At 40.6% G+C, this 72089-nt stretch overlaps 1 protein-coding gene across 1 annotated transcript; it reads left to right on the forward strand.

The window, feature by feature from the left end:
• The first annotated feature begins 36804 nt into the window (after nucleotides 1-36804).
• Nucleotides 36805-56912, forward strand: LOC100458364 (sulfotransferase 1C1). The gene is made up of 7 exons (XM_054547775.1): nucleotides 36805-36976; nucleotides 39379-39507; nucleotides 49996-50093; nucleotides 53879-54005; nucleotides 54955-55049; nucleotides 56217-56397; nucleotides 56631-56912. Exons 1-7 carry the CDS (start codon nucleotides 36805-36807, stop codon nucleotides 56741-56743), a joined length of 915 nt encoding a protein of 304 aa, XP_054403750.1. The 3' UTR covers nucleotides 56744-56912.
• The last annotated feature ends 15177 nt before the right edge of the window (nucleotides 56913-72089 follow it).

Below are 72089 nucleotides of genomic sequence, written 5' to 3' on the forward strand. Positions count from 1 at the left end.
GGCCAGGCCATCCTGAGTGAGGAGGTCCTATCTTGGGGACTGGGAACAAGGAAACCAAGTAGAAGAGATTATTTTCCAAAATTGGATACAAATGTAAACTGAAGTCACATGGGGCCATAAGTGTAGGGAGAAGGTAAAAAGCCCCAAATCCTTGACTTGAGTTCCAAACAATCAACTTCAAAATAAGAAGAGGAGGCATTTCCCATGGAAAGACATGGCAGTGGGAAGGCATGAGATGATATCCTGCTGGCTTGTTCTGACAGTGTTATTGGACTACTGAGCTGTCATGTGCAGTCACAAATGTCATACATTACACAGCCATAGAGAGTTCCTTTCCCATAGGTCATAGTGCACAATCTTAAACGTATTCACCTGCGGTGACTTCAAATTAGAATTAGCAGACATGACCCTTCATCTACTTACTAACAAGATTACACCTTCCAGAACACCGGAGAAACAGTTAGAACCACACCTTTCAAAAAAGCAAGTGGCTGGAATTGACCAGGTGTGAAATCAGACTGGCAAAGACCTGGCAAAAAGCCCTTCAAAGAAGAATATCTCATGGAAACAGCAATCTTTACACAGAGGAAGAGACTAGAGGATTACAGAAGATGATTTTGGATGTGAGAATAATTTTCACATATCTGTACAAATTTAGTGTAGAAACATGATTATAGATCTTCATTGTCACTGCAGTGAGCAAAACGCAGACAAATGGATGAAAATTACATGTTGTCTGCTCAATTTAATGCATACCTCTCAAATAATTAGACCTTCCATAAGTGAAATGGCTGTGTTATGATGCTGGGAGCTCCTAGTCCTTGGGCAATCCAACTGTCCCTGAGCAAGTGTCTGTCAGGAAACCAAGCAAAAGGGCTTCTTCCCAGCAGGAATTGGGATCTGATGATACCTAACAGCTCTGCCTAGTTCAAGAGTAAGCAGAGAGGGCAGATACAAAATAAATCATTGCCAAAAAGTCAGTATAACAGTATTTCAGAGCCCCTACTGACAATCCTTTTATTTGATTAAATTCTAAATCAAAAAGTAGTTTGCATTGCCCCCATGAACTCATTATAACCAGTCCTGACTACAGCATTTATAGCCTTTTCAAAAAAAAAAAAGGAAAAAAATAAAATGACTTCCTCATGACAACTTGGTTAAAAACAAATATCTGTATAAAGATAACCCTGGAATAATACCGGTCAACAAACCTGAAAAGAAGACAGAGTCGGAAAAGGCGTACTTGGAGACCTTACCATTGAGACTGAAGACTAGTCATCATGAACCCGCACTCAGAGTGCACTTAGCCAAGGAACAAAGAAGGCCACATTGGGTGCCAGACATTGCGGGATCTGGCCAGCAGCCCACAATGCAATGGGGCTCTTTCTTTGTTCACAGGTGGATCAGCAGATCGAGAAATAATAGACACATGCAAGATAGTGAAAGCTGGGTCTGGGGGGTCACCGCCTTCTGGTCCTGCAATGCTGCCAATGCACTGGATATACCAGCATTATTATTAAGTTTGCTGAGGGTGGAGGTAGGTTAGTAAGGGATTTAGGGTCATTTGATTATGAGGTGAGATGGTCACATGGGGATGAAGTAATTCTTTAACATAACATCTGTATGCAGAAGTACAGTATGCAGAGATAAGAATTTACAATATAGTCTGTGGATCAGTAATTTCTAATAGAGCCTTAAAACAGAAACATAGTCTTTCCATAACCTATGATTAGCAAGATATTAATCAGCAGTAACAGTTGCAGCAAAAGCTGGTTACAGACCATCCATAGAAACAGGACGTGAAGCTAAACAACTGGTTAGACCAGAAATTCTCAGAAGGGAGTATGTCTCCACCCTAAAGAGGCCCAGAAGAGCCATGGCAAGATGGGGGCGTTTATAGCCCTATCTTATCCATATGAAGAGGTGCCCCTCATGCATCCGTTTATAGGCTCTCCACAAGGGTCACATTCCATTCCCGGAGCCATGAACACCTGCTTTTCTGGGATAGGAATCTTGGTGATGTGAAACCTCCCTGACTGCATGTCCATTCATAGGCTCTCTGCAAGGGGAAGGACATCATGTGCTGTTGGCTCATTCTGGCAGCCCAACCTGGCATTGTCTTTACACAATCCTGCCTGCAATTTTGTATTTACAATAATCAGGACCATTTCATCTTTTATTCTGTAGCAATAGTTTCAGGGAGTCTCCCTACATCAGAGTTTTTATAAGCATAGTATTGGGGCATGGTAGTCCAGGATGGTCTTGGAAAATGCAACATTTGAGCAGGAAATGCCTATCCTCACCTAGGTCTGTGGGGTGGAGCTGCAGCCAGAGAACAGGCGCTCCTCTACCCAGCACTTCCTTCCCCCTTTGCATAGCATTTAAAGGAACCACACTCTTTTCTACCCAGCACTAATATATCATTATTAGAAGAGATGGTTCTGAGAGGCCTTAGTGAGTGGCTGAATGACAACAGGACAGATGACCTCAGAGAGGACAGCAAGGAACATGTCAGGAAAGGGATGAATTTGGAGAGGTTTAAACTCAGAGATAAAATTAGAGAAATCTAAAAAGACATTTCAATTAGCATCTTGAAAGGGAATCAGGAATATACATAGCTCCCAATGCACAGAACAAAGTAACCTCCCTGTGGTTGTGATCATTATCTCTACCTTATTTTAGTAAAAAAAAAAAAAAAAAAACAGTGCTATTGTTACCCCAGGCAAAGGGGAAATAGCATCCTACCCTCTAGCCACCTGGAAGGAAGACAAACTCAATGGTAAAGAATAGATGATGAGATCTTAAGAAAAGAGACCAGCTAGTCCCTAGGGCCTGCTATAAGGTAGAAGAGAGAATGAGGATGGGGAGTCTAAACCAGCCCAGAGAGGACCCTGGGTGAAGTTTCCCCATCAACCATCACCCCTCTGACTCCATCTGGCCAGATAACTCAACCAACTGAAATACAACCTTCATGTCTAGTTGGTGATCCAGAGAGATTTCCTCTAGTACTCCTTAAAGGCATAGCAAGAAAAAGATTCATTGATCACCCCTGCCTTGTCAATGCACTCAAAGACTGGTTCACAGGGCTAGTATACTTTGCAATTGGAGAAGTGAGAAGCCATAATGAGTAGAGGGCTCTGGTTCCCATGTAATGTCAGAGTCAAAAGTAGATCTCAGAAGAGGAAAAGGGAGACAAAAGGAAAAGTGAACCTCATTTGCCTACTCAGAAATGATTCTCTAAGCAACTGAATGCTGTCAATAAAAACATTTCCTGTACCACAATTTGGACTCTCAGTGTTCATGACCAACTATACAAAGGTTGTTTCTTTCATGAAATGGGTGATAACTGCCTGGAGCAAAGCTGCTGTGCGTTTCTATTAGGTTGGTGCAAAAGTAATTGGGGTTTTCAAAAACCCCAATTTCTTTTGCACCAACCTAATACATGGAGGATTTGAGCTATTCTTCATCCTCCCGAGCCATGACTTGGCTACAAGCTGTTGAGAATCAGACCGTTCACAGATATAGAGTGCCCCACGGCCCCCCATAGAGCTTTACCCAGTGTGGCCTCCAACAAGAATGCCAGTTTTCTCACACCTTTCCCAGCAACGGATATTATCATTGCTGTTTAATTTTTGCTAATTGGAGAACCAAAAGGTTTTTCTCATTTTTATTTTGTGTGTTTTGTTTAGTTAAGTTTCTGCTATTGTACCTTATTCCTGCTTTGGAGATTCTGTGTGTGGGGCAGAGGAGTATGTGTCTGACTGTCTTGCCTGTTCATAGTCATTGGCTCTGCTCTTTTGAGGTGTTTATCATGCTCATCAGTTTTATAAAGCATGGATATGTTTATGTATTACATATAATTGCGTGTAGATATTTAATTTCCCCAATAGTCTTTGTTTATATTTTACCTTTATGCTATATTTCATAATGTAGATAATTTTGTCTTTTCTAAAATTTTATAGGATTTGTAAACAGATCCTAAAATTATTTTCTTTTGTGTCTTTTGATATTTATTTCAAGACTAAGGAGGTATTCCTTCATCTATTAAGATATTTGTGCATTAAATCTTCAATCCATTCATAGTCATATATAGTATCACACAGAGATCCAACTAAATTTTTTCTAATATTCCCAAAAACATTTATCAAATAACATCTTACTTCCCACCAATTTGGGGTCCTACTTTCATTCTTTCTAAAGTTATGAATATATATATGTTTTATCTTACACTAAGCTACTTATCTGTGACAATGCCAACCTTCAAATAAAGTAAGATCGCTTTTTCCCTTATTTTTCTTTTTCAAGTTGATTTCTATTTAGTTAAAAGAATTACTCTGTCATGTGAATTTTAGAAGATATGCGCAGATTTAAAAAGAAATCACAGGCTGGGCGCGGTGGCTCACGCCTTTAATCCCAGCACTTTGGGAGGCCGAGGTAGGCAGACCACAAGATCAGGAGATCGAGACCATCGTGGCTAACATGGTGAAATTCTGTCTCTACTAAAAATACAAAAAATTAGCCAGGCGAGGTGGAGGGTGCCTGTAGTCCCAGCTACTCCGGAGACTGAGGCAGAAGAATGGCATGAACCTCGGAGGTGGAGCTTGCAGTGAGCCGAGATCGCACCACTGCACTCCAGCCTGGGTGACAGAGTGAGACTCCATCTCAAAAAAAAAAAAGAAAGAAAGAAATTACAATTGGGTTGAAATCATATTTCATTTCCAAATTATGAAATATTTTATATTATTGATATATTTATAACAAATCTTCACTTACAATAATGGAATATTCTTGTATATGTTTATATTTTGTAAAAAATTTTCTCTATCTTTTTATATTGACATAAACATATTTTGATAAATTTTCTATTTTTAATTATTGTTGCAATCATAAAAGGAATCTTCCTTCCTACTTCACATTTTCCAAGTCTTTTATTTAGCACCAGCTCAAGGAAAGTAATTTGATTATGTGTGCAATTTTGCATGTGTATATATTTTATATATATATTTTATATACACACACACATTTGTGTATGTATACTGACCACATTACCAATAGTTAATTCGTTCCAATAGCTTTCAGTTACTCTTCTTACATTTTCTTTGGACATATGTGTCTTCATTTGGGCCCCCCCAGAACCTAGAATCAGTCACTAGGACAGGAATTTGTGTGTGAGTGATTTATCCAAATCTGTTCTGCAGATCTCCAGCAGAGCAGTGGGTACCTGATTTAGGACAGAAAGGGGAGAGAGTAAAACTCAATCAGCTCCACAGAAGTTGACTAAATGTGAGTCCCACAGAGACACCCTGGGGAACCATGTAAAGCACAAGCTTTGGGATTTTCACACTGGAGCATTGATAGAGGCAGGACAGTTATACTCCTGTCGTCATTGCTTGAGGGTTACCCTTCCACTCACAGGCAGAGCAGGCTTCCAGAAGAAACCCCTAGACACAAAGAAAAAGATACTGGCATTTATAAGATGTCAGTGGAACACAGAGGAGCTGAGCACTTGCCAGTGTCTGCTACAGCCCCCTTTGCACCAGGGATCTGCTTGCCCTTCAGGTAACATTAGCAGCCTGCCTTTCACTTTTTCAAGATCAGCAGCAATTTCTAAAACAAAAACAAATCTTACAACAGGAGTGTTAATGGAACAAGCTACAGCCCCAACTGCTGCAATTCATACTGAGACTATAATATATACTCATCCTCTGCCTCCTCTTTTGCTCTGCTGATGCCCCCTAACTACAGCCAGTACTTGTGCTGGGAAACAGGGCCTGCACAGCAGGATAACACAACTTGAATCCCTGAAGAGTCTGAGCTCCCTGGTTACCTTGCCTTTGTCAGGCTGTGGTTGTTGCAATACACTACTTATGGTTAGTACTGGAAATGAAGGCACTAAGAGGAATCTCCAGGTGAATCTCCCATATCCAGACATATTCCTCACTGCCCCCATTATGTGGCACCAACTCCATTCCCTCATGGAAATCAGGGCCAGTTTCTGCCAACATAGAAACTCCTGCTTGCCTTTGCCTGCAGTTCTATAGGCAGGAGGAAGCAAAATTGACCCACAATAACCACACTTTTACGTTTAGTTGGGCCCCTATTGAGTCCCTTGGTAGAAAAGTTCCTCCCCTGGGCACCAGGACACCTGCTCCAGCAAAGCCTAAAGATTATAATCACAAATCCCTCAGAAACATCACAAAGGAACTGATGACTGGGCCTGCACCTACCTGCCACTTCCCCTGGCCTCCTGTAATCTACCTGTCATGGATATAGTACCATATAATGGCAATTCATTTAAAGAATGCACTGTAACTTGAAGGAAAGCCCCTGAAACTTGTAAAGTGTTATCTCTAAGTTGGCACCACCTTAGTTAAAACTTCAAGAGTTCATTCCATGTTCCTTAAAATGATCTGCTTCTGGATCAAGTGTTCTGGGATAAGACAAAGAGGTCCTGCGTCTTAAGCACATTTTCCCACCTTCTTTGCGGTCAAGTGTCCGATTGGTGGAAGGGGATGACAATTCCATGGGATCTCAGAGAGTAGTGCTGGCCAACACACTTCAGAGAGGAAAGGTAATCATTATTTCTTCAAAATGGAGAGTGATGCAATCAACCAGTCACTGTATGTACAGTTGGTTTCTTCAAGAAATAGGACCATGATCAAAAGGCTCATCATCATTCCCTGCTGCTGCAAGATCAGATATTCACAACTCGATAGGCCTCTGTGAGAGACAGCCCATGCCATTGGGCTCATGTAAACATGATGATGGCTTAAGAGAGAGGCTAGCTTTGCTTAACCAAAGAGTCATTTCAGGCTGAGCATGATGGCTTACACCTGTAATCTCAGCACTTTGAGAGGCTGAGGAAGGAGGATAGCTTGAGTCTAGAAGTTCAAAACCAACCTGGGCAACATAGTAAGACCCTGTCTCTTAAAAAACAAAACAACAAAATGAAAGATTCTCTTCTTCTGTCTGGTTGTTCAGTGCTTCCTGTTGTAGATCCTCTTTGTTGGAATTTGCTGTGAGACACAAAAATCAACAGGATTCATTCCCACCCTTATGTGGCCAAGCACATAGCTCTGCCACTGATCTCTGTGTCTCCAGTTCATTAATCTTGCCCTTCCAGGATATCAGTCAACCAACTGGCCCTTTATCCTGCCCAGGAGTTCATGTGTATCCTCAACTCAGGCCACTTGTTCCTCCACACAGAGAGAATGACCAGACATACTGCACATAGCTCTACTCACTCAGAGGACCTACCCTTTCCACTATCCTCCTCACCACCCCACCCACTAATATGGAAACAGTCTATTGTTGGATCTTACTGACACAAGGAACACATAGGCAGCAAATCCATCCTGATATTTTCTCCACTGTCAGATGGTCATAGGGAACTCCCCACAGGCTCCAAAGGAGGGATGTTGGTGCGATAGAGGAAAGTGTGGGTAGTGAGGAATGTGGAGTATCTCATTAACGAGCTTATGTCTTCCAGATCTGCTCAGACCTGATCCCAAATGTCCATTAGTATCATAAAATGAATCGTTGTTTATGCAACCTTATGATTTGGTCTAACAATTCCCATCTATGGTGAGAGGCACTAGCTGCAGAGTCAATTGGTGTCTCATATTCCAGTGCTTAATCCCTACTATGACTGAGCACTCTGCCAGGGGCTTGTTTTCAAATGGTCAGCAGTTCTCTTTAACAAACAACATGGCTTTGCTTGATCCAGAAGCTTAGGAGTGCACACTGTGAATCTCCTATTAGGACATGCCAGAAGCTCCACACAGCATCTTCCTCTTACATGGTTAGAAAGAGCATCTTTCTTTTCCTCTAGAGCAGCAGTCCTCAATTGGGAGTGACTTTGTCCCCATGCTCTGGAGACATTTTTTATTGTCACCACTGGGGAGATGCTATTGGCATTGGATGAAGTAGAGACCAGGAATGTTGCTAAACACCCTACAATGCAAAGTACAGACTCCCACCCCCGATGAAGAATTATTGAACTCCAATGATCAATAGTGAAAATGTTGAGAAACTCTGCTGTGGGCCCACTCCTTCTGACACAGGGATGCTTCTTACCAAGTTGAGTCAAGAGGAGGCCAATTTTGCAGCCCCAAACTTGCTGAGGAATCAAGGGTCTCAAGGTTGTTAGGATGCCCCAGGTTTCGGATTCCCAGTCTTTCCCTATCTGGCTCTGACTTTAGCAAAGTAGAGTCATCAGAGCTGCGCATTCCAACTCCTTTGCAGTTCTGCCACTCAATAAAATCCCAGGCTTGCTTTCCTCCAGTGTTCCCTCTAGCAGAGGGAGGTGAGAGTCTCTTAATTAAATGCTGCTGAGGAGGGCTTCTACTCCACATTTTTCTGGAATTACCAGGTGAAAATCTTTGGCATTTAACAACAATCAATAACCCAAAAGTCCTTATAATTAGCACTGCTATTTGTAGTTGAAGATTGCCTCTATAGAGAAAAGCTACTGATATTTTGTATTTATCTTAGATACCATCATTAACTAGAAATGAATATAAAAAATATCCCATTCACAATGGCCACAATCAAAAATTGAAAAGCAGTAGATATTGGAAGGGATGTGATGAAAAGGGAGCACTTTTACACTGCTGTTGGGAATGTAAACTAGTACAACCACTATGGAAAACATTATGGAACCACTATGGAAAACACTAGGGAGATTCCATAAGGAACTAAAAGTAGAAATACCATTTGATCCAGCAATCCCACTACTGGGTAACTGTTGCAGGAAGTCAGGGACCCCAAATGGAGGGACCCACTGAAGCCATGGCAGAAGAATGTGGATTGTGAAGATTTCATGGACATTTATTAGTTCCCCAAATTAATACTCTTGTAATTTCTTATGCCTGTCTTTACTGCAGTCTCTAAACATAAATTGTAAAGATTTCATGGACACTTATCACTTCCCCAATCAATACCCTTGTGATTTCCTATGCCTGTCTCTACTTTAATCTCTTAATCCTGTCAGCTGAGGAGGATGTATATCGCCTCAGGACCATGTGATAATTGTGTTAACTACATAAATTGTACAGCATGTGTGTTTGAGCAATATGAAATGTGGGCACCTTGAAAAAAGAACAGGATAACAGCAACTGTTCAGGGAATAAGAGAGATAACCTTAAACTCTGACTGCTGGTGAGCTGGGCAGAACACAGCCATATTTCTCTTCTTTCAAAAGCAAATGGGAGAAATATCGCTGAATTCTTTTTCTCAGCATGGAACATCCCTGAGAAAAAGAATACGTGCCTGGAGGTATAGGTTTATAAACAGCCCCCCCAGGTGCACCTGTCTCTTATGGTTGAGGCTGCAGAGATGAAATAGACTCCAGTCTCCCATAGTGCTCCCAGGCTTATTAGGAAGAGGAAATTCCCACCTAATAAATTTTGAGCAGACTGGTTGATCTCAAAACCCTGTCTCCTGATAAGACGTTATCAATGACAATGGTGCCCGAAACTTCATTAGCAATTTTAATTTCACCTCAGTCCTGTGGTTCTGTGATCTCGCCCTGCCTCCACTTGCCTTGTGATAGTCTATTACCTTGTAAAGTACTTGATGTCTGTGACCCACACCTATTCGCACACTCCCTCCCCTTTTGAAACTCCCTAATAAAAACTTGCTGGTTTTTGCAGCTTGTGGGGCATCACGGAACCTACCGACATGTGATGTCTCCCCCGGACACCCCAGCTTTAAAATTTCTCTCTTTTTTACTCTGTCCCTTTATTTCTCAAGCTGGCCGATGCTTAGGAAAAATAGAAAAGAACCTACATGAATATCGGGGCAGGTTCCCCGATAGGTAACTACCCAGAGGAAAAGAAGCCATTATACAAAAAAGATACTTGCACACACATACTTATAGCAGCACAATTAGCAATTGCCAAAATATGGAACCAGTCCAAATGCCCATCAATGAACAAGTGGATAAAGAAATTGTGATATATATATATATACATACACACACCATGGAATACTACTCAGCCATAAAAATGAATGAAATAATGGTATTTGCAGTGACTGGATGGAATTAGAGATTAGTATTCTAAGTGAAGTAACTCAGGAATGGAAAAATGAACATTGTATGTTGTCACTCCTAAGTGGGAGCTAAGCTATGAAGATGCAAAGGCATAAGAATGATACAATGAACATTGGAGACTCTGGAGAATGGGTGGGGAATGAGGGCTAAAAGACTACAAATTGGGTACAATGTATACTGCTCAGGTGATGAGTGCACCAAAATCTCAGAAATCACCATTAAAGAACCACCTGTTCCCCAAAACCCTATGGAAATTTTACATATATATGGGATATATATACATACCCCATTCACAATAGTAACAAAAAAAGTAATACTTAGGAATGAATATAACAAAGAGATAGAGAACCTACATTATTAATAAAATGTATCAAAAGATGTGAAACATGATAAGAAATATCATATTCTTAAAAGAGAAAACTTAATATAAAAATGTTAACTCTTCCAAAATTTACATATGTTTAATGTAAAGCCAAATTTACAACCAAATTATATTAAAATTACATTAAATTATTTTAAATTTTATATAGAAGTCTAAATGACTGATAATACCCAAGAAAACTTTTAAAGGGAATCTGGTGAACAGTCATTATCTTTCTAGACATTGAAACAAACTGTAAACCAGAGTAATTATGGTGTTGGCACAGGAATATATAAGTAGATAAACAGGAAAAGTTTTCAAAGTATAGGTATGTTTAGTAAATTTTTAAACAGCACTAAATTTAAGTATTGAAAAATAAATTATTTAACCAATTGTGTTAGCAAAATTGACCCACCAGCTGAAAGAAATTTAAATGGGAATGTCATCTCATATCACATGCAAAAATAAATTCCAGCTGGATTAAAGACTTAATTGTATGAATATTAAGCAATAGAAAAATTAGTAGAAAAAACAAGACACTATATGTACAAGGTAGGTTCTGGGAGAAAATTGTATTACCAAAGTAGGAAAGAAAAAGTAATAAAGGGAAAATAAAAGTAATAAAGGGAAAAGACATGTTTAAATATATTTTCAAAATTTTTTAAGATTTTTTTGTCAAAAGCTGACATAAAAATCAATAAACATCTTTTCAGAAGTGTCTGTTCATATCCTTTGCCCATTTTTTGATGGGGTTGTTGGTTTTTTTCTTGTAAATTTCTTTAAGTTCCTTGTAGATTCTGGATATTAGACCTTTATCAGATGGGTAGACTGCAAAAATTTTCTCCCATTCTGTAGGTTGCCTGTTCACTCTGATGTTACTTTCTTTTGCTGTGCAGAAGCTCTTTAGCTTAATTAGATCCCATTTGTCTATTTAGGCTTTTGTTGTCATTGCTTTTGGTGTTTTAGTAATGAAGTCTTTGCCCATGCCTATGTCCTCAATGGTATTGCCGAGGTTTTCTTACAGGGTTTTTATAGTTTTACATTTAAGTCTTTAATCCATCTTGAGCTAATTGTAGAAAGCATAAGGAAGGGGTCCAGTTTCAGTTATGTGGCCAAAAAACATTTGAAAAAAAGCTCATCACCACTGATCAGTAGAGAAATGCAAATCAAAACCACAATGAGATACCATCTCACACCAGTCAGAATGGTGACTATTTAAAAAGTCAAGAGACAATAGACGCTGGTGAGGCTGTGAAGAAATAGGAATGCTTTTACATTGTTGGTGGGAGTATAAATTAGTTCAACCATTGTGGAAGACAGTGTGGTGATTCCTCAAGGATCTAGAACCTCAAGGATCTAGAACTAGAAATACCATTTGACCCAGCAATCCCATTACTGGGTATATACCCAAAGGATAATAAATCATTCTACTATAAAGACACATGCACATGTATGTTTATTGCAGCACTATTTACAATAGCAAAGACATGGAACCAACCCAATGCCAATCAATGATAGACTGGATAAAGAAAATGTGGCTCATATACACCATGGGATACTATGCAGCCATGAAAAAGAATGAGATCATGTTCTTTGCAGGGACATGGAGGAAACTGGAAGCCATCATTCTCAGCAAACTAACACAGGAACAGAAAACCAAACACCGTGTGTTCTCACTCATAAGTGGGAATTGAACAATTAGAACACATGCGCACAAGGAGGGAAACAACACACACTGGGGCCTGTTGGGGGTTGGGGGGAAAGGGGAGGGAGCATTAAGACAAATACCTAATGCATGTGCAGCTTAAAACCTAGATAATGGGTTGATAGGTGCAGTAAAACACCATCGCACATTTACACCTATGTAACAAACCTGCACATTCTGCACATATATCCCAGTACTTAAAGTAAAATAAAAGTTTAAAAAGAAAAAAAAATCAATAAACGATAATTAGGGAACAATATTTGCAGCTAGATAAGTTGTTATCTGTATACGAACAACTGTTATAAACAAACAAGAAAAAGGTAAACATCCTAATAGAAAAATGAGCAAAAATATGAATAGGCAATACACACACACACACACACATACACACCACAAGGCCAAACACAAAAACCTTATGAAGATTCTCAATCTCATCCCCAGTTATCAGAGAACTGCAAATCAAGGTAGAAATGAACAGAAATTTCTCACCAATAAAAGTAGCAAACATTTTGAAAATGCAGAGAGTGACAACACACATTGTTGGCTAGGATTGGATAAAGTTGGGGAGAAGTATATTGTTCTGTATTCCCAGAGAAATCTAATTTCTTTTTTTAGCGCAGAGATCACATTATTTTATTATTTTACATTGTTTTTTTTTTCTCTTCTGATCATTTATATTTATCTTTTTAAATCTCATTTTAGATTCAGGAGTACACATGCAGTTTTGTTATATAGCAAGAAAAATCATGTCACAGAGGTTTGTTGTCCAGATTATTTCTCACCCAAATACTTAAGCCTAGTACTCAAGAGTTCTTTTTTCTGATCCTCTCCCTCCTCCCACCCTCTACACTCAGGTAGGCCCCAGTGTCTGTTGTTCCCCTCTTTGTGTCCATGAGTTCTCATCATTTAGCTCCCACTTATAAGTAATAGCATGCAGTATTTGGTTTTCTGTTCCTGCACTTGTTTTCTAAGAATAATGGCCTCCATCTCCATCCACATTCCTGCAAAAGACACAATCTTCTTCTTTTCTATGGCTGCATAGTATTCCACCGTGTATATGTACCATATTTTCTTAATTCAGTCTGTCATTGATGGGCATTTAGGTTGATTCCATGTCTTTGCTATTGTGAACAGTGCTGCAATGAACATATATGTGCATGTATCTTTGAAATAGAATGATTTATAGTCCTTTGGGTATATACCCAGTAATGGGATTACTGGGTCAAATGGCATTTCTGTTTTTAGCTCTTTGAGGAACTGCTGCACTGCTTTCCACAATGATTGAACTAATTTACCCTCCCACCAAGAATATATTAAGTGTTCCCCTTTCTCCACAACCTCACTAGCATCTATTATTGTTTGATTCTTTAAAAATGGTCATTCTGACTGGTGTGACATGGTATATCATTGTGGTTTTGATTTGCATTTCTTTAATGATCAGTGATATTTTTTCATATGCTTGTTGGCTACATGTATGTCTTCCTTTGAAAAGTGTCAGGTTCATGTCTTTAGCCCACTTTTTAATGGGGTTGTTTGTTTTTATCTTGTTAATTTGTTTAAGTTCCTTATAGATGCTATATATTAGACCTTTGTCACACGCATAGTTTGCAAATACTTTCTCCCATTCTGTAGGTTGTCTTTTTATTCTGTTGATAGTTTCTTTTGCATGTAGACGCTCTTAAGTTTAATTGGACCTCATTTGTTAATTTTTGCTTTTCTTGTGATTGCTTTTGGCACCTTCATCATTAAATCTTTGCCCATTCCTGTGTCCAAAATGGTATTGCCTAGGTTATCTTCCAGGGTTTTTATAGTTTGAGATTTAAAATTTAAGTCTTCAATCCATCTTGAGTTAATCTTTGTATATGGTGTAAGGAAGGGGTCCCATTTCAATCTTCTGCATACAGCTAGCCAGTTATTCCAGAACCATTTATTGAATATGGATTCTTTTCCCCATTGCTCTTTTTTGTCATATTGGTCAAAGATCAGATGGTCATAGATGTGTGGCCTTATTTCTGGGCTCTCTATTCTGTTCCATTGGTCTATGTGTCTGTTTTTGTACCACTACCATGCTGATTTGATTACTGTAGCACTGTAGTATAGTTTGAAGTTGGGTAACCTGATGCCTCCAGCTTTGTTCTTTGTCTTGGCTATCCGGGCTCTTTTTTGGTTCCATATAAATTTTAAAATAGTGTTGAATCTGTAAATTGCTTCAGACAGTATAGCCGTCTGAATGATATTGATTCTTCCTATTCATGAGCATGGAATGTTTTTCCATTTGTTTCTGTCATCTCTGATTTTTTTTGAGCACTGGTTTGTAATTCTCATTCTAGAGATCTTTTATCTGCCTTGTCAGCTGTATTCCTAGGTATTGTATTCTTTTTTTGGCAACTGTGAATGGGATTGCATTCCCAATTTGGCTCTTGGCTTAGCTGTTTTTGGTGTATAGGAACGTTAGTGATTTCTGTCATTGATTTTGTATCTTGAAACTTTGCTGAAGTTGTTTGTTAGCTGAAGGAGCTTTGTACCCAAGCCTATGGGATTTTCTGCACGTAGAATCCTGTCATCTGCAAACAGGGATACTTTGACCTCCTCCTCGTCTCTTCCTATCTGAAAGACCTTTATTTCTTTCTGTTGCCAGATTTCTCTGGCCAGGACTTCCAATACTATGTTGAATAAACGTGGTGAGAGAGGCCATCCTTGTCTTGTGATGGTTTTCAATGCTTTGATCAAAATGCTTCCAGTTTTTGGCCATTCACTATGATGTTGGCTGTGGGTTTGTCATAGATAGCTCTTATTATTTTGAAGTATGTTCCTTCAATACCTAGTTTATTGAGAGTTTTTATCATGAAGAAATGTTGAATTTTATTGAATGCCTTTTCTACATCTATTCAGATAATCATGTGGTTTTTGTCTTAGTTCTGTTTATATGATGAATCACATTTATTGATATTCATATGTTGAACCAACTTTACATTCTGGAGATGAAGGCTACTTAATCGTGGTGGATTCACTTTTTGATGCACTGCTGTATTTGGTTTGCAAGTATTTTGTGAAGGATTTTTGCATCAGTGTTCATCTACGATAGTGGCCTGAAGTTTTATTTTGTATGTGTGTGTCTCTGCCAGGTTTTGGTATCAGGGTGATGCTCACCTTACAGAATGAATTAGGGAGGAGCCCATTCTCCTCAATTTTTGGGGATAGTTTCAATAGGAATGGTAATAAGTTTTCTTTGTACATCTGGTAGAATTCAGCTGTGAATCCTTTTTTTTCTGGGCTTTTTTTGGTTGGTAGTCTATTTATTACTGATTCCATTTTGGAGCTCATTATTGGTCTGTTCAGGCACTTAGTTTCTTTCTTGTTCAGTCTTGGGAGGGTGTATATGTCCAGAAATTTATCCATCTCTTCTAAGTTTTCTAGTTTGTGTGCATAGAAGTGTTCATATTGTATTTCTGTGGGATCAGTGGTACCATCCTCTTTGTCATTTATAATTCTGTTTATTTGGATCCTCTCTCTTTTCTTCTTTATTAGTCTAGCAGAATATTTATCTTATTAATTTTTTTCAAAAAACCAACTCCTGGGTTTGCTGATCTTTTGAATGGTTTTTCATGTTTTGAGACAAATCTAATTTCTTATGAACCTTTTGGAAAATTGTATCTATTAAAAATAAAACATAATCAATTTGAACCATAAACCCTCCTACTACTATTGGAACTTTTCCAGGAAAAACACAGTATATACAGATATACATATAGGATGTGTGTTGCAATATGGTTTGTAGCATAGTGGCTATAATCTGTAAACTATGCGAGTGCCTATGAAAAAGGAAAGAGGTAATAAATTGTCGGACATCCTGTTTGGTTTTTCATATTTGTCTTCATTGCTCATGAGAGGTATTCCAGATAAGGAATGGATTTCTTATTAATTAACGTACTACCATATATGAATGTCATCCTCCTTCAAACCCCCTAATTTCTAACACCCAAGCTCAGACCTATACCTGCACTGACACTATGAAAGTCAGATGGAAAACCTGTCTACACAGCAGACAGATATCCCATAGACCAAATCCCATGAGGGAACAAATGCCCTCGTTATAAATGGGAAAGAGGCACCTGTCTCCCTCTTCTCCTGAAAGGGTCTCCTCCTTAATCCAACCCTTTTCTATGTAAATAAAATCTCTCTAGGAGCAGAGAGCACCTCTGACCTAGAGATGTCACCAAGGTCTGGGGCTCATTCCTCTTTGAAATGCAAACACCTAGGAAGATAGCTACTTTAGACTCCCAGGCATCCTGGGGCTTAACCTAGGGACCTGTTGTAGACCATACATTTTGGCCCTCTAGGAAGAGCTAAGGAGAAGTTTTATTATCTTTTTTAAACAGAGCAATGAACTAAACAAATGGCTGCAGATCCAATCTCATTAATGCAGACAGTCTCTGGAGGCTGGAGTTTCTTACGCAAGCACTGATCTATCTGGGGAAGTTTTATTTCCCCATCTGTTCACCTTATAGAATATTATTCAGCCAATAGAATATTATAGAATAGAATATTATTCAACCAACAAAATATTATTCCAACAGAATATTATTCAGCCAATGCAAACCTAGCCAATGAGTTGGAAGGGTTACGGTTAGGGTGAGGATTTTAAAAAATGAATGAGTATGAACTATTTATCAGCTAGCTTAGCAGAATTTACACATGGATGAAATGCAGAGTAGTGTATAAAATGTGATCTTCTTTTTGCAAAGTAAACCATAAACATGTACATATACACATGACTCACATGTCAATCACCTTTGGAAATACCATCACAGAAGCCCCCAGAAACAATGCTTCACCAGCCATCTAGGCATCCCTCAATCCAGCCAGATTGACACCTAAAGCTAACCATCACAATATGTAAATATAAATATTCGTAGATATATTCATAAGGATAGATGTAAAATATTTATATTTGATTATATGTATGGATGTGGAGATGTACAAATGAGGGCCACCAATATATTATTGGTGGTTTTCTCTGCACGGTGAGATTTCAAGTGATTACCACTTCTGCCTTTATATCTTGATATATTCCTAATTTTTAAGACAAAATATAGTAATTATACTATTTATACTAGTGAAAATCTAGTATTTGCACTGTTCATAGTGTTTACTTTTATCTTTGAAAATTCCTTTACTTTGACTGCCTTGAGGTCGTGTACAGTCTGTGCAGTTCACCACAGGTCCTAACATAACTATCCCCTCCTACAATAATTTTACCAGTTTGTGCTTAAAATATTTTAGTTTATTCCCTGCTGTACACGCTTGTTTATTTTTAACTATGTGATTTCCCAAATTCAGAGAAATATGTAATAAATTCTACCATGAAACAGATTTGTTAAACAATCAATTTTACTTTGTATGATTTAATGCAATGCACTTTACTATGTAAATATTCATGTTTGTTACATCTCTTGTATTAAAAACTCCAGACATGAAAAAAGATTTAAATATTTTTTAATAATATCATGGTTTGGGGTAGAAAAGACTTAATATTGAAATTTGTCATTCAATTCTTAACCGAAAGTATAATGTTGTCTCAATTTCACAATTCAAATATTACTATGATTTCTTTTTTGTTGTTAATTTTTCTTTTCTGTTCTTTTTTCTGGGGAGGATTCCTTTTCTTATTTTTTTAAAATATGACAAAGCAATACTTTATTAATAAACATCCAAGAATACATAGGGAAAAAAGAAGAGTCCCACCAACTCTTCCTCACACGCTGCCTAGGACTGCCTTTTCAAACAACAGACAATGGGGACAAACAACAGACACCAGGGACATGCAGATAAGCCTTGCCCCAGACCTCAGGAACCTCCGTCTTTACAAAAGAGTCTATTTAGGAAATCAATGGTGGGACAGCAATTTCCTGGGGGTGGGACTCCATCTCTCAGGAAACTGTACTTTTCTCACCTGGGTTGTTATTTTTAAATTTTTTTGTTGTTTATTTGCTTTTTTCCAAATACAGATTTACCTAAAATTATAGCCCTGTCACTTTCTGAGAAGTGAATTTTACTCCATGGCGTTTTTCCTCTTCACTCTGCGAGGAAGGAGGAAATCAGTGGGAGGCCCCGCAAAACCCACCGCCCACAGCCCACACATCTGTTCACAGGCACCAAACGTGCTCTACCTCCTCAGGAGAAGGTAAACAATTCTTTAATCCCTTTGTAGTCACACACAATCGAGCTTATTTCCACCAATAATGAAATCCTGTAAGCCCTCCAGGTAACTAAGCGCCATGAGTCTGGCTTCCCTTGAAAACACTTCTATTACGGAGAGTGATCAATGATCCCTGCAGTTGTCCAAGTAGTAAGTCAATACACTACAGCAGGTGTTCCGTCTGTAATTGGGCCAGCAGGTAAGGGAGCTGGGACCCTTAACTAGTTCTTTCTCTGTGGACAACTTGGGTCTGTAATATTAACCAGAGCACATGTTCCCATCACCACTATCAAAACATTTAATCCATAACATGTCCAAGGCTGAATAAATGCCAGTGAGCAATTATTTGTCTGCAGACAAGTCTCTAAACTGGTCTCATCATTGGAATTCTTGTCCTCTACAGACGATTCTCCAACAGCAACCAGTGTGTGCTCTGTGCAGTGGAAATCAGAGTCTTGATTTTAAGAAAGAGATCTAAACCTTTCAAAGGACCCCCCTTGAGTTAGAATAAAAACCAAACTCTCTCGCAGTCCCAAAGCCTCCTTGATCTCTACCTACCTTTCTGATCTCACTTGAACCACTCACCCCTGATGACCACATGGGCTCAAGTCTCCTGTTGCCTCCAGGAGCAGGTCAAGCCCCAGGTCTTAGAACTGGGACTCCCTCTGCCTGGCATTCCCTTTCCAAGGGTCTTCTCTAGCCTGACTCCTTCAGGTCTAAATTCACCTACCTCAGAGAGCATGTTCACAACTTCTTGGCCACCACCCCATTTCTTTTCATAACGAACTATCACTTTTGTCATAGCACAGCGTCTGCTGCAATCTCGTTTATTATTTTATTATGTGTCTCCTCACACATGACTGGAAACAACCACTCCCAACAGTTAAACAGTGTCTAGCATGTAGAAAGTGTCCAGTAACTATTTGTTGAGTGGATGGATGGATGGATGGATGGATGGATGGATGGATGGATGGATGGGAAGCTGGACAGACAAATGAGAACCACCTACTTACCTATAGAGTTTAGACCAAAGAAAGAAACTCCATAGTTATCTTGTTTGGAATTATCCAAGTAAGTTCCTATAGTCTGTATTTCATTCCAGAGTAACCGTAGACTCACTTATGATTTTCAGATGTTTTTGTGGTTTTCTAATTACCAAAGGACACAGATTGCCATTCACATCCTTTAGTCATTTCCCCTTTAGGATTCCATCCCTACCACTGGCTGGGTCCAGTTACGGGTACCAAGGCATTTGTACATGGACAGCAAAATGAATACAATTTTTTGAAGTTTTATTGCTGATTCACAATTAAAGACACATCTTTTAGATAACCATCACTGAAATTCTGAATGTGGGCCTCAAAAGTCGATGAATATTCATAGTGTCACTGAAAGTCTGGAATATAAAATTTCTAGAAACCACCAAAAAAAGAAAATGTACTATTTCTCCCACTTCACCCTTTTCTCATAGAACAAATAGAAACATGGAGCAAATTGACATCAAATGCATAGTATTTAAAAATTTAAAGTTTTATAGCTTAGAGTAAGCATCTTTAGGAGATACTCGATTTAACAACATTTTTAAATGTGTTAATATACATATATATGACTTGGTGAGCTTCTAAGATTATACATTAACAGATAAAATTTTGAAGTTCAGTTTATTTTGATAATTATATATTTGCTAATTTAACTTCTTTCAAAGTCATTGCTTCAAAATCTGGAGAGTCCAGTAGACCAAATATTCTATATATTTAAAATGAACCTCCTAGCATTGAACCACATTAACTTCCTTTACCTTAAGATCTCTCCACCATAGGAAGAATCATGTTGACCTCAACTGCCTGGGTTCCCAAATTAGCTGTGTAACTCTGGGTGGATTATTGAAGCTCTCTAGGCCTTACACTTCTCACCTGTAAAATGGGGGCAAAAAATGATATATCTATTTGGCAGAACTGTAGTAAGGATTTTTATATCACAAAAGACAAGTAAAGCACTTAGAAATTGGGCTCAATATGTATTAGCCTTTAATGATGGTTTGCTATTTATTGTTTGGTTTATTTCATTTGGAGGTCCACAGGTTCTTTGCATGGTAACTACCATAAGTGAATAAAAATTAACAATTATTATCATTAATTAATGTTAAGCCATTAATTAATATTCTGAGGCCTCATATTAAGCCTCATTGATATAATAAAATATATTTAAATCCCATTTAAAATGCAAGTAGAACAAAAACATGCAAAATAACATTAGGATAAAAGTAGCTATAACTTTATGAAATAAATAAAAACAGATAGTGATTTTAGCAAATGTGCAAGATAACCATGCAGTGTGTCCACAAGGACATTTTATAAGAGAACTGTTTGAAGTATCAGGGTAACTAAACAGAACAAGTAAAACCAAATAAAAACGGTTAGCTTGCAATTATCAATAAATGAAAAAATGGAATACAAAACAACAACAAAAAAAGACTTCCGTGGCATTTTAAACCTTTGATTTTAATTCCACCAGAACATTGGGTACACTATAAACCAGGGATAACTAACAGGTCTCATCTTTTGCCAATTCTTCTCAATTGAAAGTGACTCCCTGGAAAACTATGTTAAGGAGAATTCTGAGGACACATATGGTTTCATTGGGAAACAGTTCCCTGTTCATTTACTGCTGTAAACTACAGGTACAAGAGGGAATGTGATGCTGCATATGACTCCTAATGCTGGCCCTTGTAATTCCAAACTTGTAATTTCAAAGTGGTTTCCCACTGCCAAGTAATAAGTGGTCATGGGACAAAACAGTTTGGAAGCAAGTGTCAGGCTGTACTGCTAGGCTGATTGGCTGGAGTTCATCACCAGGGCTTTCATTAGTTACTACCTTGATCTCCTTCGGTTGTTAAGCACTTAGATGCAACCGAATCCCTAACTTGCCTTAAGCAGGTCCTATATCAAGGGAAGAAAGGGAAAGGATTAATGCAAGAACCTCTCCACAGGCCCTCCTCTGTATGTCAGGGCTTCAGAACGCATGAACATGGATGAAATTGGAAATCATCATTCTCAGTAAACTATCACAAGAACAAAAAACCAAACACCACATGTTCTCACTCATAGCTGGGAATTGAACATGAGAACACATGGACACAGGAAGGGGAACATCACACTTCCGGGACTGTTGTGGGGTGGGGGGAGGGGGAAGGGATAGCATTGGGAGATATACCTAATGCTAGATGACGAGTTAGTGGGTGCAGCGCACCAGCATGGCACATGTATACATATGTAACTTACCTGCACATTGTGCACATGTACCATAAAACCTAAAGTATAATAATAATAATAATAAAAATCAATTTACAAACAATAAAAAAAAAAAAAAAAGAACTCATGAACAACCCCGGAGGCAGAGACTAAAGGAAGCAAAGTCATCAAGAGTCCACAAACAGAAAACAAAGATCAAGATCTTGAAAACTACTTTCTCTTGGAATCTTGTGAGTACTGGCTAAAAATCCTCCCACTGAATTCCCAGGGTAGATTCTTTCAAGATGAACAGATAGCAAGGTTAGGGAAGAAAGGGAAAGAGTCACTTTCTCCAGCACAGAAGAGAAAAAAAAATTTTTTTTCAAAGATATGAAGGAGGAAAAAAAATGTATTTCCGGCCCTTAGTCCCAAATTTCCCAAGGCCTCTGTCTATGGTGGCCTTATTAGACTAAAGGGAAACTCTCTCCTAAAGAATTAACTTAAATTCACTCTGAGCAAGTTACTACCAGGTCCTTCCCCTCCCTGCAGGTGGGAGACATCTTGACCCACCTCCAAGGCATATGCTCCCAATTTCAATTTGTCTGTACTAAAACAGGGCCAGGATCTTCTCAATAGCACCCACACAGACCAAGGACATGCCCAGTCCTGGGTTCTGTGGCCAAGGGTGTTAACTACAGAGCCACCTTTCACTGTCTGTTCACAGGAAATTGTTTTGAAAAGAACAGAGGAGCAAACTGGCAGCAGGTTCAGGGGTCCTGGCAAGCAGGCTACAGCTCCAGGGCAGGGGTGGGGAGCAAGGCCTGAGCAGAGGCTTCCATGCCTTTCCTTTGGCTGCACAAAGGATTTTCTCCTCTTAACTTACCATCCTCACAAAGGGCTCAGGCTACACAACTACAGACACTCAGATCTCACACTCTGTATTCACAGACAGGCCTCAAAAAGCCTGTCTCAAAAGGCGACAGGAGGGCAATGCACAAGAGGTGAGTTCCAGGCACCCTGGAGCTGCAGCCCAGATAGTCATGACATTCCAAGGACATAGGAGAGGAAAAAGGGGGATCTTCTGCAAGTACCTGGACCTCAGATTAACCAGACCCAGAGGTTTCACGAAAGCTTTGCCCTTCACCCCGGTAACAGGTGGATGTTTTACTGAAGGCTCCCCATGTGCTAGAGGCCCTGAGGCATGAACTTGAGCAGTGGAGACAGCACCTGTGTGCCTGGCACCAGCCAGGTAGTGGACTCTACTCTGACCTCTTATCTGACCCCTCAGCACCATCGAGGCTCCTCCTGAATAAGAACCTCAGAGCTTAGCCCCCTTCTCAGGTGGACACTGGTAATGAGCATGGAGGGGCCAGGCCCCCAGTGATCTCCTTGAGACCACTCTACAAGGGCCTCTGCAGCAGTATTGGCTTCTGGGCCCTTCACCTTGTTTTGGAGCCCAGCAAAAGTGCATGAGGACACAGAAAATGTGTAGCTTGGGATAGAAGATACATCCCTAGCCTGACAGGGCATAATCCCATCCACCAGGGCAGGTGACTGGACTCGGCATCTGCAGGGAACACTCACATGCTAGTTTTCTGGTCAAGTCCTGTCTCACACTTCCCCCACAGGCTTGGCTGCGGTAGAGGTTGGGTGCAGAGGGCCTGGATCTCCCTTGGGAACCCAACATGAAACCCTCTCCTTCCCCAAGCGTGGGGGAGGCTGGCCATGAGCCAATTCATTTTGCACAGACTGGGGCTGAGTCTGCAAGTAACAGTAATGACTGTGTGCCATTGGTTAGCGCTAGGAAGGAAGCAAGCTCTAACTCAAGAAGAAAAGTATGTCTTCCTATCTCACAGGTGGATAAGCAAGTTCAAAGTCACTCAACAACAACAGAAATACAGCACCCACTCTGTGTTGCTTATCACCAGGCATGGAGGCATCAAGGTGACTAGATGTGGTTCCTGCAATCAGAAAGCTGAAACTCATTTATTAATAGATTTCTAGAGCAAAGCCTGCTTAAGTGTCACTGTTTTCCTATGTCATTGAAATTGTTTTTACTAAACTTAATCTGTTTAACTTAGCTTTTTAATGAAGAAAATATTTGCTTTTTAGGTAAATGTTTTTATTTCCAGTCTAGGTGTAAGAACTTTAAAAAGTTTAAAACATGTATCCAGGGAGATTCTTTCTGCCAATTTACAAAATAAGTACCTTTTTTACTTAAGCCAAAAATAATAGATTAAAAAACTTCCAGTTCTGGTAACGAAACAGATCAGTTTTCTTGAAAACCCTCCCAATATAAACACAAGGATTTCTAGATAAATACAACCTCTCCTTTTCTTTTTAAATGTGGAGCTGAGCATGGAGGGAGGAAAGGACATTCCACGGTGCCCTGAAAGAAGGGACTACAGCCCAAGGCCCAGCATTGTAACCACCCAGTGGGTTCACCTTGCCCGCTGCCTAGACAGAGCTGATTTATCAAGACATGGAAATTGCAATGGAGAAAGAGTAATTCATGCAGAGCTGGCTGTGTGGGAGACTGGAGTTTTTTTAATACTCAAATCCGTCTCCCCAGCATTTGGAGATCAGAGTTTTAAAAGATAAATTGGTAGGGTAGGGGCTTGGGAAGTGGAGAGTGCTGATTGGTCAGATTGAAGATGGAATCATAGGCGGTCGAAGTCAGTTTTTCTTGCTGTCTTTTGCTCCTGGGTGGAATGGCAGAACTGGTTGAGCCAGATTACCAGGGTCTGGGTGGTGTCAGCTGATCCATCCACTGCAGGGTCTGCAAAATATCTCAAGCACTGATCTTAGGCTTTACAATAGTGATGTTATCCCCTGGAGCAATTTGGGGAGGTTCAGACTCTTGGACCCAGAGGCTGCATGACCCGCTAAACTAATTTCTAATCTTGTAGCTAATTTGTTAGTCCTGCAAAGGCATACTGGTCCCCAGGCAAGAAGGGGGTCTCTTCAGGAGAGGGCTGTTATCAATTTTTTTTCAGAGTCAAACCATGAACTAAATAAATACCATCTCAAAGTTAGTTCGGCCTATGCCCAGGAATGAACGAGGACAGCTTAAAGATTAGAAGCAAGATGGAGTCACTTAGTTCTGATTTCTTTCACTGTCATAATTTCCTCAGTTTTAATTTTGCAAAGGCAGTTTCAGCATGGCAGGCAGGGTTGCTGGGAATGGTGAGTGCCCATCGCTGCATTTTCACTCCTGGAAGGTCAGGAGAGGAGGGACTAAAAAAGGGAAGTAGAATTGCACAGTCCTAATCCTAGCTTGGATTTTTCAAAGAGCTCTGGAGGGAACTGTTCATCATCAGGGAGACAGTGGAGAAGCTCGACAGGACCATCCTGGGCTTGGGTGAACGGGAAGCTCCCCTTGGGATTTGCAACTGTGGGCCTGAGCAACAGAGCAAAGTATGCAACTCATTTGCCAACCACCAAGACAATAAATGAAAATAAAAATAAATCACAAGTTAGGAATTTCTGGACCACCTGGCAGGGGCAGGGTCAGAACTTCTCTGGAGAGAGAAGCCCTCAACCAGGCTGCAGAGGTTTGTGATGAACATCCTTCCTGAAAGTACACTCATCATCCAAAATGGAAACCGCACTCAGAAGGAATCAGCAGAAAGCATTAGCAGCACAGTAAAACCTCCTACAACTTCAGGTAACAGAGTATGAATACATAGCCATTAATATTTCAAACTATAGATTAGACATAACAAAAAATGGAACCATTAGTACGGAAGAGTAAATATCATCCGCAAACCCTACAGCTGCAGAATGTCTTTCTTGAAAGCTAGATAAAATATGGTCTAAAGTGTATCTTCTTAACTATGTTGCTGAACTGGCAAAACTGTAAGGGAAATCCAGATAAATGAAAGAGAAATGGAAGCTCCTCAGAGGTACGGGAGGGCTCTCATTCTGACAGCCAGAGGAGCTGGGGGCCAGCACACAAATCCCAAGACAACAGGAAGGGTTTCTGAGAAAAGACCAAATCCAAGAAAGCGCACCCTAAGAACTGCAGAATACAGTTCCCCTGCTTGGCATAGGTATGGGAGGGAAGAGAACAATTCTCACTGTGATTATGAAATCAGAAGCTGGATGTCACGTGCATTGGCCACCCACATCGCATTATATAAGTAGTCTGACGAATGAGACATTTTTCTCTTGTCTTTCTCTTTAGAGAATTTTAAACCTATAGAAAAGTTGAAAAAGTGTGCAAAAAATACATTTGAACCCTCTTCTAGATTTGCCAACTTAATTTTGCTGCATTTTCAACTCAAGTTTGCTGCATGTACCCTTCCCCAAATGTAAGCATATGTGGATGTATATGTACTGTACATGCATAGGCATGTTTATAGGCCCTGTCAATCCACAAATGCTTGTATAAGACCTGCATATGCATAGGCACATGTATATGCACTGCATATACATATGTGCATGTGTGTGTTCTGTATATACATATGTGCATGTACACACACATAAGTGTACTCTATTTCACTGAGCCATTTGAATGTAAGTTAAGGTCACTGTGACACTTTACCACTACATACTTCAGCCACTACCTCCTAAGATTGAGGACATTCTCTTGGTATCAGACCAATGAAACTTTAACCAAAAAAGCAATATTAGAAATAAAGATAGCATTTCATAATGTTAAAAGGAAAAATTCACCCAGCAGGGGAAACTTTTCTGAACTGGTATGCACCCATCAACAGACTCAAAGTTATAGTGAGCAAAAATTGAGACGATTACAAGAAATTCATCAGTTTTATAATTATTTTGGCTGTTCTATGTCCTTTTCCACGTATCAGACAATACAGTAAATCTGTTGAGAATTTTAACAAGGCAAGTAACAAACATCAGCCAAGGAAAGAGGAAAGGAACTGAGTTTATCATATAATGAATCATAACACAGTGATTAGGATAAATGAACTAAATCCATGAAGGACTCTCTCATGTAACCATAATCCCACTAAACATCATCAGCAATCACACTTCCTCAACTGTCTCAAGAGTATCTCATATAGCTTTAAAAAAAAAGGATCTAATCAAAGTATTTCTCTTTAGCCTCTTTTCATCTAGAACAGTCTCCAGCCTTTTTTGGTTTTTCACAGTATTAACCTTTTTGAGGAGTTCAGGCCAATTGCCTTGTAAAATGTTCCACATTCTGGGTTTAAATGATTGTTTCTTCTGTTTAGATTCAGGTTAAGTAATTTTGGCAAAACATGGTCGAATATATTAACCAGATATTGACTAAATTAATAAATCTTTAAAAATAGTGAAAAAATCAGAAGGATGTGTACAGTATTTTCATGTCCAAATTTAACTCATATAAATTGTTTATTTATTACAAATAAAAATAATTCATTAAAATTATAAAAATATGAGGATGACAACCAATTCAGAAGTATGATTACAATTTATTATATGATTACAATTTTTACTCTCGGGAAAGAGAAAGGGATAGCAATTGGCACGAGGGTTTTAGCTATCTGTAATGTCATGTCTATTTAACTAAATAAGGCAAAATGTTAACAGCTTCTGAACTTTACTGGTACATACGTAAGTGTCTGTTAGATTTCTCACTGTTCTTTTGGTACATGTGCCTTATTTCATAATTAATAACTGAAAATGTAAAACATAAACCCATAATAATTTCATTCGTTTGTGCAGTGGGACACGGGGAGACGTGTGGAAACAGACATGAGAGTCAAATCCAGCATAACCTTCCATGGTGTCTCTGCTGGATGGAAGCCATTACCACAGATTTCCAATATTCATGTTAACATATGATTAATGCCCTTCCTGACTTTCCTTTTCTCAATGGAAGTTAGATGGGAAGTGGAGTAATTTTTCTCTCCATTGTCAGACACTTCAGCCTTGTTTGGACCAAATTCTTTGAGGAGGAAAGCAATTGATCTACTTTTGGCTGCCCTGGCCACCAGAATCTAAAGTAAGTAGGAGGCCAGCTGGCTCAGGATTCACATCTGAAGAGAATATTCCTGCAATGATGAATCAAATCCACTAAGAACTTGAGAACAGCTGAATCTACTTTATGTAACAAGGACTACCTATTTCTAGCCCCAAACCACAAGGAGAAGCGTCACCACGTCCTCTGCACAGAGGGTCTGACTGTATTGCAAGTCTGGTCTGGGTCTTTTCCCACCAAATCCTTGTCACGCTCTTCTCCACAGAGACCATCCATTCTATACTGGGAAGTCTTACAAGTGCTTCAGGGATATTATCTCTACAATCTTAACTCTTTTACCAAGATGTTTTTCACGCAGTCTTTACTACAATCCACAGTCACTTGCCAGAAAGCCCTGGGTCCAGACATTTCCGGGACTAGAGTGTATGGATGTAAGAAAGGTGACAGGACAAGTGTACCACATATTACGCAATCTGGGAATTGCTTAAAATTTTTTTCTTTTTTTTTTTGACGGAGTCTTCCTCTGTCACCCAGGCTGGAATGCAGTGAAGCGATCTTGACTCACTGCAAGTTCCGCCTCCTGGGTTCACACCATTCTCCTGCCTCAGCTTCCCGAGTAGCTGGGACTGCAGGCACCTACCACCACGCCCAGCTAATTTTTTTGTATTTTTAGTGGACACAGGGTTTCACCGTGTTAGCCATGATGGCCTCGGTCTCCTGACCTCGTGATCCGCACACCTCAGCCTCCCAAAGTGCTGGGATTATAGGCGTGAGCCACTGCACCCGGCCAATTGTCTAATTTTTAAAGTATCTATTGATTTTTTTAATCCGGGCAGAAACTTGGTTTATATACAATATTTTAAAGGGGCTCAATATGAGTCTACTTTGGGGACTTATTTTAATTTATAACAGGGAATCAGCAATGTCTTACCTCAAGTCAAAGTAGTTTTTTTAAAACATTTTGGCAATTTTTTTAAGTTTTTTTGTCAGTTGTGGTTATTAAGATGACAATCTAAAGGCTGTAGGAAGGTGTGAGTCATAGCTTTTCCTGACATCTTTGTAATTATCATAGTCTTTTTTGAATTAGGGAATAGACAGGTGTTAATTATAGAATATATGTCTCCCATATTTATAAGAAAGTTGGCTGGGTGCAGTGGCTCACACCTGTAATCCCAGCACTTTGGGAAGCCACGGAGGGCGGATCACCAGAGGTCAGGAGTTCAAGACCAGCCTGGCCAATGTGGTGAAACCCTGTCTTTACTAAATTACAAAAAAATTAGCCGGGCGTCGTGGTGCACACCTGTAGTCCCAGCTACTCTAGAGGCTGAGGCAGGAGAATCGCTTGAACCCGGGAGACAAAGGTTGCGGTGAGCCAAGATTGTGCCACTGCACTCCAGCCTAAGTAATAAAAGCAAAACTCCATCAAAAAAAAAAAAAAAAGGAAGTTAACAAATCTGTTTCCCACTGTCACCTGTACCTGGGGCTCTTATGCGGATATGATAAGCTGGCTAAACCATATACATTTAACAAATTATAGGAGGAGTTACGAATATTTATAAAGATATATTGAAAAACATGTAGATAACATATGACTTACGCTTACATTAGGGTGGAGACCTAATATTTAAATATATTACAATTAGGCCCTATATGTAAAACGTTATTTTAGGATCCAAAGTCATGCAAATATATAATTTTTATGAACCAACCACAACTAGTCTATTGTCCATGGTCTTTTTATTAGGAGAAAGTTACTGAAATCAGTCTATTGTCTAATTAAAGCTGTAGTTACGGCTGTTCTAACAGGGGCTGGGGGTCAGTTAGTCAGTATCTAGTGAAGCTTCAGTTAAATTGCTTTAATATTGTTTATTTTGAGGCCAGTGTTTGGCTGTTAGAGAAAAAGAAAAACCTGTGGCAGGTGGAACATAGTTTACTTTGTAAGTGTAGGATTGTGTGACTTAACTCTTGCCTGGCATGGCCTTAGGTCTTGTTTATAATTTGGAATTTTATTGTTAGAAAGAGTCTGTTTTGTCAGTCTTACTGAGAGGTGACAGCGTGCTGGCAGTCCTCACAGCCCTTGCTCGCTCTTGGGGCCTCCTCTGCCTAGGCTCCCAATTTGGTGGCACTTGAGGAGCCCTTAGGCCCACTGCTGCACTGTAGGAGCCCCTTTCTAGGCTGGCCAAGGCCGGAGCCTACTCCCTCAGCTTGCAGGGAGGTGTGGAGGGAAAGGCCCGAGCGGGAACTGGGGCTGAGTGCAGCGCTTGTAGGCCAGCTGGAGTTCCAGGTAGGCGTAGGCTTGGCAGGCCCCACACTCGGAGCAGCCGGCCGGCCCTGCCAGCCCTGCCGGCCCTGCCGGCCCCAGGCAGTGAAGGACTTGGCATCCGGGCCAGCGGCTGCGGAAGGTGTACTAGGTCCCCCAGCAGCGCCGGCCCACCGGCGCCGTGCTCGATTTCTCGCCAGGCCTTAGCTGCCTTCCCACAAGGCAGGCCTCAGGACTGCAGCCCGCCATCCGCCATGCCTGAGCCTTCTCCCACCTCCGTAGGCTCCTGTGCAGCAGGAGCCTCCCCAACGAGTGCCGCCCCTCCTGCTCCACCGCGACCAGTCCCATCAACCACCCAAGGGCTAAGGAGTGCGAGCGCATGGCGCAGGACTGGCAGGCAGCTCCACCTGCAGCCCCAGTGCAGGATCCACTAGGTGAAGCCAGCTAGGCTCCTGAGTCTAGTAAAGACATGGACAGTCTTTATGTCTAGCTCAAGGATTGTAAATACACCAATCCGCACCCTGTGTCTAGCTCAAGGTTTGTGAATGCACCAATCGACACTCTGTATCTAGCTGCTCTGGTGAGGCCTTGAAGAACCTTTGTGTTGATACTCTGTATCTAACTAATCTGATAAGGACGTGGAGAACCTTTGTGTCTAGTTCAAAGATTGTAAACACACCAATCAGTGCCCTGTCAAAACAGGCCACTCGGCTCTACCAATCAGCATGACATAGGTAAGGCCAGATAAGAGAATAGAAGCAGGCTGCCCCAGCCAGCAGTGGCAACCCGCTCAGGTCCCTTTCCACACTGTGGAAGCTTTGTTCTTTCACTCTTTGCAATAAATCTTGCTACTGCTCACTCTTTAGGTCCACACTGCTTTTATGAGCTGTAACACTCACCACGAAGATCTGCAGCTTCTCTCCTGAAGCCAGCGAGACCACTAGCCCACCAGAAGGAACGAACAACTCCAGACGTGCTGCCTTAAAAGCTGTAACACTCACCGCGAAGGTCTGCAGCTTCACTTCTGAGCCAGCAAGACCACGAACCCACCAGAAAAAAGAAACTACGAACACATCCGAACATCAGAAGGAACAAACTCCAGACGCGCCACCTTAAGAGCTGTAACACTCACCGGGAAGGTCCGCAGCTTTATTCTTGAAGTCAGTGAGACCAAGAACCCACAAATTCCGGACACATTATGATTTTTATTTAATATTAATATTGGTAAGTTGTTGTGTCTAAACCATAAAAGGGAGAGGGCATAGCAAGGTGTGTCTGACTTCCCATCCCATCATGGCTGGGGAACTAGGTTTTGAAGTTTTTTTTCCCCTGGAGTTCTGTTGGAGTTCCAAAGACAAGGCTTTGGTTAACTTGAGTTGGTGTCAGATACCGATGTCAACATTTAAGATTTGGCAGCAGTTGGTGACTTTTTTCTTTTTTTCTTTTTTTTTTTTTTTTTTGAGATGAAATCTCGCTCTGACACCCAAGTTGGAGTACAGTGGCATGATCTCAGCTCACTGTAACTTCTGCCTCCTGGGTTCAAGTGATTCTCCTGCCTAAGCCTCCCAAGTAGCTGGGATTACAGGCGCACGCCACCACGTCCAGCTAATTTTTGTATTTTTAGTAGAGACAGTATTTTACCATGTTGGCCATGGCTGGTCTCAAACTCCTGACCTTAAGTTATCCTCCTGCCTTCGCCTCCCAAAATGCTGGGATTACAGGTGTCAGCCATCATGCCCAGCCAATTGGTGACTTTTTAGATGAAATATGTAAACTCAGGAGTCAAAACCCTGTAACTTAACAGCACAAGGATTAGTTAATAGCACCTGATAAGGACGCTTCTAAGTGGCTGGAGGTGATGATACCAGAGTCTATGATCTGACTGGAAGTTGTAAAAAGATTTTACAAGCTTGCAGTGATTAATTTTTATAGCTTTGAAAAGTCCCCAGTAATAAGTCTAGGTCAGAGACTTAGTTTAGAATTTTGATTTTGAGAACATTTATTAAAGATGTTAAAAGGCTCAAACCATTTGGTTGAAACAGAATTACAGATTATTGTAAAATGACAGTCATTTATTTAAGAAAGAGTGATAATTAAAAGACCACAAAGGCAATACAGAAGGTTAAATAAATGTGAAAACCTTAATTATTTTAAATCTCAGGTTTTTAAGTAATCAAAAACTTAATAAAGATAATAAAAAAATTATCTTGATAAAACACAAAATTATCGTGATAAAACACAAAATTATCTTGAAAAACTGGCTTTTCAAGCCAGTTTTCAAAGAGGCAAAGAAAAACCTTTTGAAATGTGACTGTTCTATTTTATGGGAAGTTGATTTAGATAACCAGGAAGTCGATTTAGATAACCGGGAAGTCAAGCCTGATGAAAAAAAGTACTTGAGTTTAATCAGATGCAGGAAGAATGTGTTCAAGGTTATGAATATAGGAGGGAGATACATTACCCTTAGAAATTGTCTGAGAAGTTATTTGATTATATTGAAAAATTTAGACATATTAAGAAAAGCCAAGAGTATAGAATCATGTTATACTGGAGGAAAATATTGGTTTTTTAGACCTTTAAGATAAAACATTTTAGCATCAGGCCACAAGTTAGAATTAGAGGGAAAAATTACAGGAGCTGATGTTTAAACATATTTAAACATATATACATACACACAAAGATTTAACAGCTTTTACCTTGGAACTCTTGCAATGAGACAGCATCACAAAAATCACTGGCCTATAAAAGATAGCTAGATCCAAATTATTTTTTATAAAATTGGGATCTGTCAATAGGCAATTCAGTGAAGACTGTAAACAAAAATTTTGGCTAAAGTAGTTTTTATGGCAATTTGATTAAAAAAAAACTTTTCTACCCTTCCATGTTTGTTTTAAATGAGTGTTTATTGTCTACATTTTGTTTTAAATGAGTGTTTATTGTCTACAGAACTGGTTGAACTGTATAAGAAAAACAAAATCTCCAAATAACCTTGAATTGGTGGTACTATAAAAAGTGAGTTTTATCTCAACACCAGGAGTTTAATAGCAGTAGATTCAAAGCAGGAAGGAAAAAAAAATAAAGAAAGAAATACAGAGTTTTAGAAGACTCTGTTTAACTCTATAGTTGTAGATTAACCATTTGAGCTCTGAAGTTTTCTTGCTATAATTTGTCTATCAGTTCAAAATGTGCATAAAATGGGCCATAATATGTAACCAGCTGGAGTCTCAGACAACCTGGCTTGCCTTTGAACTTTCTCATGTTTTTAAACATGTAAGCAAGAGTGCATAAAGATAACTGGCAGACAAATGAAAACGAACCAGTTCTCAAATTGGGTAAAAGTCCAGCAACTATTCCCCTTTCCAACAGGGTATACCAATCAAAGACAAAAACAAAGTGGCTTATTCAGAGGAAAAGCCCAAATGGAGGGGAAGGGAGTTCCTAGTTATACAAACTGGCAACTTACCCAGTCCTGGAGTCCACTGACTCCCCCAGACACTGCTTCTCCTTGCACCAATGAAGCATTGTAGGTAGCTGATGCCACAACGGGGATAGAAGGAAGGATCCCCGAGACAAAAGTATTCTCAACAGTTGCTGGGACATCCCTGGAATCCTAGCCATGAAATCAGCTAGCCACAAGCAGATGGCACTCAACAAGTGGTTGTTGTTCTGCCTGGTAGTGTAACTCTGCCAGGTAGCAGCCCTGCTGTGCTGCTACAGCAATTGCTCCATCCATTGGAAACCAGGAAGGATAGACCACCTGAGGCACACAGCCACATGTTGGGCTCCATAGTTTTAACCAAACCCAGATTCAGCCGCCTGCCACTCGAAAGAGAAACATGAGAGACAAGAGTTGGTGGAAGGAAAAGCAGATTTTTTAAGAGAGCAAGCAAACCAAGAAGATGGCAGACTAGCATCCTAAAGTACCATCTCAAGTCACTACAAATTTTAGGCTCTTTTTATGTTAAGGGAAAGGGGAAGAAGAGACGGTGGCAATAAACAGGTGACTGACAATCTGAGTGCCAGCGAGGGTCTGAGGAGGTTAAGAACTTTTTTCTCTTTGGCCAGGTCACAATGCTTTTATAAATGTTTCAAAAAACATAGTTGTTAACATAGTTTTTTTTAATCCCAAAGTTAGTTTTTAAAACTACATGATTGTTATTTTTATATATTATCTCACTACTCCAAAATTATCTCAGCCTACATATAAAATGAGTTAAAGGCCCCTTCAACAAAAATAGTTAGTTACATTAATTCTTTTGCTATTTCACTATTACATGACCTCCTGCCTTCCTCTTATAAGAACACTTCTGATCACATTGGGCTCACCCAGATAATGCAGGATAGTCTCCCCATCTCAAGGTTTTTTCACTCAACCACATGTGCAAAGTCCCTTTTGCCATGGAAGATGACATATTCACAGTTTGCAGGCATCAGGACATAGACACCTTTGGGAGACATTATCGTGCCTATTGCTTCATTCTTCCCAGTGCTGTGTGATTGCAGAGGAAGTTAGTGAAAGGGCTCCTTCCTGTTCAGAGGCCAAGGTGAAGTGCGTCCCTCTGAACACACAAGGATGTCTTGAAAGTCCCCAGCGACAGGATTCAGCTGCAGCTCCACATTCCCTCAACATAGCACTAGTGGCATCTGGCCTAGGTCACAGGAGCTACAGGAGTCTGCTGAAGAAGGGGTGCTAGGGGTCATATTTCTGGTCACACGGGCTCTGCCTAGTTCCATTCATAAAATACCACAAGGAAATATGGTTTGGTACAAAAGTGATGAAAAAGTAATAGGTGTATACTTTCCAATTTATAGAATAAGCTGTTTACATATTCTGTGCTACCTCCCTGGAACAGATAACATCTATTTGACTTTTTTTTTTCTGAGCTAAATGAATGACTTAATCCTTTCTCTTCCAGAACATAGTGTCTAAAGTGGAAACAGAGATTTTTCCAAATGTTAACCATGCATTAAAAGACATATGGTCAACCTTAGTGGGCCGGGCACGGTGGCTCACGCCTGTAATCCCAGCACTTTGGGAGGCCGAGGCAGGCGGATCACGAGATCAGGAGATCGAGACCATGGTGAAACCCTGTCTCTACTAAAAATACAAAAAATTAGCCGGGCGCGGTGGCAGGCACCTGTAGTCCCAGCTACTTAGGAGGCTGAGGCAGGAGAATGGCGTGAACCCGGGAGGAGGAGCTTGCAGTGAACCTAGATTGCACCACTGCACTCCAGCCTGGGCAACAGGGAGAGACTCTGTCTCAAAAAAAAAAAAAAAAAAAAAAAAAAAAAAAAGCTTAGTGGAGTTACATTTTAGAGTGTTTTAAAGAATGAGTTGAAGATTGATTACCTAGGAGCATGGGTATAGGGACACAAAACAGGGTCACGAAAGGTCTAAGGTTGTTCAGGAGATCGAAGTAAGTTCAACGATGAGAAGACACAGGTCATGGGGGCAAGGGAGTGATGGGAGATGAAAAGGGATGCCCATCAAGGACCAGATTCTCTCTTCTTTGAGGCTTCCTTTGGAATAGTTCAGAGATCACATTTCTGCACACTTGAAAAATCATACCATCTTTTTAATATCTCAAAATCCTACCCAAACTTAGAACAACTTCTAAAAGAACTCATTAGAACATGTCTTCCGTTTAGGAGGAAGCAGTAGCACTACCAGGTACAGTGTTAACACCTGCCATGGTTGACTCCATCGGCCTGCAGAAACTTTCCACCTTTGCAATTGCTCCTTTAAGTTAATATCTACATCTCCATGGCCCTATTAAAGCTATCCTACTAGGTACTGGAAACCCATCAATTTTGTTCTTAAATGAGATCATGAATACCACAGAAAATGTGTGCTGGAAGCACATTACATATTTCTGAAACATCAATTTTTTTTTTTTTTTTTTGAGACAGAGTCTCACTCTGTCACCCAGGCTGGAGTATAGTGGTGCAATCTCGGCTCACTGCAACCTCCACCTCCTGTGTTCAAGCAATTATCCTGTCTCAGCCTCCCAAGTAGCTGGGACTACAGGTGCATACCACCAAGCCTGGCTAATTTTTGTATATTTAGTAGAGACGGGGTTTCACCATATTGGCCAGGCTGGTCTCGAACTCCTGACCTCGTGATCCACCCGCCTCGGCCTCCCAAAGTGCTGGGATTACAGGCGTGAGCCACTGTGCCCAGCCTGAAGCATCAATTGTACTTGCACCTTCTGGGTAGAAGGAAATCATTTTTACATGAAACATTAATAAGTATATACTAAGATTCACTATAGTGAACTAAAGTGAACTACTATGGGAATAATGATGACATCCCAAGCTAGTTTGAGTTCCTCCCCCAGAAAAGTGAAGTTCCTCCATAGCTGCCATATCGCTCTTCCACAGAGATTTGGGCAGGCTTTGAGATCTAGAGTTGTAAACATGCAGGGAAATTTCTATGTAACCCAGACCACCAGACTGAAACCTTCTGAAGATCACTGTCTTATAGAGACCCAACATGACTTAATGAAGCCTGTTCTGTGCCTTCTCCCAGCTCTGTGGTAGGCTGGGTCAGATGCAATCTAGTGGGCCCACCCCCAGCCTGCTTCAGTACTGGTTTGCATCCAACCAGTCTAAGCACTGACTGCATGAGAGCCTTCCTTTCCTTGCTCAAACTTGACAAAAGTCTGTGAACTGAGTGGCCCCTCTGTCCCTGGGCTCCACGCCAGGGCCTCTGCTTGTGGCTCAGGCCTCAGGCGTCTCTGATGAGCCAACACAAACCAGCTCTTAGCTAAAAAATCTCCCAGGTTTGTGGTCCTCCCTAGCGTTCATCCCCATCAGAGGTGCACTTATTTCTTTACCATCTTTCTTTACCCAGAAACAAAGCTATTTGCAATTCTCAGGCTCCCACAGTTTTTACATCTCTCACTTAAATTAACATGAAACACAGTAATAAATTCCCACTATGTGTCTCTTCTGACTCTCTCAGACAATAGTCTTTTTTAAAAAAGGACTGACTGTTCTAAGTATTAGAAATGACACAGCACACCTTTGTTTTAAGCAGCTGTCCAGTCCTCCCAGTAAGATGTCCTTGGAGAAGATGAAAGAGCTTCAGCTGGAGGAAAAATTTCTACACCCAGAAACTAGAGAAGTGAATGGAATCCTCATGGACAAAATGATTAGTGATAATTGGGTCAAAATCTGGAATTTCCAAGCAAAACCTGATGATCTCCTCATTGCAACCTATGCAAAGGCACGTGGGTATGAGGAAATGGCAGGAAAGGCAGATTTAGCAGAGCACTGACACCTGGAGTGAGTCTCCCAATTTAAAAATGCAGGTTTTCACCAGTGCTGGCCCTGGAAAAAATGAAAACAAGACTTGCTCATGATCTCCAATCCTCTACAATCCAAGATCTTCCTTTCATTTGGTCCCTGTAAAAGAGATTGCCAGAATCCCAAATCCCCAAAGGACTGAAGGAATTACAAAGAGCATAGAAGTTCTTACAGTAAACTTGCCAACAAGCCAGTCCTTGCTCCCATCTGCTAAGCCAGAATTAACCACAGTTCTTGCCCTTAAGAAGCTCCTTCCAGTGGAGGAGACAGATGTGGAACTGAATGCTTTCACCCCACTCTAAAAAGTACTGACAGAGTTGGGGCCAAAATTTATGTGAGTATGATGGGGAAGATGTGAGAAAGGGAAGGTGGCATTTACCAGCATCTTATGAAAGGAAGAGGAGTTTGTGGGAAAAGCAAAAGTCGGAAATGGCAAAGAGCATCCTAGGCTTGTGCAGGGTGGAGGAATGGGAACATCACCACCAGCAAGACTGTGATGATGCATTGTAATCCCCATGTTATCTGAATATATAATTTCAGACAGTGTGACCAAGTGAGGTAAAGGACTTTAATGAGTTTGGGAAAGTCTCTCAGTGGTCACTTGACTCAACATGAAGAAATCCATAACCAGAAAGATTTCAGAAAAGGGTCCCTTCACCACATTTCATGGAAATGTGTTTCTGTCCTCTTTGGCTCCAACCTCCCCTCCTTAGCCTCACTGCCTTCTTATTAACTCAGCATTGGCTGGCCAGGGCTTTCTTAATAAACTTAGGTAGGGGCTTGCTATTAGTAGGTTTCAGTTTCTCTAGAATCTCCTTTCTGTTTGATTTGCATTGGACACTTTTCTTTGCCCAGATGTGAAGGTAAACCTGTATTACCTAAGGGCAGAAATTTTGTTTCGGTTTGCATGGGAAATTATGCAGTTGGCCCCAAGGCCCTCCATCCAAAGGCCTCAATGCTTCCCCAGTCTTACTCCCCCATCTCTCCCAGCGCCTCTCAACTTCCTGTGAGCCCTCCTTCCTTCCCAGTGTGGAATATGCATGCCTTTTTCTTAGCTCCTGAGGCTCCTCACCTAGGACGCTGTGCCTTCTTTGTGAAGATGGACATTCAATTCCTACTTCAGCCCTTCATTTCAGAGCTACCATCCCCTTTCCTCCACTGAGCCCTATTGACGCCTTCTGCAGTGAGTCCGCCCTCCTCTGAACTCCCGGAGCCCTTTACACATCATTACAGCCCTTCCTGGAACAGTTTCTCTTTCGGTTATGTGTATGGGTCTCATGTTTCAGTTAGCATCAGGTTTGGCTGCAAGCCACAGAGACATCAAAAGTAGTAAGAAGAGAATGGATATTTGGTGGACAATTAGCTCTCTCTGCTTCAGTCCACCTTTTTGCCTACCCACACGTCCATTTACAGTCCTCTTCTGTATCAGTGAAGATTCTATTTGACTACAAGTGTTAGAAAACCCAAAATAACACAAAGGGAAGAGCAGTCAGGAGGCTGGTAGCCTGGGGCTGAAACAGCGGCTGCCTTGGTCATGAGCTATCCTGGTCCCTTCTAGCTTTCTGCTCCACCATCCTCAGGTGTGGCTTTTGAGTTTATGGTCCAGTATGACTGCTGGGGCTCCAACCACCACAGGCACATTCCAAATACTAGCAAGGAGGTAGGAAGGAAGGAATAAGGCCATATTCTTTCCTTTCATGACAGGTTCCCAGAATTTACTGGCATGGCCACATTTATCTGCAAGAAATAGTAGAAAATATAACCTTTGAGCCAAACAACTATATGCCAAGCTAAAAATTGAGAATCTATTAATTTGAAAGGGAAGGGAAGAATGCATAGTAGCTATGGCAAGAAGCAGTCTCTGTCACAACTTATCTCCTCCCAAAATATTGTAAGCTTGTTAGAGCAGATATAATGGCTAATTCATCTTTGTATCTCCCTACTTTCGTTTGCTTCAATATTCAACCACGAAGCTACATTCATTAGGGACAAAGCCCCATGGTATGTACTAGGAATAAAGGAAAAAAAAAAAAGAATGAGTCCCTACCTCCAAAGAGCTCTTAGTGGCAAGGAAGCTAATATGTAAGCAGACCATGATAATCAATGAGCACAGATGGGGGCTGGTGCTCAGAGAAGAGGCCCCACCCACTCTGGGTGGTAGGCGGAAGCCCCGCTCACCTTGGGGGTCATGTGGAAGAGAGGGCGGGTGAGCTGATCCTGCTCAACATTCAGCAATTGGGAGATTAACTAAATACATGAGTAACCATGAAAATAGAATGAAATTATGCCACGAGTGGGTGAAGATGAGAATAACCAATGCTTCTAGGCACAACCTGGACACAGGAGATTGTGGACATGATCCAAAATGATGGGGATGTGCAGAAGTGCCAGAGGGCCAACACATTTGACCGCCATCCTTTCATCGAGTGGGCGCTGCCCCCACCTCTCAACTCAGGTAAGTTTGCCCGAGTGAGACCTACGGCGTTGGAACCACTGTACTGGGTCAGTTTTCACCTAAGAGGAAAATCATTTCTGCAGTTAGCCTTTTAGAAACTATGTCCATAAGGAACTGGGAAGAAGTTTGAAGGGGGTTCATGTCAAAACACCTGGGGAGAAAAGTACTGCCATAAATCATTACACTTTACACCAAATATACTAAGAAATGCAAGACAGAGAAGGCACCCTTGAAGATTTTGTAATCAAGTTGGGAATAAAGGACACGTTTTTATAAAGCCAATTGTAATAAATAGTAGTTTTCACAGTAGGAGACAAGCCTTTGGTGGGAAGGCATAGACGTTAAAATCACACAGTTCAGCTTCAAATGCTGGTATGGATTTTTTTTATCTGGGTACCTTGAGCAAGTCATTAAGCATCTCAAAGCTTAATTCTTCTTCATTTGTAAAATAATAATACCTAATATGTATTGAAACCCTATTATTGATTGGGACAATTATTTCAGCAACATTTATTGAAAAATATTTTTTAATCTTTCCTCCCATTGAATTGTCTTGACTCTTTTGCCAAAATTAATTAACTGTTTATGTATGGGTATATTTCTGGATTTTCTATTCTGCTTCTCTCCTTGATGTACCAGTCTTTATGCCAATATTACACTGTTTTATAATAATTCCTGTAGTTTTATAAGTTTTGAAATTAAGTAGAAATAAGACCTCCCCATTTCTTTCTCTCTCTCCCTTTTTTTTTTTTTTTTTTTTGCTTTAGCTATTCTAGGATCTTTGCATTTTCATATAAATTCTATAATCAAGTTGTCAGTTCCTACCAAAATCAACAGGCAAACAAAGAAACAAAAACCTCCTCATATTTTGGCTGGGATTGCATTAAATCTATACATCTATTTGGAAAGAATTAATACCCTAACAAAATTGGCTTTTCTGGCCTATGAAAGTGCTTTATGTCTCCAATTATTTAGAATGTTTTAAATATCACTCAGTAATGATTTACAGCTTTCATTATGCCTGTCACATCTTTAGTCAAATTTAATCATAAGGATTTTTATTATTTTATTAAAATATATTTTAATATTGTTGTATTTTAATTTTTATTTATATGTTGCTGATATGTTGAAATATGTTGATTTTTTGTTGGCCCTTGTATCTTGCAACTTGACTTATTAATTCTAGATTTTTTGTACTTTTCGATTGGATAGTGGATTTTCTACACAGACAATGATGTCTTCTTTGAATGAAGACAATTTTACTTCTTGCTTTCTAGTCTTAATGTCTATTATTTCTTTTTTCTTCCCATATTTCACTATCATCTGGAGTCTCCAGTGCCGTATTGAATAGAAATAATTAGAGCAAACATTCTTGCCTTGTCCCTGATCTTAGTGGAAAAGGATTTGTTCTTTCACCCTTAAGTATAATATTAGATGCAGATTTTTTAGATATCATTTATCAGAGTGAAGAAGTTTCTTTTTATTCCTTGTTTTCTCAGAGTTTTTAATAATAAACCACTGTTGCATTTAGTCAAATGTTTTTTGACTTGGGAATTCAATTCATGTATTTAAATTCATTCTTTGTTTAGGGCTATCAATTTTTGTCTGATCATCATGTTAAATGTACTCGTTTTTAATATGTAGTGTTTTGTTACATTTAATTTCACTACATTTTTCAGAATTTTTGTAATTTTATACCAGTGGTGTTTAGCAGAAGTTTTTAATTTCCAGATGAAAGTGCTTCTTTGGTTTTTTTTTTGTTTTTTTTTTGTTTTTTTTTTGTTTTTTTTTTTTTTAAGATGAACTATAATTACTTTATTTTTTTTTATTTTTTTTTCTTTTATTATTATTATTATTATTATTATCATACTTTAGGTTTTATGGTACATGTGCGCAATGTGCAGGTAAGTTACATATGTATACATGTGCCATGCTGGTGCGCTGCACCCACCAACTCGTCATCTAGCATTAGGTATATCTCCCAACGCTATCCCTCCCCCCTCCCCCCACCCCACAACAGTCCCCAGAGTGTGATGTTCCCCTTCCTGTGTCCATGTGTTCTCATTGTTCAATTCCCACCTATGAGTGAGAATATGCGGTGTTTGGTTTTTTGTTCTTGCGATAGTTTACTGAGAATGATGATTTCCAATTTCATCCATGTCCCTACAAAGGACGTGAACTCATCATTTTTTATGGCTGCATAGTATTCCATGGTGTATATGTGCCACATTTTCTTAATCCAGTCTATCATTGTTGGACATTTGGGTTGGTTCCAAGATTCAATGCCATCCCCATCAAGCTACCAATGACTTTCTTCACAGAATTGGAAAAAACTACTCTAAAGTTCATATGGAACCAAAAAAGAGCCCGCATCGCCAAGTCAATCCTAAGCCAAAAGAACAAAGCTGGAGGCATCACACTACCTGACTTCAAACTATACTACAAGGCTACAGTAACCAAAACAGCATGGTACTGGTACCAAAACAGAGATATAGATCAATGGAACAGAACAGAGCCGTCAGAAATAATGCCACATATCTACAAGTATCTGATCTTTGACAAACCTGACAAAAACAAGAAATGGGGAAAGGATTCCCTATTTAATAAATGGTGCTGGGAAAACTGGCTAGCCATATGTAGAAAGCTGAAACTGGATCCCTTCCTTACACCTTATACAAAAATTAATTCAAGATGGATTAAAGACTTAAATGTTAGACCTAAAACCATAAAAACCCTAGAAGAAAACCTAGGCATTACCATTCAGGACATAGGCATGGGCAAGGACTTCATGTCTAAAACACCAAAAGCAATGGCAACAAAAGCCAAAATTGACAAATGGGATCTAATTAAACTCAAGAGCTTCTGCACAGCAAAAGAAACTACCATCAGAGTGAACAGGCAACCTACAAAATGGGAGAAAATTTTTGCAACCTACTCATCTGACAAAGGGCTAATATCCAGAATCTACAATGAACTCCAAAAAATTTACAAGAAAAAAACAAACAACCCCATCAAAAAGTGGGCGAAGGACATGAACAGACACTTCTCAAAAGAAGACATTTATGCAGCCAAAAAACACATGAAAAAATGCTCACCATCACTGGCCATCAGAGAAATGCAAATCAAAACCACAATGAGACACCATCTCACACCAGTTAGAATGGCAATCATTAAAAAGTCAGGAAACAACAGGTGCTGGAGAGGATGTGGAGAAATAGGAACACTTTTACACTGTTGGTGGGACTGTAAACTAGTTCAACCCTTGTGGAAGTCAGTGTGGCGATTCCTCAGGGATCTAGAACTAGAAATTCCATTCGACCCAGCCATCCCATTACTGGGTATATACCCAAAGGACTATAAATCATGCTGCTATAAAGACACTTGCACACGTATGTTTATTGCGGCATTATTCACAATAGCAAAGACTTGGAACCAACCCAAATGCTTCTTTGGTTTTTGTCTTTGTGTTTGATTTCTAGTTTTATTGCATTGTGATAAGAGACCATTGTTTGTAAAATGCCAATGCTATCAAATCTACTGATGTTTTACTTGTGCCTTAATATATAATTATTTTGTGAATTTTCTGTTTGCTTGAGAAGAAAGTATATTCTCTATTACTCAAAAGATTTAATATATTACATTGTTTAAACACTTTGTATTCTTCTGTTTTTTCCAGTTGACTTATTTTGCACTGAAAGTTAAAATATCCTATTATTAATGTGTTCTGTTTGCATCTGCTGTGGTTTCTGTTTGGCATAAGTGGTTACTTGATTATGTGGTACATAGATATCCATGGTTACTATATTTTATTAGTATAATGGAATCTTTCACATTATGAAGTTTCTTCTTTGTGTCATACATATTTGGGGTTGAATCTTAATTTATCTTATAGCATCACAATCCTTGCTTTCCTTTTTTAATTTTTAACATTTGTAGGTTCATAATCAATGTATATTTTTACAGGATACATGAGATGTCTTAATACAGGCATACAGTGCATAATAATTACATCATGGAGAATGGGGTATCCATCTCCTCAGGCATTTATGCTTTGTGTTACAAACAATCCACTATACTCTTTTAGTTATTTTAAAATTTACAATTAAATTGTTATTGACTATAGTCACTCTGTTGTGCTAACAAATAGTAGGTCTTATTAATTCTTTCTAACTAATTTTTGTACCCATTAACCATCCCCGCATCCCCCACAAACACCCACACTACCATTCCCAGCTTCTGGTAACCATCTCCATGAGTTCAATTTAGATTTTTAGTGAGAATATGCAATGTTTGTATTTTTGTGCCTGGCTTATTTCGCTTAATACAATGATCTCCAGTTCCATCCATGTTGTTGCAAATGACAGGATCTTTTTTTATGGCTGGATAATACTCCCTTTAAGACAGCAAATTCCTTTCTGGCCTGAAGTGTGTCTATCCATTCATGTGATGGAGACTTAGCTTGCATCCAAATCTTGGCTATTGTGAACAGTGCTACAACAAACATGAGATTGCAGATATCTCTTTGATATACTGATTTCCTTTCTTTTGGGTACATACCCAGCAGTGGGATTGCTGGATCCTATGGCAGCTCTATATTTAGCTTTTTGAGGAATCTCCAAAGTGTTCTTTATAGTGGTTGCACTAATTTACATTGCCAACAACAGTGTAGAAAACTTCCCTTTTCTCTGCATCCTCACCAGCATTGTTTATTGCCTGTCTTTTGGATATAAGCCATTTTTGCTAGGATGAGATGATATTTCATTGTAGTTTTGATTTGGATTTCTCTGAAGATCAATGATGTTGTGCACCTTTTCATATGCCTGTTTGTGATTTGTTTGTTTTCTTTTCAGAAATGTCTATTCAAATCTTTTACTCATTTTTGATTGGATTATTGGATTTTTTCCCATACAGTTGTTTAAGCTCCTTATATATTCTGGTTATTAATCCCTTGTCAAATGGGTAGTTTGCAAATATTTTCTCCCATTCTGTGGATTTTCTCTTCACTTTGTCAATTGTATTTTTTGCTGGGCAGGACCTTTTTAACTTGATGTGATCCCATTCGTCCATTTTTGCTTTTGTTGCCTGTGCTTGTGGGGTATTACTCAAGATACTTTTGCCCAGACCAATGTCCTGAAGAGTTTTCCCAATGTTTTCTTGTAGTAGTTTCATAGTTTGAGGTCTTAGGTTTAAGTCTTTAATTCATTTTGATTTGATTTTTGTATACAGTGAGAGATAGAAGTCTAGTTTCATTTTTCTGCTTATTGATACCCAGTTTTCCCAAGCACCATTTTTTGAAGAGACTGTCTTTTCCCCAGTGTATATTCTTGGCACCTTTGTCAAAAATGGTTCACTGTAAGAGTGTGGATTTGTTTCTGGGTTCTCTATTCCATTCCATTGATCTGTGTGTCTGTTTTTATGCTAGTACCATGGTGCTTTCGTTTTTTGAAGTCAGGTAATGTGATTCCTCCAGTTTTGTTCTTTTTGCTTAGGATAGCCTTGGCTATTCTGGGTCTTCTGTGGTTCCATGTAAATTTTTAGGATTGTTTATTCTATTTCTGTGAAAAAATGTCATCAGTATTTTGATAGAGATTACATTGTATATATAGCTTGCTTTGGGTAGTATGATCATTTTAACAATATTGATTCTTCCAATTCAGGGACACGGAATATCTTTCCATTTTTTGGTTTCTTCTTCAACTTCTTTCATCAGTGTTTTATAGTTTTCATTATAAAGATCTTTCAGTTCTTTGATAAAGTTAATTCCTAGGTATTTAATTTTATTTGTAGTTATTATAATCAGGAGTACTTCTAAAATTTCTTTTTCAGATCATTCACTGTTGTCAGAAATGCTACTTATTTTTGTATGTTGATTTTGTATCCTGCTGTGTTACCAAATTTTTTTATCAACTCTGATAGTTCTTCTGTGGAGTCTTTAGGATTTTCCAAATATAAGATTACATCATCTGCAAACAAGGATAATTTAACTTCTTCCTTTCCAATTTGGATGTCTTTTATTTCCTTCTCTTCTCTGATTGTTCTAGCTAAGACTTCTAGTACTGTATTGAATAACTGTGGTGACAGTGGGCATCCTTGTCATGTTCCAGATTTTAGAGCAAAGGCTTTCAGTTTTTCCCCATTCAGTATGATACTAGCTGTGGGTCTGTCATATATGGCTTGTATTATGTTGAGGTATGTTTCTTCTATACCGTTTTATAAGGGTTTTCATCATGAGTTCCCACATGCTCCAGAGGTGGCATCTGGGAGCCAGAGACTACTGTCAAATACCTTAGAAGTCTACCTGGTGTTCTATTGTACTGTGACTAAACCGGCATTCAAACCACAAGATGTAGTCCTGCCCACCCTTCCTTCCCCTTTCCAAAGGCAGAGGAGCCTCATCCCATGGCCACCGCCACCACAGGCCCATAGGGAATACTGCCAGACTACCACTGATGTTCCCTGAAGGCCCAAGGGCTCTTCAGTCAGCTTGTGGTGAATGTTGCCTGGCCTGGGACACACCCATCAGGGAAGTGGTCTCCCCTCTGCCCCAGGGAAGGTCCAGAAATGTCATCCAAGAGCCAAGTTCTGGAATTAGAGTCTCCAACAGCCTACTTGGTGCTGTATCCCACTGTGGCCAAGCTGGTACCTGAAGCCAGCATGTCTCAAGGTCTCATTCAAGGCCCTCAACATAGTACCTGAATGTTGCTGCTGGTTATTCAGGGCCCAAGGACTTTTCAGTTAGCAGGTGATGAATGCTGCCGGGACTCATTCTTTTTTTTTTTTTTTTTTCTTGAGACAGAGTCTCACTTTGTCGACCAGTCTGGAGTGCAATGCTGTGATCTTGGCTCACTGCAACCCCCGCCTCCCAGGTTCAAGCGATCCTCCTGCCTCAGCCTCCCAAGTAGCTGAGATTACATGCGCATGCCACCACGCCTGGCTAATTTTTGTATTTTTAGTAGAGATGGGGTTTCACCATATTGGCCAGGCTAGTCTCGAACTCCTGACCTCGTGATCCACTTGCCTCAGTCTCCCAAAGTGCTAGGATTACAGGCATGAGCCACCATGCCTGGCCAAGACTCATTTTTAAAGATCCTTCCCTTTAAGAGAGCGGATTCCCTTCTGGCCCAAAGTGTGTCTAGAAATGTCTGGGAGCTAGGTCCTGGAAGGGAGGCTTCAAAACTTTCACCTGTGCCCTATCCTGCTGTGACTGAGCTGGTATCCAAGATGCAAGACAAACTCCACCCCACTCTTCCCACTTCTCTCCTCAAATGGAAGTAACAGATCTCGTTTGGTCCTATGAGCTGTGCGGCCTGGAAATAGGGGAGGGATGATGCCAGCACTCCCTTAGCCACACGGGCTGGTATCTCAGTAGGTCATATACCCTGACCAGCCCATTGTCTCTGAGCCCATTGCAGCACTAGGACTCTCCTAGGAGTGGCAGTCCTTGTGGCCTATACTGCCTTTTGGGTTTATTTACAGCCCCAAAGCACTTTGGACCTCAGTGGCAAGGCTTGCAGGAACTCAAATTCCAACCACTGGAACCAGTGATTCCCATCTGATTAGGGCTGGTTTAAATGCTCCCTCCATGGGCATGTGCCGGCTGAGTTTGGTCCAGTTTTGCTTTCTGCTGTAAGACAGCACTGAGTTCAATGCCTCACAATTACTGTGCTCTCCCTACCCCAATGCACAGAAACGCTCTCAGCACCACACTGCCACTTCATGGGGGCGAAGGAGGGGTGTTGTTGGCAATTCAAGAGTCATATTTTGTTTTGTTTTGTTTTTAACATTTTCAGTGCCTCTTTCAGGGATACAAAGTTAAAACCAAGTACTGTGAGTGCTCATCTGATTTTTGGTTCTTATGAAGGTGCTTCTTTGGTATAGATAGTTATTAAAGTGGCATTCCTTGCACGGCAGAGGGGCCAGAGAGGTGGCATGATCAGTGGAGCCTTCTATTCATCATCTTGCTCTCCACAGTCCTTGCTTTCTTATAGTTTTCATTGTGTTTTATATCTTTATCCATTCTTTTATTTTTACCTTATATTAATTATTATGTTTCCGGGTATTCACTTGTACAATGCATATAGTTAGGTTTTATGAGCCAATTTGAAAAATATTAATAGGTTATTTAAACCACTCACATTTACTGATATGACTGACATGTTTGGTCACAATTATGTCATATCATCATTTGTTCAAATTACTGTTGTAAAAAGTAATATTTACTGTGTTTCTTTCCCTATTTAGTATATCCTTTTTATTTTCCTTTTTGTTTTAAAAAAGTGGGGGATTGTTTGTTTCGATGGTGTGTTTGTATTTAGAAAAGTTTGTATATTTTTTTGTAGTGGTTACTTGTGTATTATTACCCTTTACAAAACCTTAATTCCTCCTTTCTCTTACTTAACTTTTTACTATCTGATCTGCTGGTTTCAAAGGAATACTGTGACTCCCCCTATTAATTATACAACAGCAAATAATCATATTTCAAATATTAAGTTGTATTATTACTACTTTGTGGGAACCTATAAGGTTTACACATTATTCTTCTACTCTTGATCTATCCTCATTAATTTAGTTGTAATATTATATAATGTGAAATATTCACCATCGATCCTTTTTGCAAAGATTTCCAAGTCATTTATTGATTGAATGGAACCTATTCTAGCTAATTGATCAGGAAAGGCACATGTGTATTGTATTCCCTAGTCCTTGCACATTTAAACCTTTTTTTGGTCTATCCTTGATACTTGAAGCACAGCCTGCCTGGGGATAACATCTTTCTTTCACATTTTCTGTCCTTAATTTCTTTAAAATGTTGATCAGCAGTTTCTTTGCTTTTCATGATGTTTTCAGGAGTCTGATGCCAGTTTGGTTCTATTCACCTTCAGGATCATTTCATCTTTTGCATAAGGCATGAATTTTTTAAATCATAAAATATAATAATTTTACCATATATTTCAGAGTTGATCATTATGAATCAACTTTCCCAATACCCCATGGTTAACATATAAATTCCAGTCTTTTTCTCTAGAAAACTGTTTCAGATTACAGGTTTAAATACTAGTTTTATTCCACTGTTTTCATTTTCTTCTCAGGGACTCCAATTTCTACTAATGTTAGACCTTCTTCACCTGTCTTCAATGTCAGCCACTTGCTCTCTGAAACTTTTTACTTCTTTCTTTTTCTTGTGTCATTGTCTTAATTGTTTTAGTGCTTTTCTTCAATAGCATTTATATTTTCATTTAAATCTATCCCCCATTATCTACTTTATAATTTAATTTTTAATGCTATTTTGCCTTTTCTTCTACTTCTTTGTTGAGTTCAATCAAATCTTTTTCACTTTCCTTTTTCGTCTATGTCTGTCCTTACTTTTTGTAGTTCTGATTTCAGATTTTATTTTCATATTCTCAAATGTTTGTTTCAAGATATTTAATTTAGTTTAAAATGTTGCATTTTCATTTTCAGCTTTTTTTAATTTGACTCTTTGATCTTTATAGTAGCTTTGTGTCAATGAAATCTGTGCTTTTTTCCTATTTTTATATACTTCATGAACATAGTTTCTAGTTTGAAAACATCCTCTTCTGTCAGTTCTGCCTTCTTCTGAGCAGTTTTGTTTATAAGTATTTAGTACTGGTTAGTGGGGAGGAGAAGAAATTGGCATGCTTTTTCTTTCTCTCTTTTATGCAAAATTTTTACTTTAATTTTCTCCCTCTTGCTTCCTTCTATCCCTTAACTGCTGTGCCTCCAAGGAGAACTTCCCTTTCCTTACATATCTTATTCTCCGTCAGAAGCTATCTTCTCCATTACTGACACTTATGCTTTACTTGCAAACCTCTCCCCTGAAGTTGGTGCTGCACATGGCTACATCCAGCCTATATTCAGCATTTTAGCAGTTAGCGTTGGACTTTCTATTTCCAGGAATACTTCCTCTGTGCTTTATCTAAATCTTTCTTGCCTCTCTACTGTTTTTCACAAAACTTCTCTTCCTTGACTCTCCACACTCATAGACTCACTGATTTCTAATCCTGGCTTTCACATTTACTAACTTGGAAAAATGACTTGATCACTATAAGGCAGTTTTTCAACTAAAAATATTTCCCAGCACAATGCTTGCACATGTCTGATGGCTGTTGTGGTTCTTGACCTTGAAAGTAAAAGTTGAAAGAAAATCTTGCATGCTTTAGAGCTACTGGGGCTATTATAGAGCTGTTCTCACCAACCTCAAACATCTTTATCTGCCCACACAAGCACACACCAATGCCCAACAACTAAGGGAAGTAATGTGCCTCCATAGTTTTCAATATTTCATCAGTGCTTTCCTCTACCAGAATGAACAGTAAAGTTGTCATCAGAAATGGAAAATAAAAATTATTATTTTAGACAGAGAGCTGACTATTAGGTCAATCTGATTTCAAATGATTGGCATAGTACTAATATCGAATCTATGCAGCTGATGAGAAATGTTTGGCTGAACTGTGTGGCCTTATTTCCCAGGTCTGGATCTGGCAAACAAAATGCCTTCTCCTAGAACTCTGAAGACTCATCTGCCTGTTCAGATGCTACCACCTTCCTTCTGGAAAGAAAATTCAAAGGTAAGAAGAGCCAAGTCTTCAAACCGAGTTTGAATGGCATGGCCAAATAATATCTCTAAGTAGAAACTTTCAAAGACACTAAAAGAAAGATAGCCAGTGGAGCCATAGGGCAGATGGTGGCATTACTCCACATTCCCACACACTCCATTCTGGATTCACCTTCCTTTAAAATATTATTTTTGGGTACATATTGGGAAATTTTCAGACAAAATTATTCTGACTGTCTGCCATCTAAGCCACATTCAAAGAAGGTGATCAATGAAACAAAGCAGGTATTTCCTGAGGAACAGTGATCTCTTAGATTGTGTCCTCTAAGGAGCTGGCAGAGTCAGACCTGAAAGAGAATTATTTGGAGGAAAACCTGTAAAAAGAGGAGTAAGACAAATAAGGATGGAGAGCAATAAGACCATGATGCAAGTCTGACCCCTATGAAGGAGAGGCAAGGAAGGAGAGTTGAAAACTCACACTACAATGCAGCCATGAGCAAGATTCATCCAAGCTGATGGGGAGTACTCTAGCCAAAGTCAACCATCAGAGAATCCCATATCTCATAGACTGGGCCTGCCTTAGCATGCCTGCTGTGGTTACTCACTAGCCAAGAGCAGCCGTTTGGAAATGTGGTCTTATAAAGAGCATGATAGTGGGTTCAGAGTACAGCAGCTGAGGCCATCCATCACTTACTTTCCACATTCAGAGATCTGAACAGCCCGTGTTCATGGCCACCATCTGGCTGCCCTGATGAGATTATGTACACCTTGGTATCCAAAATCTGCTTCTCTTCTTTTCAGGATGAGAAATATGATTTTGTCTTATATTGGTTTGGTCCACCCTTAATACCAACTGAGAAATCAACAGACTCTCAGAAAGCATATCTCATGAAGCAAGATCCTAGGAACTGTTAGACCTTTATTTCCTTCATTTTCAAAAAATATGTTTTTATTTTGACACTTTCTAATTCAGATCCTATAAATGCAGTGTACATTGAATGTAGCAGGGTTTCCTTTTGATTTTTGCTTTATAAGTTAGTCTTAAATTAATTAAATGTGTAATATAAACAAAATATCGACCTATTCATTTGCAATGAAAAGTATAGCCATTCAGCAGAACCAAATGCTTGTATCAGCTAGACCAACATATCATCTGCTTGTGGACAAGCTTCTTTGTAAACAGTTATCTGAAGATTGCTGAGAGAGTCTGTTGATGTTAAAAAGTGTTTTTCAGCTATGACAGCTGCAGAGTCTTTCAACCTTCTAGACTGAAGGAAACCATAACAGTCAAGTCTAACCAAGACTATCTGTCCTTGGTGCAGTGCTCAGATACACGATGCGAGTGATTGCTTTTGACATCCTCTTTTTTCTGAGCTTCCATGACTCACTACCTCTTTATTTTGTCCATCTTCTATCTCCAAATAAGGTACAATATGATTGAATAGTTTTCCAGGTATCCGCTTGCTTTGCTTCCCTGATTTGCTGATTTGCTTCCCTGAGATCATACCCAGATCACCTGGATTTGTGAAAACTTCTTGGTTTATTCCCACAGATAAATACCTTCACTAATTGTATGTTAATTTTATTCCTCAAGAACCAATATTACTTCCAAATCTTGTAGACTCATTGTCAGAAGACACACTAACACTTGGTTAGTCATCATACTAACATCTTTTTGTAAAATCATGTCTTCTAAATAATGTAAACATCTCAGTGGCAGCACTTCCATTTATCCACTTGGACTTGGTGTGAATTATTTGAGTAGGAAAAGACTGTAGGGAGCTTACTCCAAGTTTTTCATTTTATGGTGGCATGGTAGGCTGAATAATAGTCACTCCAAGATACCTACATCTAATCACCAGCACCTGGGAATATTATTGTATATTGCAAAATGGACTACACAGATGTGACTAAGTTAAGGATCTCGAGATGGAGAGATTATCTTGGATTGTCTTGGTCTTAAATATCAGCACAAGGGTATTTAAAAGATGGAAACAAGCATATCAAAGGAGGAAATAGGAGCTGTGACAACTGAAGCAAGAATTTGTAGTGATTCAAGGAAGGGGTCAAGAGCCAAGGAGTTACAGGTGGCCTCTAGATTCTAAAAACAAGAAAATGAATTCTCCCCAGAGCCATTAAAGGAAACAGCTTTGCTGACACCTTGACTTTAGCCCAGTGAAATCAGGCCTTTAGAATAGTGAGAGAATAAATCTACATTGTTTTAAGTCATTTGTGGTAATTTGTTACAGCAGCAATTGGAAATTAATACAGATGATTCAATAAGTTCTCAGAAATTTTATTTGACATTGGACCCCACACCTAATGTACATCTGAATACATTCCCTGTTTAGCCTAGGACTTCCTATTTCCATTTAGGCCTAGAAGGCAATAAGCAACTTAAGCATTAAGGAATATTACACAAAATATACGTACATAATAATAAGACTTTGCATTTGCATCATACTTTTTGACACCATAAATGCTTTCATAAATGCTGGATAGGAAGCCAGCAGCAAGAAAGGGGGCAGAAAAACAGAGTCATGCCAGGATTGTGTTCATCTGAGTGAGCAAAGATGGAAAGCAAGAACCTAGGGCAATTCACTTAGAGTAAAATAGGGCTGGATGATTGGTTGTGTTGGACACAGAAGTTCCGTAGTGAGACACAGGACAAAAATTCTTGAGAAACCACTGAGAATGGTTCCTCCCCAGCCCTGCTAAGATTGCATACAGCAGGGTAGGATGGGATGGGAGCCAGAGTAATGAGGGGAGGAGGGGTCACCAGGACAAGAAGCCAAGAAGTCAGCTCCTTCTCACCAGACCATGCCTGCCCTATAAGAAGACCATCACACACAGCTCCAAAGATGGACTTAGCACTGCCTCAAGGGTCCTTCATCCTCATCAGCAAATGAATGTAGGAGTGATAATTTATCGGTAAGGCTGGGATTCATATCATGGAAATTAAACCAGATGGCTAGTTGCTTTAGCTCCTCCCAGTCTAGAACCTAGTTTAGATTCCTTGCTTAGTGAAAGCCAAGGGGAACCTCCACGCACTGAAAAATATACCAAATGCTATCGTCTGCATTTGTCCCTTCAAAATTCATATGTGAAATCTTAACCCCAACAGTGATAATATTAGGAGGTGGGACCTTTGAAAGGAGATTAGGCCATGAGTAGGGAACCCTCATGAATGGGATTCATGATTATGAAAGGAGATTAGGCCATGAGTAGGGAACCCTCATGAATGGGATTCATGATTATGAAAGGTAGGCCATGAGTAGGGAACCCTCATGAATGGGATTCATGATTATAACACATGGCTGTCTTGAGGCAGCAGATGATCACTATATACCAAATCTGCCAGCACCTTTATCTTGGATTCTCCAGCCTGTAGAACTGTGAGAAATAAGTTTTTGTTGTTTATGAGCCACCCAGCATGTGGTATTTTGTTATAGAACCCTGAATGGATGAAGACATGGGTAGCCTCCTTAACCTCCAGAAATATCACAGTTAGGGTGAATGTAGTATGCACCATGCAAACAGGACACTTCTATCAGAGAAAAGGGGTGCTCTTAATGATCATGCTAAGACCACAGCTATAAATTGGAACTGCACCTAGACAAACTGGAAGAGATAGTCACCTTTGATCATAGAAAATGGATGAACATTCAATCATTCAAATAGGAGAGTCCAAGGTTCTACAAAGAGGCTTTCTAAGATTATGGTCCTCTGCACTGAATAATGATATTTCTCTGTCTTGTTTTCTGTCTGCCTCTCATTCCTCTTGCTGGCTGATTCCAGATTATCTATGTGGCTAGAAATGCCAAGGACTGTCTGGTCTCCTACTATCATTTCTCAAGAATGAATAAAATGTTGCCTGACCCTGGTACATGGGAGGAATATGTTGAGACATTCAAAGCTGGAAAAGGTGAGTGGAAGAAAACTGTGAGTTCATATTTCCTTATTCATTCACCTGCTGACAGCAGAAAGGAAGATAATTTTCATTGAACGGCCGTATCCATCAAGGTCTTGTGAGGAAGTAGATGGCACACTCAAACTGGGTCATCTGGGAAGACTTTAACAAAGAGACTATTTACAAGGCTACGAGCAGAGTTTAAGGAAACTGACAAGGGCTAGTACAGTATTCTGGGGAGAGTACCAGCAGGGAGTCATATCTCTCCAGAGACAAAAGAGGACCCCTTGACTGGAGCTAAAGCCTTTGGTGGGGGAAGCAGTGAGCCAACAGGAAGGACATCAGGGAAATAAACACAATGTCCTTCTCTCCTTCTGCCTCTAAATGCCTTCCTATGCCTCTTGCTGACACAGTCTAACTATAATCCTGAGGGCAAAGGAGGTCATTGACACAGTCCATGCAGGTCGCTTTGCAGGGCACAAAGCAGAGCACAAGAGGATGGAAAGCGGAGTTGGCAGAGACAACAGAAAATACCCAGCGAGCCTCTCTTCCTTCTATTTACCATTGAAGAGAGTGAAGGTGCCCAAATATCCAGTACTTACAAATTTTTCACAGTAAAAGTCTTTTTAAAATCAGCTTGTTCAGGAACAATATTTATTGCATGATATTGACAATGCACTATGTGACGATGCAAGGAAAATAAAGGTGTTGAATCCCTGGCCACAAGGCAATCTTTCATGGAGTAATAAGTTCAAGGTTGGAAATATAAAACAAGGGATCCAGAATACTTTTTATCATCACCCTACTTTAAAAAAATATCCCTGTCTTCTGCAAATAAGAATGCTGTCCAAGGTCTTTGTCTTCTGGTTGTATTTATTAAATGTCCCCTTTTATTTGAAATATTCATGTTTGTTTTACAAGTTTCATGCTGGCATTGACATCTCATCTCTCTCCCTCCCCTCAGTGCTGTGGGGTTCCTGGTATGACCACGTAAAGGGATGGTGGGATGCAAAAGACCAGCACCGCATTCTTTATCTCTTCTACGAGGACATGAAGGATGTGAGGGCTGTGCCATCTCCATCAGATCCTCCCACATCCTAGGATACATCGATCCCTATTTAGAATCCTAGTGCATGGGCTTTCCTGCAGAAGAGCCTTCAGTGCAAGTCCATGACACTGTTTGCAACTCAGTTTTATCCTCAAAAGCTCTAACTACTTTCTCGGTATTCTAAATCTGCTTTGCTGTAATTCAGTTTTCAAAATATTCTTCTTCCTCAGGAAATAGCACATGCTTTATAGTTGAATCACTCTGTTGGATCCTGACACTTATAAGCCAGATATCTTTATCTGCAAAATGGTATCATGTCTATCTCATGAGATCATTGTAAAGATTTACACTATCATATTTGTAAAGTGTACATAGTTGTGTTCAAGAAATTTAGCTTCCTTCTCCCTCTTGCACACCTCAACCTCACATCATAAAGCAAAGTTTAATCCATATAAACACTGGTAGGATTAGTCCCATATATTGGGACAGTGGACTGATTTCTGAATTTCAAACCATGGTGTATGAGTGGCTGCACAAATTCACTCTCATGACCCAGTGCATCAGCATCCTAGAATTACAAAACTGGCATCTAAGATGTCCTCAGAAATTTAATCAAAAGCTATAGCTTTCTTTCTGTATCTCTTTGATCAAAAAGATCCAAGAAATAAGGATTTATACTTCTGGGTCAACTTCAGATTCCTTTTATTCCTTCTCTTAGTGACCTTCTGTTAAGTTCATAGGTTCTTTTTGCCATCTGTTGTAGTCCAAATACTAGAGTTAGTTATACTATGCTTCACCACCAACATTGTTCCTCCTTCACACAACCTTCCCTGTTCTCCCCCAGGAGATATCATTGCTCCTTCCCATCAAATCTCCTGGCACTCTGTCTGTACGCAGGCAGCATGTACTTTCTCAGCCAGCCTTGTGATTGTTTGTGTTTATGTTTAATTCCTTTCCTTCAAGATAAGCCTCTTGAGGGCAGGGACAGCCCTCATCTTTGTGTTGCTACAGTATCTGGGACAGTACAGTGCCTGGCACTAGGAGTCACTTGAGAAATATTTTTTAAATCTGTTCGAATGATCCTTTAACTAATTTCTCTCCAAATACTGTCCAAATAGAACATCACCCCTAAGGGAAGACCCAACATGATTTGTTTGGTGTGACTGCTCCACATACAGGACCCAAAGCGGGAAATTGAGAAGATACTGAAGTTCCTAGAAAAAGACGTATCAGAGGAAATTCTGAATAAAATCATCTATCACACCTCCTTTGATGTAATGAAGCAAAACCCAATGGCCAACTATGCCACTTTTCCCACCAGCATTATGGACCACTCCATCTCCCCTTTTATGAGGAAAGGTAGATAAGCTTTGTAGTCTAAGATGTCAAATGGAACTCTGTGGTCCCCATGGTCTGCTTAGATTTTCCAGTAATTTTTCATACTCCATTATTTATTTTTTCCAGCAGCACCACTGTACAACCTTTGAGAGGCAAGTTGCCTGTTTCTCCCCATTCTTGGTGGGGTCCTAAGGGTGCATGCTTACCTCTCCCTGTACTCCTACAGCAATCATTGAGATTTTGCCTTGTTTCAGGGATGCCTGGAGACTGGAAGAACTATTTTACTGTGGCCCAAAATGAAGAATTTGACAAGGACTACCAGAAGAAGATGGCAGGAAGCACCCTAACCTTCCACACAGAGATCTGAGAGCAGTCAGGGAGTCTGTCCTGGACTTTCTTACCAGATTTTTGCCATTTGAGCCTCATGATCAAGGACACTTAAAACAGAGACACCCTTCCTCAAGTCTGGAGCTGTTACACACTAGCTGTAGATTCTATGCCACTATGATAATACTTCATCAAAATGTAACCAAATCCTGGGTAGAGTTTTTAATTAAGATACATGATCCCTCATTTAGACACCAATCACATAATGTACTCCCCTGTCCTAAGGCAAAATAAAGACAATTTAGTTCCATCACTAGTTTACAATAGTGAAATAAATAAAGAGATAAATAAGAGTAGAATTTCAATGTAAGAGAAAGTGAGCAAGAGAAGAATGAGGATGAGAAGTGAGCACTGAGGAGAATGTGAGGGAGAACTGGTTTTTCTTTTTAAAGGTCAAGAATGAGAGGCAGAGGATAGTCCTACTCTTGAAGATATTAGATTAGGAGGTGCAGGGGGTGGCATGAAGGGTGGAATGCTGTGAGCTGGGTCTGGCTCAGGTGGCTTCAAGCTGAAATGGTCCCAAAACCAAAGAGAAAGACCACAGGAGAGCGATAAAGAACACAAGATGAACAAGAAACTCAGCCTACTTCTGTGGCCAACACAAGGCTGGAAAAGAGAGAAAGACTGTATCTTTCAGATGGACTTCCGAGAGAGAGAGGAAGTCTTCAGTGAGCTCAAGGGAAAAATAAAATAAAATATTCAGTAACTCATTGACGTTAAGAAAAGCTTAAATTTCACATCTCTGTGGAAAATCATTTTTTATACTTTTTTTTAAAGGGCTCTTAGCAAAACTGTCAGCATTGCCAAGTTCTTCAGCTACACTAATGATTATGTTCTTTTCCTTCTTTTTGTTAAAACCTGTACCAAGAAAATATCTGCCATCATTTTATACAAGCTATACAACGATCCATGTATTATTTTTATAATGTCAGGAAGGTACATTTTGTGGGATAGGTGATTAACTTATCATGACACAAAAAATTATCTACTCCACCCAGTAACAAAGTATACCCCTTTGCATTCTTTCATCTTTTCCCTCTCTAGGGTAAGCATGCAAATCATTAACCACATGACAAATATCCCAGTATAGTATTTATGCAGAGTTCCGGCCTGTACTGAGGAAAGATATGGTGAACTGAACCAGCATGATTCAATAGCAAATAAATTTTTATCAGGAACACCCACACCAAATGTCTTGGGTTCGTGTTCTAAGAGCTGCCTAACAATTTAGATAGCAAGCACATAATCACATAATGACTCCCTTTGTGACTATGATAGAAACTGGATATATGGGCAGTATTGATCAGAATATAGGCAATAGGTCTAGAGTTTAGACTAGGCAAAACTTGCTTTTCTCCCTTTATAAACTAATTTTTTTCTTTAATTGTAAAAAAAATCCCATTCTTATATTCTCTATAAATTTCAGCCACAGAAAATACTTCTAGACTCCTCTTTTACAAAGCTCTGCTATGTCCTTTTAAACAATGCTAAAAGTACTATGAAGAAGAATTAATGGTTTAATTCAATCTTAAAATATCTTTAGTCCAGCTGCATAAAATAAACATGATGAAGATGACCATCCATGTATCCTAGATAATCTTGTGTTCTGATCACTTATTACATACTTACAGAGAGAGAGAGAGAGAGACCCCTAAATATACCACAGTCATAGAAGATCAAATTGTAAATGTTCAATTTACTTTGGAACCTTTCACTTAGAAGAAAATAAAAAGCAGCAATGGGAAGTTAGACTCATAAAATTTTAGAGTGAGAATTACAAGAGTCAGAAAGATCACATCATTCAACGATCTTACTTTTCAGATGAGAAGACTAAGAACCAGGGAGAGAGGGATGGCCCCCACAAACAGGTCACGCAGACACGGTTAAGTCAGGATCCCCCAGCCCCTGGCTAGCTCCCCACACACTGCAGGAGTCACGCAGATTGCAAAAGTCTTCTCTGCAGACTTCATCTTGCACTCACTCACTTCCTCTTAGCACTCAGAACAGCTTGGGTGTTCTATGGATTCTCTCTTATTACATAAGAAATTCCAAAACTTTTCTAATGGCCTACTTAGAAAAAGAAAAACAACAAAGCCTGATGGGAATCCACTTAGAAAGGCAGCTCTTCCCAGAGAGGGTCTCTGCATTAGAGCGTCTTGGAGATGTCTGTGAGCAGGAGGGAGCCCCCAGCAGAAACTGCCCTTCCCCAAAGCTGAGTAAAGCCCAGCTCTGCCCTCCACCCCCGTCACAAGGCTTCTGGGATTTCTTTGGCCTGTAGGTACCAGGCTGACACCCCCTGCATCCTGCCCAACCTCATCACATCTCCCACAGGGCCTGCCCTTAGTGGAGTGGACCGAGCTCCCTATTCAGCCCCAAAGACTATGTTCCACTGCCCTTTTCCTCATTTTACCCCTAATAATCTAGTGTGGGTTTTGCTGTTAAGGGAACTTCAAAACATCTGAGGCAAGTTTTAGTCCATATAAACTCAAGTATGGGGAATGCCAGGAAACAAATGACAGAGAGGAGGGTTAGGGACTGGAATGAAAATCCTTAACCCTTTCTAGGTGTTGTTAAAATGATCACCTGGGAGGCCATCAGACCTGAGTGCCTCCAGTGTCCCAGGTTCCTATGGAGGCAAACCAAGACTCAACTCAGTTACACTGAGGACTCAACCAGTCAGAAACCACCAGTGAACCTCGGACTAGGGACTTTCCAATTATTGCTCCACTTTGACCAATTAAACATTTCCCCTACCCTGCTTCCCATTCACTCTATAAAATCTCCCCACACGCTCCTTCAAAGGACCCTGAATCTTTCTGGCTTGGAGCGCCAGATTCATGAATCATTGCCTGCTCAAATAAACTCCGTAAAATGTTAACGTGTCAGAGTTTACCTCTTAACAGTTACTATTCTATTTTTTTCAGCTTGGTAGAATTAGAGTTCATACTAGAGGAATCTAATGATCAGTCTTCTCCAAAAAGGTTTTTCATCAGTGGAGGACCCTCCCAGCCCTTCTCCATTATCAGTGCCCTTTCTCTCTCTACATTCATGGGTTGTTGGCCTAGGCTCACAGAGGTTGGTCTAGGCCACAGAGGTGGCCTGTAGGCCAAAAAATCCAGCCATTTAGTATGGCTGGGAGCTATGAATAAACTGTTTTTATACTTTTAAACAGTTGTTATAAAAACAACAGAAATGACAAAGAAGAATATGTGACCCACAAAGCCTAAAATATTTCCTATCTGGTCCTTTACAGAAACTGTTTTCTAATCCCTAGTTTAGGAGAACCCACCAGCAGGCCTGTTCTGTAGGCAGAGGCCCTGGATGACCATCAACCCAGCCCTGCTGTAGGCACCACGGCCATACAGGCATCACTGTTGCACACCTGCTCCATGGAAGGAGGGCAGAGGAGGAGAGAAGGGAATAAAAATTGAGTAAAGCCAAATTTGGTTTTACAAGTGAATAAATATTGACAAACACCCTAAGCCCAGCTGTGGCTGGAGCAGAGCATACCGCAAGACCACCATGCATGGCTGGCACAAACATCCAGGCCCTGGAGTCCTCTCTTCTCTCACAGCCTGCCCCATCAGCAGTGCTTTCTCCAGTCTGTACATCTGGGCTCTCTCAGCAAATCGTAATGTCTTGCCTCTCACTGGGTGCTTCAGAATCCCGCCTCAGGAAGAAGAGGCAGTGCTCCTCAGAGACCCCTTTTCATCAAGGAGGGCTAAGCATTGGGCTGAGGGCAGCAGGAGTCAGGGACCCTCCGATGGGTCTAAGATAATCAGGGGTCCTCAGCTGTCTGCAGGCCACCCAGGAGTGCTGCATCTTTGCTGGCAATGTGGACTGTTTCCAGCAGAGTTGTCTCCCTCAGGGTCATTGCTTCTGTCAGTCTCTGGGCACCACCTTCCACCCAGGGGGCACATTGGGAGAGTAGAGGTGAAGTGGCCGTCCCTCCTCAGTGGTGCCCATTCTCTTCCTTCTCGCCCTCCATCCAGCTGGCCCTGACCCATGATCAGTCTCTGCATTTCAATGACTCCCAAGCACGCTGTGGCTTCCACTTTCCTCATTCTGCATCCTCTTCATGAGAACAATCAACCATTCATATTCCATCTTCACCATAAGCAAAGCAAGAAAGAGAGCCCTTGCCTTTCATGAGATTCTTGGTAGTCCTCTGGGAAATCTCCCTCCCCACGCAGTCTCTCTGCATGTGCCCAGGGCCACCACATCTTCTCGGGGACACACTCACATGGCCAGGTCCTGGAATTGCCTTACATTGGCAGCTGGTTCTTGGAAACCCCATGGAATGTGTCACACCAACTTCCTTCAAACCCTACCAAGCAGAACTCAGGGATTTTAGTACTTTCTGTAAATCTCTATCTGCCTTGGTTGACCATCCCTGAATTGACTCGTCTGTGCCTTAACTGGGCTTAAGTGAAGGAAGTCCAGTCAGAGCACAGCATGGTTTCAGTTCATCGGACACAGAAAATGTGTCCGAGCTTCCTTCTACCCCAGCTGACAAAGGAAGCCTGCCTCAGTAGGCTCAAGCTGAGTTTCTGGGTCGGCTTGCACTGGGTCTTACGTGGATGAATGAGAAGGCTCCTGAATATCAGTATTTGTGAAGATAGGGGTCCTGGGTGAGGATCACATGGGAGTCCCAGAAATCCAGATGTCATCAGACCCTCCCAGCCTTCTTCTCAAAGAGTTCTGAGGAGCACTCCCAACAACAGGAGCCTGTGCATGATAAAGGGCCTGCCTCCCTTTGAAACTTGTAGGGGAAGTATGCCCAGCCCTCCAAGCCAAGGGAGGTCCCAGGCCACCACAGCTGTCATGCTCCCGAGGCAGGAGTTTTTCCTCCACCCACCTTCCCATCTGGAAGTACCTCCTGGGAAGTGGTGTACATATTGTGGTTCCAGGAATAAGCAGGCGGGCATAGAAGGGACCAATAGTATATCTTGGCCATGATGGCAAGGACCGTAAAGTAAGTGCAGGTGCAGTTTTCAGATAGTGACCTGAACATGGCCTCCAGCCAGAAGATAAGGATCAAGAAGGGTTATGCATGGCTGACGGACAGCTCTCCATATGTTAGGTCACCCCCAGTGTGCAGCTGGATTGCTGTGGGCTTTTGGGTCATTGGGCCTCCAGGAGCAGTCATTAGTGATGTCCACTCACAGAGTTCAGCCCTAGGTACAAAGTTTAGCAGAAAAAGGTGGACTAACTGACTAGGGTTTGATCCACCCCTAGGTTTAAAACTCCAGAGTCCAGCATGTCCCTAACAAGAAGGCCACTGGCTGCCCCCCTAAGCTCCAAAACTGATGGAGAACATCCCCGACCACCACCAGTACCCACCATGGAAATTAAGGAACAATACGGGTGCAGGGAGAGGCAGACCAGGCTGGCTTCCAACAGAAGACTCAGTGTAGAATCAGCTGCAACAGCCAAATAAAAGTTCAGATGCCCTCCCCAGCAACTCACGTGGACATGAGCCCAAGAAACTAGCACAAAACATCTCCAGTCATGCCTCTTGAGGTCCCAGGGAGCTGGAATTTGGGGGAATGTCAGGTCACACCCTGGTTGTAATGAAGCAGGAAACTGCAATCAGTCATAGCACTTTGGCATAACTACACGCCAGGCTGAATGTCCAAAGGTTGTTTGCACAGGAAAAACCTTAGGACCATCCTGCTAGGGGCTGGTGTGCCAGGCAGACATCATTGTGAAATCCCACAGTGTGCAAGCAACCTGTGGCATCCTGTATTTGGGTTTGGATTGCCGGAAGCAGATCCTGCTATGAGGGTTTCTCTGCAAGGGATTTATTTAAAAAGTGTTCCTAGGAGAGAATTATCAGGGTGTGGTGAGGCAGGCCGGAGAGGAAGTAGCCAAGCAAAGGTATGGACTTAGCACAGTCCTAGGTGCAGCCTGATTTGATCCTCAGGGGGCAATGCACGGATTGTCCCTACCTGAGTCAGGGAACTGGGCTTTCCTGGGGCATCTCACAGTCACTCCCTCTGAGAGGACCCAGGGCAATGTCAGCTCCCATACCTGTGTTCTCTGAGCCTGTGCTCTCTAAGCCTCTGGGCAAAGCCACTCAGTCCCCAAGGTCCAGGCTTATAGAACAAAGGGTAGGGGATGAGGTGAGGACTGGCAGTGGGGATCCGAGGGCATCGGGGCGGAGCACTAGGAACTGAGCTTCATTACCAGGGAGCATCAGTGAGGATGAACCCACTTTTGAATCCCACATGAAAAACCCAGCACTGTGTGAGTGCCACCAAGAACCTTGAGCTCTGTATGGTTGAAAAGCTTCCTTCTGAAGTTGGAGCTGAGTAGTCGTTGAATACAGGGTACACATAGGGGCTGAGGATGGTGATGAACTACAGTGGTGGCACATATGGAATTGATTGATCTGCCAGCTCAGCATTGATCTGTGAGCTCTGCCCTGGTCTTTGCCAGCCAAGCTGGAGGGCCTTCAGCCTTAAGGGGAAGTCCCCCTTCTTATCCCACCACACCCTGCTGCCCTGATACGGAGTGTGGCTACTTAGGTAGGAAACACCTAGAATGTGAGATGCAACATCCTAGTCCCTTTCCATGGGGCAGGGGGTATGGGTCCAAGCCAGGGAGGTCCTAGGACAGGATGTTTCCTACTCAGGGCAGCAGGCCCTCCTATAATTGAGAGACCTGGGGTCAGAGTCGAAAGTCACAGAAACGAAGATGGAACCTGAGACCCGGAAGCTGGAAAAGACACTCTGGGGAGGGCCCGAGGCATGCCTCATGACTAAAACACAACACTGAAGGCACAGGGGATGCGGAAGGAACAGGAAGAACAGGAAAAGTAAACAACCAGAAAGGATTCCTGGGAAAATGCCTGAACACTGAGCTATGATGATGACAAAACTCATAGACAGACTTGCTCCACTTAAACTAAAGGGACAAAATAATGTTTGTTTTTTGGGTATATTAAATGGATCTTTACTTAATTTCTGAAAGAAAGCTGAAAATATAAAACTGCTATACTTTTCCTCCTGACATTGAATATTATAATGAAATCTCTGATTGTGATATATCAATGATAAATAGATAATAGATATAGATATAGATATATACAGACAGACGAAGAACTGTTTTTCAGTGTATTTGGCTGTGTAAGTACACCTTGAGGCCTGCACGCCATGGGATTTCACAGAGGTGTCTGCCTGACAATCAGCCCCCAGCAGGATGTTCCTGTCTTCCAAGGGTTTGTCTTGGCAAGAAGCCTTTGGACATTCAGCCTGGTGTGCGATTATGCCAAAGTCAATCTAAAGCTGAAAAACTACTTGGAAATAATAAAGCAATCTGAACACAAGGCTTTACATACTGTGCCTCTGAAGGTCTGTGATCAAAAGCCTTGAATTTCAGTCTTGTTTCTGGCATGTTGTCATAAATGTTAGTCGACAATCTATAGAACTGGAAGTCTTTCATTTCTCAGGCACAGAAACCTGACTCATCCTTCTCAAGCACACTTATACCTCTGTCAACCCATCCAAAGGCATTTCACTTTAAATATATTTCTGATTAAGAGATGGGGGTTCAGGCTGGGCACAGTGGCTCATGCCTGTAATCCTAGCACTTTGGGAGGCCGAGGCAAGCGGATCACTTGAGGCCAGGAGTTCAAGACCAGCAATGGCCAACATGGTGAAACCCCATCTCTACTAAAAGAAAAATACGAAAATTAGCTGTCTGTGGTGGTGGGCACCTGTAATCCCAGCTACTTGGGAGGCTGAGGCAGGAGAATCGCTTGAACCTAGGAGGCAGAGGTTGCAGTGAGCCAAAATAGCGCCACTGCACTCCAGCCTGGGTGACAGAGCGAGACTCCATCTCAAAAAAAAAAAAAAAGAGAGATGGGGGTTCGTTGTTTAAAAAAAAGAAAGAGAGAGAGACAGAGAGACAGAACATTATAAGCTTCCAACTTAGCGGGAGATGGAAATAAGAAAACACTGTAAGGATCCTTCCAACCTAGAGCCTATGAATTTGAAATGCAAATGTGAATAGATCATCTTCTCCCTTCAAAAGCTCCAAATGGAACCTCTATGTGATTTGCTCCTACATCTAATTCTCCAGTTCCAAATATTCTGCAGGATTATTATGTTTTCAACTGCCTAGCAGATCTTCCCATATCCACAAGTAATATCCCTCCATAGTACCTCAGTGTTGGAAATGTTTAAAATGACCCTCTTCATGCTGCTGCTCCTTCTCCTCCTTAACCATTTATTCCTTGTAACTTCTGATTTCCAATTGCAGTTTATGAAAACAGTATTTTATTGGGTATCTTTCCCCTTGATGTCCAATAACTTAAATACTATGATATAAAAGTAATAATACTTAAGCATTATAATTTAAAAGCAATACATCTTCTGTTACTTGATGGGGATGAAAGAAGGAAGAAAACAAGGACTTTGCTTAATATACATTTATATACACACATTCATAACAAAAAATACTCATGACAATCACAGCCCTCATTTCTGTAAACGGTTATGTGGTCATATCTGATATTTATAACTACCTTCTTCCACAACCCATTCCATATTCCTATGCTTCCTACAAACACCTCAGCTAGTCATGCACCATTACCTGGTGAAGTTACCCAAGCCTTCATCCTGAAGGGTCTGGACCATAAATAGTCCTGCCCGAATTCAGCTGTAGTTTTCCATTGAACTTAATCACAAGGCAAGGTATACAAACACTCAAAGTTATCTCCTGGATTCCAGACATACTCTTGCTTGTTTCTATTGTGGAGCATGGGGCCATGGACATTTGGGACACTTCTTCATGTAACTTATTTGTGCCTTTAGGGCCTGCTCAGGCCCAATCATGTATACATCACTTCCATTTTATGGTGAGTTGCTGCTCTGCACGCCCAAGTTTATGGCTTTGTGGATTAGATAATAGTTCATGATGGGCATCTCAGGTCATACGGTAACTTGGGTGTCCATGGTTAAGCACTCAGTCTCTACCTAGGCCCAGTAGCAGGCCAAGAGCTGTCTCTCAAAAGGAAAGTAGTTATCTGTGGAAGAGAGCATTGGCTTGCTCCAAAATCTTAAAGACCTGTGCCGTGATTCACCTGCCAAAGATTCCACACAGCATCCCTGTCTGCCATTGACACCTCAAGCACCATTGGATCTGCTGGGTCATGTGGCACAAATGGCAGAACAGCTTGTGAAGCAGCCTGGACCTATTGCAGAGACTTCTGCTCTTCTGGGTCCTTCTTAAACATAATGAATTTTCAGACTGCTCAGCAAATGGGCTGATGTGAGACACACAAAGAGGAAGATGATGCCTCCAAATTCCCAAGAGGCCTACTGAGCATTGTGCTTCATTTTTGGTAGTAGAAGGGAAAAGATGCAAGAACTTACCCTTCACGTGAGAAGGGATATTTCAACATGCCCCATACCACTGGACCCTTAGAAATTTCACGGAGGCAGAAGGCCCCTGAATTTTAGTCAAGTTTATTTCCTACCCTCTGACACTCAAATGTTGTACCAATAAGCCCAGAGTGGTTGCTACTTCTCACTCACTAGGTCCAATCAGCATAATGTCATCAATAAACAGAACAGTGTAATATCTCATGGAAGAGAAAGGTAATCACATCTCTGTGAACTAAATTATGACACGGAGCTGGAGAACTGATAGACCCCCAAGGAACAATAGTGAGGCGTGTTGCTGGCCTTGCCAGCTAAAAGCAAACTGTTTCTTATGAGCGTTATGAACAGGCATGCAGAAAAATGAATTTACCAGATAAATAGCTACATGTCAGTTCTCAGGGATGTGTTAATTTGCTCAAGCAATGAAACCACATCTGGTGTAGCAGCTGTAATTAGAGTCACCACCTGGTTAACTTATGATAATTCACTGTCATTCTTTAGGATCCATCTGCCTTCTGCACGGGCCAAACAGGAGAGTTGCATGGGGATGTGGTGGGAGTCATCATCCCTGCATTTCTCAAATCCTTGATGGTGGCACTAATCTCTGCAGCCCCTCTAGAAATGTGGATTTGCTTTTGATTTACCATTTTCCTAGGTAAAGGCAGATCTAGTGGCTGCCACTTGGCTTTTTCCACCTTAATAGCCCACACTCCACAAGTCAAGGGAATAATGTGAGAATTCTGCCAGCTGCTGAGTTCGTCTAGGCCAATTGTACATTTCAGAACCAGGGAAATACCCACAGGATGGGTTCGGGAACACACTGGACCCACTGTGAGAAGGACCTGAGCTGAATTCCATGGTTCATCTGACCGCCATAAGCCGCTACTCTGACTGTAGTGGGCCACAGTGGAATTTTGGATCTCTGGAACTGAATGTCAGTTCAGGGCCCATGTGTTTAGTAGTGCCCCAAGGGTCTGATTATTTTCTTTTCTTCAGTGCATAGTCACCCCGGTAAAAAATAATAAGTCTTTTTGAGGAGGGCTGGAAGAAAGATTATAAATTTTGGTGGTACACTGAGGCCCATCCTCAAAGAAAGCACAAACAAAAATTAAAAATAAGTAAATGGAGCTTCATCAAAATTACAGACTTTGGACTTCAAAAGATACTATCAAGAAAGTCAAAAAAAAACTATAGAAGAGAAGAAAATACTCATTAATCCTATATCTGACAAAGGACTTCAGCATAAAATATATAAAGAACTCTTACAACTCAAAATAAAAATGGACAAACAGCCCAGTTTTTAAATGGGCAAAATTATATCAAACCTTCACATTTCTTTGATTTATGAAAGAAAAAATGTTGCAACATATAGAAGATCAGAGGAAGGAAAGGAGGAAGCAGAAGCTAGAATAATCTAGATTGTCTTCATGAGCCAGACAGAGGATGGCAGAAGCTGGCCCAAGTCTGGAGCTGACTGAAGATGAGGCCAATCTCTTTGCAGCAAAGCCCCTGAAGCATGTGGATCATGTGGATGGATTTTTTCACTTTCTGCCTTGTCATTTAGTCTAACAACTGAGACTCAGATGAGAGCTGAGTAAAAGGTCTCAGTCAGGCCACATGAACCACCTCCAGCTCCACTAATTCAAGGAAGAAGAGGTGCAAAACCCATGCCCACCTGTGTAAGTGCTGCTGCAGGTTTGATAGAAAATCATGCTCAGTCACCAGCTATAGGCAATACACGTGTCTCTGTGAGCTCCACCCCCACACCTCCTCCACCACCTCTTCCATCTCCCCTATCAATGTCTTCATTAGGAGCTTCAGTGACTTCAACTGCTCTCCACCAAGACCTCTCCCACCTCTGCCTCCACCTCCAAACACTGCCTTAGGAACTCCAGCCGTACCACCTCCTCCAGCTCCTTTCCACATTTTCCCCAGCCGTCTTCACCCAGCTCCTCCTCCAGCTGCTCCTCTACACAGCCCTCTCTGCCAGGAACTAGTGCTGTCCCAGTTCATCCATCCCACAAGACATCCAAGGCTACCTCCAGCCCCACACTACCTTCTCTGGCTCCACTTGGTATTCAACCGTCATCATCTGTCACAGTTGCAGTCCTGCTCATCCTCCCTCTGGCTACATCCAACTTCACCTACTGCTGTCCCAAGTCTCCAAGCTCCATGAATGACACCATCTCCTCCAACACAAGTTAAGTCTGCTTATGAGCCAAAGTGTCATCTCCAAGCTGTACCTATAGTCTGGGTTGCCAAGAGTGTACTTCTGGAAGCAGTAAGGAAAGGTGTTCAGTTACACAAAGTAGAAGAGCAGGGTGAAAAGAGAGCTCACCATGAAGACATTGAAAATGATGTTGCCACCGTCCTGTCTTGCCATACTGCTGTGGAATCTAGTGATTCAGAAAATGTTTCCAAATTTGATGAAGTAGACTGGCTGGTGAAACATGCATTGATAAATATTAAAAATTCAATGTAAGTGACCTTTGTGGTGCTTGTTCTTTGAAAATGTTTGCTTATTCTAGTGTTTTACTTTATTTTCCTTATGATAAATAACTTTTCCTCCATAAATTTTTATTTCTAAGAAAAATATTTCAAACTAAATGCTTTACAAGTGGTTCATTTTCTTCCCCTAACAAAACCCAATTTGGTCAGATAAACTACTAAGTGTTGAGCGTGGACATCTGTTAGAGTAGCAGATTCAGTTTTTGGACACATTTTAATTGTACACTTTTGTGAATTTTAATTTAAAGAAAGCCACCGAGATTGAAAAGATTGAAATCTTGAGGGTGGCTATATCTGTTAATGAGCATTTGTCCATTTCATGATATTTTAAAAGAATAAACTGCCTTGATTACAGAATCATTCAAAAAGTACATTTAGCTTGTAGTGTTGAACTCTCTTAAAGGAATTTTGAATTTTTTTAATATTACTTTGTTTTTAAATACTTAGCTCTTAGCTGAATGTTTTGTAGTACCCCCTTCCTCCTTATAAACTGTGTACTATGATGTTGCTAGCCCATAACAGTTAAAAATTTTCCACATTAAACGCTCTGGCTTAAACATACATATAATTACATAACTGCTAAAAATGATTTTTGTAATGGGCAAAGAACTTGAATGACATTTTTTCCAAAGAAGATATAAAAATGGCCAAAAGATACTCAGCTTAATGAGTCATTAAGGAAGGCAAATTAAAACCACCATGAGATGCCACTTCCTACTCATTGGGATGGCTATGATAAAAAAGGAAGATGATAACAACAGTTGGTGGAGGATGTAGAGAAATTTTATCCCTCATACACCAGGGATAGGAATGTAAAATCATGCAACTACTTGGGAAAATAGTCTGGCAGTTCCCCAAAAAGTTCAATAGAGTCACCATTTGACCCAGTAATTCCACTTCTAGGTATATACTCAATAGAAATGAAAAGATCTGCCCACACAAAAACTTATACATAAATGTCTATAGTGGCATTACTCCCAAAGCTAAAAGAAGGAAACAACCCAAATGTCCATCAACCGATGGAAGGATACACAAAATGTAGTATATTCCTAGAACAGAATACTATTCAGCCATGAAAAGGAATGAAGTGCGAGACAGGCTACAACATGAGTGAACCTTGAAAAGATAATGAAATTAAAATGTAAGATTCAGAATATTATGAAAGAAGCCTGTCACAGAAGGCCACATACTGTGTGATTCCATTTATATGAGATGTCCAAACTAGGGAAATCTACAGGGATATAAAGTAGAATTGAGATTGCTGAGGGCTGGGAGCAGGAGGCTGGAGGATGGCATCTAAAGGGCACCGCATTTTGGGAGGGTGATGAAAATGTTCTAAAATTGATTGTGGCACATCTCTGTGAATATGCCAAAAAAAAAAAAACACTGAATTGTACATTTAAGTGAGTGGGTGAATTGTATGGTGTGTGAACTATATCTAAATAAAGTTGTTACAACAAGAAAAAAAGATCAGCAATATGGAGCCTTCAAGATGACACTGGCAACTCACATGAGGAGAATGATCACAAAGAAGCCAGAGGTGCAGGGAGGAAAAAGTTTACTGAAAGTGACTTTTACGTCAAATTCAAGAGTTTCCTCTTTATTCTATACAGCAGAGTGGGCAAGCCAAAGCTCACTGCCTGTTTTTGTAAATAAAGTTTTATTGGAACACAGCCCCAACGATCTGTGTAATGTTGTCTGTGGCTGCTGTCACAAATCAGCGGCCGACTTGAGTAGCTGCAACTGACACCATGTGATTAGCAAAGCTTGAAGCAGTCACCACTTGGCCTCTTACAAAGAAAGCTTGCTGACCCCTGCTATGCACAGGGTGAAGCCCCTAGTATGTTTAGGAAGGTATCTCTGCTGGCTACTTGGAGGGTGGTTTGATGGAGAACAAGGAGAGCACACTTGCTCCAGTACCGTATTCTTTCTTCTCACAGGCCCCCAAAACTCCGTCAGTCTCTTTCTCTTCCCCAGAGCCGTCAGCTCCTGCTGGAACCTCCTGTCTCTCTCTCTGCTGGGGACTCCACAAAGGGAAGCATGGCCCAGCATTCCACCTCCCCCTGCCCCTAAGACTGGGGTTGCAAACCCTTTCATTTTGAGATTTTTGTATCTCATCACTATAAGGAAATAAAGAGGGAAGAAGCAAAATCCACAAGTGCTAAATTCCATAAATCATATAAAGCTCTTATAAAGCTCTTATTTCTTTGTTTTCTCAGTTCCTAACGCAGTGCCTGGTGATAAATGAATGAGTGAATGAATGAATGAATGAATGGCGATCCTTGCTAGTCTACTATGGAAATCTCAGTATCTCTGAATGCCTTCTCTTTTATTTCTGAGGGGAGAGTCCTTTGTGCCCTTCTGAGTGTTTTTATAGAATTCCTAGGCTCCCTCCAAGTTTCTGGCTTTCTGTAACAGTATCGTGATGGCAGCATCAACATTTAAACTAGTAGCCATGCCCATGAGAAGGAGATTTAAGGGCAGACCCCTTAAATCTCACAAGAACTGAGGATAGTACATGGCCCTTTCTCTGTGGCACGATTTTCACAGAAGCTGTTCACTCAGTGATTTCCTCCCACTCTGGAGAATGAATTCACCCTGGGTGTGCTTATCCCCAGAGGACAAAAATCCAACCCTGATTTTGTACCTAGGTGTGGCCAATGCTATCAAAGGTAAACTCATTAATCAGCACCCTGATAAGGTGATCCCAGAAAATGAGTTATTGGAGAAGAAAGCCGTAGCAACACAGGAGCTGCAGCTCTGCCAGGATGTGGCCACACACCTCGATGGTGGGGCCAATGGCAATCAGGCCTTCCTGCTGCCAGTTAACCCTGAGTCAGGGTACTCAGATAGCCCAAAAACAAGACCTGACTAATGGCCCTTTCAGCAAAACCAGAACCTGGACCCTAACTTCCTCACCCGATGATACACCACTTGTCTTTAAATGTCGAGTGTCAGTAATCAGAGAGACAGAGAGACAGACAGAGAGAGAGTGTATTTGTAACTTTTCTTTATTTTTTGTTTTGTTGGAAAAAAATACACATGCATTTTAATGTTTTCAATCAGATTACCAAAGGCCCTTCAAACTGTACCGTTTTATCTCTTACTAATAGTATTTTTATTAATACTTTAAGTTCTGGAATACATGTGCAGTATGTGCAGGTTTGTTACGTAGATATACATGTGCCATAGTGGTTTGCTGCACCCATCATCAACCAGTCATCTACATTAGGTATTTCTCCTAATGTTATCTCTCCCCTAGCCGCCCACCCCGCAACAGGCCCTGGTGGGTGATGTTCCCCGCCCTGTGTCCATGTGTTCTCATTGTTCAACTCCCACTTATGAGCTTTTCTTTTGGTCTTTTAAATGAAATGGATTAAAACATTAAATATAAAATATGCTATTAATTTGATAAGCGTATGGGATTCT

Source organism: Pongo abelii, chromosome 12 (genome assembly GCF_028885655.2).
Source record: "Pongo abelii isolate AG06213 chromosome 12, NHGRI_mPonAbe1-v2.0_pri, whole genome shotgun sequence".
NCBI classification, from domain to species: Eukaryota; Metazoa; Chordata; class Mammalia; order Primates; family Hominidae; genus Pongo; species Pongo abelii.

What these genes read in the sequence shown, in the direction of transcription:
- LOC100458364 (XM_054547775.1), top strand. Translation starts at nt 36,805, where the DNA reads ATGTCCTTGGAGAAGATGAAAGAGCTTCAGCTGGAGGAAAAATTTCTA. An exon ending in TGCAACCTATGCAAAGGCAC is followed by an intron (nt 36,977 to 39,378) that starts GTGGGTATGAGG and finishes CAATGCTTCTAG; the next exon opens with GCACAACCTGGACACAGGAG. An exon ending in CTCCCCTTTTATGAGGAAAG is followed by an intron (nt 56,398 to 56,630) that starts GTAGATAAGCTT and finishes GCCTTGTTTCAG; the next exon opens with GGATGCCTGGAGACTGGAAG.